This window comes from Monodelphis domestica, chromosome 5 (genome assembly GCF_027887165.1).
Source record: "Monodelphis domestica isolate mMonDom1 chromosome 5, mMonDom1.pri, whole genome shotgun sequence".
NCBI lineage: Eukaryota > Metazoa > Chordata > Mammalia > Didelphimorphia > Didelphidae > Monodelphis > Monodelphis domestica.
Window position 1 is genome coordinate 195,314,593 of NC_077231.1, and position 71,456 is coordinate 195,386,048.

The 71,456-nt window shown below is 36.4% G+C and overlaps 1 protein-coding gene across 1 annotated transcript; it reads right to left on the reverse strand.

Moving 5' to 3' along the window:
* Positions 1-36,585: 36,585 nt before the first annotated feature.
* Positions 36,586-60,657, reverse strand: GPR37 (G protein-coupled receptor 37). The gene is made up of 2 exons (XM_001370902.4): positions 59,268-60,657; positions 36,586-37,885 (listed from the first exon to the last, which is right to left on the reverse strand). The coding sequence occupies exons 1-2, from the start codon at positions 60,243-60,245 to the stop codon at positions 37,067-37,069; spliced, it is 1,797 nt and encodes a 598-aa protein (XP_001370939.2). The 5' UTR covers positions 60,246-60,657; the 3' UTR covers positions 36,586-37,066.
* Between the last annotated feature and the right edge of the window lie 10,799 nt (positions 60,658-71,456).

The following is a 71,456-nucleotide window of genomic DNA, read 5'->3' on the forward strand; positions in this document are numbered from 1 at the left end:
AGCCTCTTCATTGTTGACTGTTTCTGCCTTTTATTATTTTTGCCAATTTTATGGAACAGTGAAATTTCATAGTTATAATGTGCATTTCTCTTATAGTGATGTGAAACATATTTTCATATACTTGAAAATATTTTTCTTCTTTTTTCAGTTACTCAAAGATGAGAATAATAAATAATGGATGGGCTATGGAAATTCAGACATGCTGCTATATTGTCAATAGGTCAGACCACTTTGGAAAATAATAATAATTATGCTAAAAATTGATTAAAATGATCAAATCCTTTGAGCCACAGATACCATTGCTAGATTTATTCTTCAAGAAGGTCAGAGATTTTAAAAAGTCTTATATATACCAAAATATTAGTAACAACACTTTTGTTAAAAAAGAACTTAAAATCAATTAGATGTCCATCAATGTAGGAAATGTTAAGCAAATACTGGCACATGAATGTAATGAAATATAAAGAATTTATAGAAGCATAGGAAGATATATGAACTGATGCAGAAAGGGAAGTAAGCACCAAAAAATATAATAATAAGCTAGATGTCTAAAATGTAAATGGTAAAGAAAAAAAAAAGAATATGAATGCTTTGTAATTAAAAAGTTGAAAGTTGAAACTAAAGAAGATATAGGAAAAAAAATGTTCCTTTATTCCTTTCTTTGCCATGATGGAGAACTATGGATATGGTATGTTTGTATATCATTAGATTTGATTGATGATTTGGTTAGTTTTGCTGAAGTGCTTTTTTCCCTTTCTTTTCTATCCTTTGCTACAAGTATTTTCTACAAAGGTGTTATGAGAACTTTCCCCACTCAGATAAAGACATGACTGCTCAGAATTTGATGAGATGGAGCTCACAAACATGCAAAGTTAAACTAAGTTTCCAACAAGTATCAACTTTATTAACTAAAGATTTGTTGCCTCACTAATTAGGTAGGATACTCATAGATATATACATAGCTATAGATTGGATTAGATATATAGATATGTGGGTAAAAGGTAATTTTTGAATGATAATAAAATGTTTAAAACAAACTATTCATATCCTTTAACTACATCTATTACTGCAATTATTTCTGTTTATTGGTTCCTCCAAAATTTTCAAATATCCATATATATGGAGAAATAATTTTAAAAACTGGGCTCTCTGGAAAAAAGCAAACTAAAATAATTTTTCTGTTTGAATTTCAGCCTCAAAATGCATGTTTCTTATGGCTAAAGATTTGGAGCTTTCTGAGTACAAACAAACCAACCAAGATATCAGCTGTGGCAAATGAATTCCAGCTTATGTGAAGAAATGGATTAAGGCAAGGAACTTCCACCATTTCCCCAAGGTCATATATTACAAGGCCCTTGCTCTGATAAAATCTGTAGGAATGAAATGAGCATCTGTATGGTACTATAGTTCAGTGTATCAGAGAGATTTCAAAGGACAATCATTAAAAGCCTAAGTGCCTGGAAAAGACCTTAAAAATCATCTCTGAACAATACTTCACTTCATTCCCAGACCCTGCCACCATACATAGCTTGACAGTCTCCAACCCTCCTTTTCCATTCTAGAACCATAATCAAATCATTGACAATCCATTGCTGCTGGGGAAATCACTTCAATTTTTTCTTGTCATTTTCTCAACGTAAAATTATCCCTCCATGCCTACTATATATCAAATGTATTATATTCCCCCAATTAAAATGTGAGTTCCTTGATCGATTGTCTTTGTTTTTTATTTTTTTATCTTGAGAGTGTAGGGCAGTGTTTGATACATAAAAAAGTATTTTAAAACACATTTGTGTTCTCTTTCTACAAACTTCCTTGAAACATTAAGTCACATTCTCTCTACTAAAGACTAAGAGCACTTATAGTTTATACTACCTATAAACTTAAATGTGCTATATAGAAGTGTGACATCATGATTAATTACATAAAGTCTTATGCTGACCAAAAAATAAAATGGAATAAAAAATCTAATCCCACCCAGAAATTTTATAGACGAAGAAACTGAAATCTGGGGAGGAAAGTGATCTACAGAGTCATAGAGATGGTAAGTTGTAAAAGCAATAAGTTTGGAATTCAAAACAATGATCTTCTGACTTTCCAGAGCCAATGCCACACTATACCAAGATTCACTCTTAAAGTTTATCTCAGGTAGCTCAGTGGATGGAGAGCCACGCCTAGAGATGGGAGGTCCTGGGTTCAAATCTGGCCTCAGACACTTCCTAGGTGTGTGACCCTGGGCAAGTCACTTGACCCCCATTGCCTAGCCCTTACCACTCTTCTGCCTTGGAATCAATACGTAGTAAGAAAAATATAATACATAGTATTGATTCCAAGATGAAAGGTAAGGGTTTATTTTTTTTAAAGTTTATCTCATTTCACTGACTTTCCCTATCTTAATTGGATGAGTTTCATTTCTCCCATAACTCTGATATCTTTTCATTCTTTATTGCTTTTTCTTCATTAGTCATGGATACATCAAGGTCCCTACCTTATTCACAGAATTCCAGACCAGAGCTACCCAAAATGATCACCCAGAATTCAATGGTCCAGCTGTAGGCTAGCAGAGGGCAGTGGGGAGGGGGAGGGGGGTGATTCTCATCAGCCTATGAAGTCTGCTCTGGAGATGCAGAGGGTTCCATTATGCTTAGAATCAAAAACTCTTGACCTGGTTTAAAAACAGTTCTATAAACAATCATAAAAAAGTCCAGATAATGGTAAAGCAGTTTAAATATTTAGATATTTTTAAAAACTCTCACTTCCAATAATTTGGACAAAATAATACAATTTGCCTACCATAATTCTCTACTTGGGAACTCCCATGGGGATATTCTGTAATGTTACTGATTGATTGAGCAGAATTGAAAATATTATCACAGAATTTTAGTTCTAAAAAGAATCTTCTTAGAGGCGACATTACTTCTCCCTTCTTTTGCAGATGAGGAAACAAACTACAGAAATGTTAAAATTCCTTAATAAAGGGTAAACAGGTGGCTCATAGTAGAACAGAGCTTGAACCTCTGCCTTCTTATATTCTGTCCAATATTCTTTCTTCCACACCATAAGATATCTCATACAAAAAGAAAGAGAAGTCATTCTTATTGATTTCTTAAAGCAATTACATTGTTTTTAAACTTGGGGTAGAACGGGTGTTAAATTTCACCCCAAATGGGTGAATGGTCATATCTCTATATAAAAAAGAGGAATTGAGTTTTTGTCAATCTGAGCCTTCATTTCTTCATCTATAAAATGGAGCAATAGAAACTGTACAGCATTGTTTGGGGGAAAGGGCTTTTGCAAATAACAGCCGAGTATTCTCATTACAATCCTTCTCTTTTGATTTAGTTGATTTACCCAGAAGTATATCCAAGTACATCATGAGGGAATGGGATATGCAAAAATGTATATGGATATTTTGGATGGGCTTCTTAGGGCAACTTTTCTCAAAGAAGGAAGATCTGTGCTTCTCCTGGGTGCTCCTGAAATGCTTCAGTCTCTGTTGAAAACAAAATCACCAGCATTCCAGCTGCTGAGATATTTCAGTGCCTGGAAGAATCCCTGAGATCCACTGCTGGAATGAGAGTTAATATTTTCTTAGTACCCCAGAGTAGATGGTAAAATGCTGAAACATGGAGTGAGGGAAGTGAATTAAAAATTTGCCTGATAATTAGTATCATAGTTTAGATATGGAAGGGAGGTTACAGGTCAAGTCCAATGTTCTCCAAAACCTAATTTTACAGATGAGGAAACTGAGGCCCAGAGAAGTCAAATGACCTGCCTAGAACTAGACCAGTAGACTAGACTAGTCTTGTACAAACAACCAGAATTTATTAGTCACTTCCTTCTGGGAACTATTCCTAAAAAGTTTTTGTTTTGTTTTGTTTTTAATGTTTTTTTGGGGGTGTTGTTTTTTTTTTTGAAAGCTTGTGCTAAACCCATAACACTCCCACTCCACACAATCTACTGCCACTCAGCTGAAGGAATGACAGTTCTGAGTCTAGACATCTGAGCTCAGAAATGAGAGGAAAGCCAGATTTTCCAAAAAGGATCATCTACATTAACTGAAAGTTTGTTGCCTCCTTAACTGACAGTTTGATGTTGACTGTGTATGTGTGTTTTAGCAAAACCATTGCCATTTTACCAAGATTCCTGAAGATTTTATGAAATGAACTATACACTTTTTTCATAACATCTTCCTAGGAGTCAATGGAGAGAAGCTAGAGTTAAGCATTCATATGGGGGCAGTGGGAGTGGAGAAAGAGAGAAAGGAGGAAAGGAAAAGAAGCATGACATTAAAAAATTATTACTGTACTCTCTGGGGCTATTAAAGCTCTTCTGGTAGATAGTTTTAGAACAGAGAGAACATAATATAATCCCTAATTGATAATGAGGCATGACAAATTTGCTGATCACACTGATAGTTTCTATAAAATCACTTAAGATGCTTCGCTCTCACTGGAATGCACCAGGCCCAGCATAAGTAGCCCCTGGTCTGCCCAGTTGACACTGCCCCCTTTTAATCAAGGAGCTCCCGGGGCTAATCAAATGCTCTCAAAGGAAGCTGAACCCTATGAAGAACAAAGTAAACCTCATCCTTTCTCCCTCCTTTGCAAGTGGAGGATTCCAGAGAAGGGAATTCCACACAAAGGATCCACCAAGGTCAGAGTGAATCAGGGTTATAGCTAAAGTTGTAGCATGAATTAGAGGATGTTTACACCATTCATTGCTTCTCTTTCTCAGGTAACTTGTCATATTTTGCTCCCCAAAAGGGTCCAAATCCTCATGGGGTTCCCTAGGTTCATACAATAGCTCCTAGTTGAAGAGGGCCCTACAATTAAGCATGGAGCAGCCTTGGGGCTGTCAGGGCTCAGCTCAAAGATACCAAGATCCTTGTCAGAATACTCCTCTGCAAAAAGTCAACATGGATCCCATCCAGGCCATGGGGCCTTCTAATAACCAATTCTACACAGGGAAAGCCGATAAAGATTGATGAAGGTGATGAAACATGAGCAAGATAAGCAGAAACCCACCTCAACCTCAATCTAGACAACTAGAATTCACTTTGCATCGCTTTATCAGAGCAATTTCTTTCTCTTTAGAACAACCCTCCTTCAATGGAAGGTAAATTTCTGTCACATTTACCCAAAAGAAATCAAGTTGAATCAAGTATCTGTGGAAGCATTGAAGGAGAAAGGCACTACCAAGAGGACCACACAAAACCTGAGGAACGTGTATGGAAAGAGAAAGCACAACCCTTCTCTTTGCCTTGATAATACAAGAGGTAGTGGAAAGGGCATTGCATTTGGAGTTAGTTGGATGATCTGGGTTCAAATCCTTTGTAAACTTGGACAAGTCACATAACTTTATTAGACCTCAGTTTCCATATAAGTGAACTGAGTGAATTAGATTAGAAAGAGGCCAACCCCTATAATCATCAGAATTTTGTCCTATGACTTATGATCAAATATTTAGTGCCCTTGCCAGAATATCTATCTATCTATCTATCTATCTATCTATCTATCTATCTATCTATACATATATATATATATATAATTTATAATACTATGAGAGTTTTTAGCCAATATAAGACCCTCAGGTTGATCAGTTTGTTTAACATCTTAAGAAACATCTACCTGCTCTACTACCTTCACCTGTGGACACTGACTATTGTATAAAAGGAGATTTTGAACCCTAGACTTCAATTCCCAGAAGTCCTTGGTATTTCCCAGAATTCCCTATAATCTCACCTGAGTCTCCACATAGGTGAGATCACAATTCGTATTTAACTGGCAGTAACGCCTTCCATGCTCTTCTCTGCCATTGCAATGATGTAGGAAGTTAGTGGTAAGCTAAGTGCAGAGATTCTGAATTGGCTAATCAGCCATGGGCACATGATTTTTATTTTTTATCTTCTTTATTCCTTGATTTCTAATAATCCTTAATAAACCTCATAAAATATAATATTTTTATTACTAGATACTAATTTAATATTTACACTACAAACCAGAAACCATGGCTAATTATAGCAGTGACTCTTAACAGACAATAGGAAATGGCTAGGTGGCTGTTTTTGTTTGTTTCTTTTCTTCTCCAATCCCATTGCCCTTTTTTTTTTCACTATAGAAAGATGTTCACCTTTCTTATAGGTAGGAATAAGTGTTAACACCTTGTTAAGACACTATTCCCTTATTGTCTCCGTTATCTATTCTTTACTTTCCATGATTATAACAACTGGGTTGTGGAGGAAGGAAAGGGTTTATTTCTAAATAAAGTCTAGGGAAAACTAATTGCCTCCTTTCAGGAGTGAGTCTATAATATAATTGCATTTATTAATTTTTTATTTCATTTTTTACCCTGCCAGACCCTAGATCATATAGAGGTAGGTCAAGGTTAGTTTGAATAATGAATCCTGTGAAGAGGTGGTATTATTCAGATTTTCAGTGGATATTTCCACTGGGCTGGAAACAATTGCCATATTTTTGAAATTTAACACTGAACAGTGCAAATTCAAATTCACATGACCACTTCATGGGATTAATTATTCAAATTAATCAGGACTTAAGTGTATTAGATACCTCAGTATTTAATAGATCTGAGATCTCATGATACATGAGTGCAAATCACAACACTTCCAAGCCTTGCCATTCTGCTCAACTCTTTTCCATGTCATTCCAGTCCAAGTTTTTCAAGGATTTTCCTACCCCAGAGCTGGAGGTCCTTATGCTGAAATTTACTAATTTCATCAAGAAGATTACCCAATTTAATAGAGCCTTCAAGCTCCTTTAAAAAGGTTTCCAGTCCCAAGTGCTTCTTCTACTTAGGTAAGATGCTCTATTCTTGAGAAAAGGGTTTTTCTTTTCTGAAAAAAAAAATAGCACAACTGTGTATTTGCTGATTCTGGCTCATTGTGGGTACTGTCCATTGAAAACAAAGTTACCACTGTTTTCTTTATTATACATCTTCTTTGTCTGAGAGCCAAAGAAAGATTTCTTATTCTTATTCTTGTTCATCTCCCTTTCTTTTTAAAATATCTTTTTTCTGTAACCTGGTAAAATGTCAGTCACATCATCATAGAATATTCTAGGTAGAGAAGATCTAAAAGAAAATCTGTCCAATTCCCTCTTCTTACAAATGATGGAAATGATGGCCAGGGACCTAGAATGGCTCATCTCAGGTCAGGTGGCTAGTTAGAAAGAATTTATCATGGGTACATTCCCAAGAGGACATTTTCTATTTGGCCTAACTTCCAAATGATTGAACCAGAGCTCCAGCATCTTGACAGCAAGCTTCACTCTGAGAGGAGTGGTAAGTGAAAGAAGCTCATAAAGTAATAAATAGGCCCAATGAGCACAAATTGCTTTAGAATTGAGAAAGGAAAACATTTAGAGAAGAAAATAATGTTAGTTATAACTGTGAACCCCAGGGAACTTTCCCTTACAGATTTACAAAGCCCTTTTGTAATCAAAGCACAGAGAAGATTTGATTATAAACTTCAAGACAAGACTGTGATGATTATGTAGGTTGGCCTATATAGTAACACCTACATTATAAGGGTCTTTAAAGCACTTATGCATACATACATATCTATGCACACATGCAACTACATGAAAAGAATTTACTTCTATATGGAATCAGGTTTTCCCATTGACTTCCATTATCATTTCAGACTCATTTTCCCCAGGAGAGAAAAACTGTCCCCAAGAGCACAAATTCCATTTCAAAATTCACTTTAAGTAACTTTTATCTCTTCAAGGTAGAGTGTGTGTGCATTTATTATTCCATTTTAATAAACGCAATCATCACATTCAAACACCTTTATGATTATCTCTGTAGTGTCTAAATACGAATATTCAAATTGATGAGACTCAATATCAGGAATTTGCAAGGAAAAAAGCATGGCTCATAGCAATGACCCACTCAAGGCCCTGGAACTCAACGTGGCTTCCATGTTTGACAAGTGTCATGCTACCAAATTAAGAGTCAGATCCTGAAGAAAATTTCTAACTTCTTGATTTTAGAGCTCCTTGAAACCTTGCAGTAATGCCTTTTATTTTCAGCTACCTCAATCAATATAAGAAATCACTAACCTCCAGAAAACCAAGAGGCTACTGTTCCATTAAATGGATATAAAGGTGCCTCTTTTCCTTTAAAAGAAGATGGATTGTTATTAATATGTTTGCTGACACTAATGGTTAACTAATTGGTAACAAAGCTTTCTAAAACCTCTTACCTGATAAGAAAAACAGTCTTTAGGGCTGCCTTAGACTTAAAAGTTGTTTTTATAGCTAGCTACTTTGAGGCAGGACTCAAAATAAGGGATTGGTTTTGGCAAATATTTAACTCTTCAGAAGATAGTAAAGGACTTCTGAAAGTGTCATAAAGTTCACTGTAGACCCTACTCAAATTATTGGGAACTAATATTTGTCCAAGACCAAAAACAGCTTTTGGTTGGAGATCAAGGGAGAAGAAGAAAGTGTAAAAAAAATGATATTTATATGAAAATTTGTTCTTTGATTTTGAGATCTATGCATGAGCTCCCAAAGGTCCATCTCACCTGTACTACAATTTAGGAGTCATGTAGATGAAGCAAATGTGTGGCTATTCGCTTTGTTACATAAAGATATGACATTTCTATTTTATGTGTATAGTCAAGTGATATGAAGGCATATCTAGAAAAGTATGTCTAGACAATACATATGGGAGCATGTTTATATGAGAGGTTATCCATCTATCTGGATCTAAATGGCAGTAATTTGGGTAGATCAAGTACCCAAATGAAGTCAGCTAAAGTTTGGTGAGTTCAACTATTATGTGCTTAGGTTTTTTATCTACAAATCATCTAGAGAAACTCCACCTGCCAAAACTTACTTCAGTGAATCATCAATTCATGAATATGACAACGAATATTTTTAATTAATTTAATTTTTTAAGTTAACACATTTTTTTCTTTCTCCCACTACCCTGTTGTATAAAGTCCTTGTAACAAATAAGTATAATCAAATAAAACAAATTCCTGATTTAGTCATGTAAATAGAAAGATAGACAGACAAAATAGATAGATAGATAGATAGATAGATAGATAGATAGATAGATAGATAGATAGATGGATGATAGATAGATATAGATAGACAGACAGACAGATAGACAGACAGACAGACAGACAGACAGACAGACAGACAGACAGACAGACAGACAGATAGATAGATAGATAGATAGATAGATAGATAGATAGATAGATAGATAGAAAGATAGATAGATAGATAGATAGATAGATAGATAGATAGATAGATAGATAGATAGACAGACAGACATCAATATATACCTTGAATCCATCACCTCTCTCTATTGGGAGGTGGAAAGCATGTCTTCCAAAGTTGGTTGTCTTTATAATGTTGTTATTTCATAAATTGTTTCTCTGGTCCTGCTCACCTCTCTACATCAGTCCCTGCAAGTCTTCCTAGATTTTTCTGAAACCATCTCTTTCATTATTTCTTACAGGATAATGATGTTCCATTATTTTCATTTACAATAATTTATTTGATCAATCTCCAGTTGATGGCTATCTGCTGAGTTTCTTGTTTGTTGCCATTATACACACACACACACACACACACACACACACACACACACACAGCTGTTATAAATACCTTTGGACATATGGGTCCATTCTCTCTATTTCCTTTTTCTTTTATCTCTTTTGGGTAGAAACCTAGTAGCTGTATCACTCAAAATGCATGTACATTTTAATAACTTTGGGGCCTAGTACCAAATTACTTCCCAGAATGGCTGTACCAGTGCACAGCTTCAATAATGGCACATTAATGTGCCTATTTTCCCACATTCACTCCAACATTTGGCTTTTTTTCTTTTTCTTTTCAAGTTTCACAGTCTAATGGATGTGTGGTAAAACTTCCAAGGTCTTTTCATTTGCATTTCTCTAAATATTTAGTGATTTAGAGCATTTTGTTAATGGCTATTGATAGCTTGTAGTTTTTTTCTTAAAAAATAAAAAGCTTTTTTCACATTCTTTGACCACTTATCTAAAGAAGAACCGGGTCAAATTATGACAAATTTGAATCAGTAACTTTATGTAGGTCCAAAATGAGATTTTATAAGAGAAAGAGTTCCTCCTCCCCAATCCTTTCCTTTTGTCTTAGTATCAGTTTTAAGACAGAAGAATGGTAAGAGCTAGGCAACCAGAGTTAAGTGATGCCCAGGGTCACACAGCCTGGGAATATCTAAAGCCATATTTGAACTCAGGTCCTCCTGACTCCAAGCCTAGTGCTCTATCCATGTTGCTATCTAGTTACCCCAATCAGAGAAACTTATTGCAAAGAGGTTTCTCCCCTAGTATTCTATTTCACTTATAATTCTAATTATGTTGATTTTCTTTTTGCAAAACATACATATTAAGTAAATGTATTCATTTTCTCTTCTGTGATCCTTTCTATCCTTTAGGGGTCATAAATTGTTCCCCTATCCAATTTTTCTTAGCTGGTAAAGAGAGAGATATAAAATCAGGAAGATATAAGTTCAAATTTGAACTCAGGCCTTGGGTAAGTCACTTACCCTCTGTCTGCCTCAGTTTCTTTGATTGCAAAATGGGGATCACAATAGCACCTACCTCCCAGGGTCATTGTAAGTATCAAATGAGGTAATATTTGCCAAGCAATTTGCTCATACTAGGCACAATAGTATGTATTTAATAAATGCGTATTCCCTTCACCAATTTGAAAGATGATTTCTTCCTTTCTCCTCCAATTAGTGTATTTATTATGTCACCCTCTGTGTCCAAGTTATATATTCTTTTAGAGCTTATGGTGTGATATTTTGGTCTATACTGATTTTTTGATAGGCTGCTTTCCTGTATTCCAAGCAGTTTTTGTTCAATAGTAAGCTCTTACCTTAATAGTTTGAGTCCTTCAGTTTAATAAAACATTAGACTGTTTGTTTCTCTATGTTATTCATCTAATCTCTCCCACTGATTTGTCTATTGGCAATGAGTTCTATGATAATGGAACACAAAGTTCTAGCAGGCTTTACCTTCCTAGATCATACTTTGTAGCATCAAACATTTACAAATGATATTTTTGAGCTTTTGTTATTGTTGTTCAGGCATTTCAGTCTCATCCAACTCTTTATATCTCCATTAGATACTGGAGTGATTTGCCATTTCTTTCTCCAGTTCATTTTATAGATGAGTAAATGGAGATAAATAGGGTTAAGTGACTTGTCCAAGATCACCTAGCTAATAAGTGTCTGAGGCTAGATTTGAATTCAAGTCTCCCTGACACCAGACTTGGCACTCTATCTACTGTACCACCTAGCACACTAGGTAATTCACTTAATTCATTTCTCTCCTCTTGTTAGTAATCCAGATCAATATGGAATTACTATTATTCAAGTAATTAAAAGCAGAATTTATTCCTGAGATAAAATTAAATGTCTCTTTTATCTGACAATAGGAAAAAAAGCTTCTATTTCTTAAGAATCCACCAATGCATTTCCAGTCACAACCTTGGCTTGTATCTATATATCTCATAGGGCTATTTTGAGGCTCAAATGAGATAACTGCAAAGCCATAGTGTATTTTAAAGCACTAAAACAATGGCATTAGTATTGTTATTGATAACAATAATGAGAACATTTTAATGTGATTGTTTTTTAAAGAGAACCCTTTCCCACACACATTTTCTATCACATTAGAGGAACCGACAGCATTTCCTATATAAAGAACCTGCGGGTGGTGACCTGAGAAGGAGAATGGAGGCTGGAGGAATATGGATGAAAAGATTAAAGACAGAGGGAGAAAGGCCGGAATAAGGACTCAGAGACAAGTTAGAAGACATGGGGAGTCACGAGCTCCGTTAATACCTCTCTAGAAGAAGATAACAAGCAGAGACATTCCAAGTATGAAAAACAAGAGAACATGTGGTGAGCTGATAGCTCCGGGATACCTCCCATGGACCAGATGGCCAAAGGATTAATGGGAGATATGTGGGGCAACTGCATTGCGCGAATCAGTCAGCCATGAGGAGCATTATAGGCAAGACCTAAGAGGCAAGAGGGAGAGAAAGTACGAGAGAGGCAAGGCAAGAGATGTAAGAGGGAGACTCTCACACGTTCCCCAACTTTTATTGGAGATTTTAGGAATGTGAAATGGGAGGCGATTAATGAATATGTGATATGACAGGTTTTAACATTGGTTGATTTGACAATCACAAAATCAAAGAGGAGGAGATTAATCCAACATGTACTTTGTAAAGGAATGTGGTCAGAAAAGACGCGAGCTAGGATACTGTGGCCGGCAATGCTCCACCCAGGAATTTTCCTGTCCTTTGCACTTGTCCTTTGGACTGTCGCTTTCCATACGATGATCATTAAGTGATCTGATCATGAGTCTGATAAATGAATACATAGGATACAATATCAATGCATCAATCATACTTTCAAGATGCCAACATGCCTGGTATGCTACACACATAAACACACACACACACATATATTATTTATATATATATATATATATATATATAAAGATATATATATATATATATATACACACACACATATATATATATATAAACATGCAAATAAGCAATGCATTTTTTCCTAATCTGTAATATTTTTGGAGGAAAATTTTCTCTAGAGGTATGTGATATGACTGCCATTTTATTTGAGTATCTTGCCAAATGGACATTAAGAAAACTGAATAAATTGAAGATTTTATAAGCCTCTTCTATTAACCGAAGAAAAAAGAAAACAGAATAGTGTGTGCTGCCATTGTTTGGTAATAGTAATTAAAGAAGCTATTTGAAGTCACTGTCAAAAGAAATGCATTGGGAGTGAGTAGATAAGAATACTAATCCAGAGACCAGATATGGGGAAAAAAAAAAGTATAATTTTGGTATATCATAGGACAGTGATGGTGAACCTTTTAGAGACAGTGCTGGGCTCTGCCACCACCATACCTCTCAGATTACATGCCATGCCCCTACTCCCAAAGATGAAACGCTGTGTCCCACCCCCTCACTGAGTCCAGGTGCACCCCATTCCCCCCTTCCACCCAGAGGAGGAAGCATTCCTATTGGCTGCTGGGCAGAGGGGCAGGTGATGTGAAAAAATGAGATCAGGCCCAGTGGAGAGGGGAAGGGGAGCAGCTCTGCCCAAATTCCTCTGCCTTTCTAGTAATGAACTCTGGGGTGTGAGCGGCAGGTAGGCAACAATGTGCACACAGAGAGATCTCTACATGCCAACTTTGGCACCCATGCCATAGGTTCACCATCACTGTCATAGGATTATTTTTTAAATCCTCATTAACTTTTTGTTCAAACTGATTTATTACCCCAAATCCTTTTCAGCTGGATTTTTTTAAAGGAAAGGGAAAGCAATGCTTCCCAGTGTTTGTAATAATCTCTTCTGTCCCAAAGTTATGTTTTCCCTCTATTACACACTCACTTCTTTGTTAATTACTAAGTTGATAATGGATATTGTTAATTTTTTTTGCACTATCAGTTGTTAAGATTTGGTGCAAGGGAAAAATTAACTAGTTTTTGTTGTTTTCAAATAGGAAATTTAAATTGACCTAATTTAGGGATAGCAAGTGTTTGTTACCTACTTCTCTTTTTATATTACTTAATTTTATAAAAAGTGGATCAATATTGATATACTAATGAGTGTAAGGATAATTTAGGGTTATGACCTAATCTAAGTTTGATTTTTGGTCACCAGGGGATATCCCAAATAAAATAACCAAGTCAGTTTGGAAATCTATGGTGGTTTAATCAATACAGAGGGAAGAAATCAAGAAGAGAGAGGAAAAGGGTAATGGATTTCACCCACCTAGCCTGTGCCAGGAGGAGTTCAAAGTCCTCCACCACAAGGTTTATGAAGAACATTAGGGGATTCTAAGTGGATAGTGTTTGGAAGGTAAAGGAGGAAAAATCAGCCTAAACTCTGAGAGAGCTCAGAAAAGACGCCTCACTTGAACTAGGTTACTAGGCTTCCTCCAGTATGGTATCAAGGGAAACTCACCACTAAATCAGACAATAGCTCTCGCCACACCAAGATACCCAAGATGCCAAGATGCTCAGCAAGCTGCTGCCAGCCACCTCTCTGCTGCAAAAGAAGCGGGAGAGAGGAAGTGGGGTGAAATATATAGATGGTTTTACATCACTTTCGTGCATCTCACCTGTACCAATGGTAGCTTAAACTTGACTTAGGACAGCCCAGGGGTCTATCAGCTGTTTCTGATTTGTCATTTGCTAGCACATCTCTATCATAGGCCATCCTCCTAGTTACTTAATCCTTAAGTATGTGTGTAGACAGTTCTGATTTTGTTAGACTAAGTAGGGTGGAGTAATCTAAAGGTCACATGAGCCAATACAGTTTCAATATAGAACTATGATCTCGTTGCTGTGGTGAACTCACACTTCAGCAACTCACCTGTAACTAACAGTGTTTTAAGGAATGGTGACACAGCTTGTGAGAGGCATTTGAACCCAGTTCTCCTTAACTCTAAGTTCTGCTATGTCCAAAGTTAGTTGTACTAGATGAACTAGAAAGTTTAGATAGGGCAATATCTCTGCCTTCGTGGGATTCACAGTCTACCAAATAATGATTAAAAACAAATGGTACTGGGCAAGTACATAAGATAATACAAAATCAGGAAAGAGGAGAAAGGGGATAAGTTCAATTTCTTGACCCCTAAGAGATGGGGTTCAGGAATGGATTTATAGCATTTGAGTTAAATTCTTTCTTTCTATTACACCAGGCACCTTCATTTACATTCTACAGATTAGGAGTGAATAGCTACTAGGAAAATAGCTACCATGTTTATGGTATCCTAAACCAAGAAAAGTTACAACTAGAAAGTTAGAATAGGAAAACAAAAAGAAATGTAAAATCAAAATGTAATCAACAGATCAGACAAAAGGGTCTTATCTCAGGAAAACAAAGAAGTTTTAATTTTCACATGGTGTTCAATAAAATTCTGGTATTTATCCTTTTTTATCCTATATTTATCTTTTTATGATTTGTATGAGAACAGCCATGTCTTCTAGCTTCTTTTAGATCTGCTTTATTTGGATTTCTTTCCATTAATGCCACTAATACCTCCAATGTCACCAGATTCTCATATATCTGCCCTTCTTTCCTTCTTCCCATAAATGTTCTCCCAACTTCAGCCATTTCAATAAATAGCTTGTACCCTTTCATCAATTGCTCTTGTCAAGCCTGCTTTAAGAAAAGATGAATCATTTATGCCTTCGTATTAGTAGAACTTTGTAAGGAAAACAATATATTTTAGTTCAACTTAAACTAAGATACAAAGGAAATTTACTGTATTCACAGAAGCACCCTCAATAACATTTCACTTCAGTGTTCCATCAAAACGTAGAGTGGCAGCTGGTTCTCAAAAGTTGTACTAGCAGAGCACCAACTGACTGATGAAGTTAGAAAGGCTTCAAGTACCAATCTAGGGAGAGACAACATGTCTTTCATTGGAGGAACAGTGTTACTAAATGCAGCCCCATTGTCAGAAAATTGGCCACCAGGTAATTGGTTATTTGGCCCTAGTGACTTATATGATATTCAGAAGGGATGTGTCCTACATTTGTTGTGGAGCGGAGAAAAGAATGCCTACACTGGCAACATGGAAGACCATTCAGCATCTCAAAATCAAGACATTAAACCTCTCAAATGGACTGTTGGGGATTTTTTTAGAGATGGGAGCAAGTTCTATGTTGTGACTTCATCTGTGATTTCCCAGTGTGGACACTCCTCATTAATAAAAATGAGTAGCTAGCCTGCAGTTTAGTAACTTGACTTACTATAATTGGAGATTCCTTTTGAGGAATGAGAGGTTAAGTGACTTACTCATGTTTGTGCAGATATATATTCATAATTATATAACATATGATTATATTATATAATATGAGTTGTATATAATACATACATATTGAATATGATACAATATATATTACGTTAAATATATAATATATAGATATAGTAAGTATATAATGTATGCATATAAAATATATTGTATAATCCACATATGCATTACATTAAATATGTAATATATGCATATTAGATATATGATATAATACATATGCACACATTAATTATATAATATATACATTAAATATATACACATTAAATATGTTGTATAATACATATATGCACATATATATGAAATGTCAGAACAAGGGTTAAATCCATGTGTTTCAGACTCCAAAGCCAGACCTCAATCCACTACCTCTGTGATGCCTCGTCTATGGTGTTTTTAAGTATTAGTATTTATCTCTTATTATGGAATAAAAGTCTTTTCCCTTAGTTGAAGGCATTTTCAGGAATGTACTAGTGTAGTGGGGGATGAGGGAGAAAAGAGGCCCTTCTTGAGAACTTGACTTCATATATGACTCAAATGTCACTAATTGTCACTGTGATCCATCAAGTCACCTTTCCTCCAGTATTTTTTGTTGTTATTTAGTCCTTCCCTTCAAGGCACATCTTAAAATGCATGACTCCATTTGGGCAAAGCTACTGGAGTGTTTTGCCTTGTCCTTCTCATTTTACAGATGAGGAAACTGAGATGAACAGGGTTAAGAGACTTGCTCAGGGTCACACAACCAGTAAGTGCCTGAGGCTATATTTGAACAGATAGATGAGTCTTCCTGATTCCAGGCTCCCCAGTACCCTACCCACTGTACCACCTAGCTGCCCTTATTGCAGTTTATCTAACATGTATAGAGAACTTTGAGGTTTGAAAATAACTTTAAACTTGTAATCTCTTTTGATTCTCACAATAACTCTTTGATGTGGGTAGTTATTATTAATATTATTCTTATTATCCTTATTTTATAAATAAGGAAATTCAGCTCAGAGAGTTTAAATGACTTTCCCAAAGTCACAAAGCTATTAGCAACTGAAGTGGGATTTGAACTCAGGCTTTCCTCCCCCGAGTCCAACACTCTCTCCATCAATAAGCTAGTAGCAACAAGTAGGGATGGCGGTCCAGGTGTGACCCAAAGCATCCCTGTGGAAGGCAGGCAGCAGAGCCTTCAGAAAGAGCAGACCCAGAACTCTGAGTTATGAATTTAGAGAATTCTGTTGCCAAACTGGCACTCCAGTGAAAGACTTCAAAGAATCATTCAGAAAATCCATCTCTTCCTTTCCTCTGAGAAGAATATGAAGTCGTTTTTCTTCCGTGTGGTACCACTTTCTTTGATCGATGTGCATTTAATGACTGGAGAGGCTGATTTATCAGAGAGGCCTGTCTGAGAATGAGGTGGAAGATACTTAATCCTTGGGGCCGACTCTCTCTAAGTTTAACTAAGGAGGAGATGAGGATCCTGCACACGTGGGGCTAAAAAAACCCTACTATGACCAAATGAGGCAATAATCATAATAGCTAATACTTATAGAGCACTTAACAAGTGTCAGGAACTATGAACATTTTGCAGTTGTTGTTTTATGGCTTCTTACAACAATTCTGTGAGGTGGTCGCTATTATTATCCTCATTTTACAAATGAAATAGATGTAAACCGAGGTTAAGTGATTATCCCCAGGGTAGTCATAACCAGGCTTGGATTTGAACTTCCATCTTCCTGACTCGAGGTCTGGCTCTCCATCCACTGCCTCAACTAAAAAGAAGCAGAAAAGGACCATGCATTCACATAAGGAAGCTGTGTCCATGTAGCAAGCAATTCTGGGGTCTATTTAGGTCTTTCATGATGATTTCATTAAACAGAATCATGTCATTTCAGAGTTGCGAGGAATCTCCATGACCATTTAGTTCAACCCATTCCTATTAAAAAAAAAATTTCCATTAAACATACTGATACAGACTTTGCATGAGCACCTTCGATAAGAGGGAATCCCATTACCTCTTGAAGCAAACCATCCTAATTTTTTATAGTTCTCATTGTTGGGAAGTTTTGGAACTTCCAGAAATAGGAATTCATGGCATGCTCCAGGGTTGAACAACACAAATCTAATCCCTCTTCTACATAGTCTTTCAGGGGCATGAAGAAAACTTTGATGTCTTCCCCTTCACTTCTACAAGTAAATCAGTCCCGTTTTCTTCAATGGTACAGTACAATACAGACTTGCAGTCATTCAGAAATCTGGGCACCATCTTCTAGACATTTTTCAGCTTACCAATGTCCTTCCCACATCGGTAGAGTATTTTCCCTTCCTTTTTGTTTAATTCTCTTATTTTATGGGTTTTCATTACCTTCCAGTTTTAAGCAAACTCTTTGTGATCCAATACTCTATGAACTCAAATTCTTAATCAATATTTATGCACATTGACACTGAAATGGTGAATGATATTTGCAGTGATGATTGTGAAGCTCTATGAGCTCCTGAAATGTTTTTGGAAACATCAGAAGGGAATTAAATAACATCCATTCCCCAACTCCAAATCCAAATGCAAGTTCTCAGAAAAGAGGGCTCTGTTTTTCATTTTTTCTTTGTAACAACAATGGGGTCCAATATATTTTTTCTGTGCTTTATCATTTGGTATGTCCAAAGAATTCATCACAAAGTGGCTAGGCTACTTGTGATAAGCCTCATAAAATAGCAAGACTGGAAAATGGTCAAAAGTATTAGTCTGCTGTGGGGGCCATACTTTACACTATGGTAGAAGCTACCAAGGGCACAGTGACACAGTGGATGGAGTGCTGAACCAGAAGTCAGGAGGACTCATCTTCCTGAGTTCAAATCTGCCCTCAAGCACTTACTAGCTCTGTAACCCTGAGCAAGTAAGTTAACCCTGTTTGCCTTCATTTGTCATCTATAAAATGCCTGGAGAAGGAAATAGGAAACCACTCTAGTATTTTTGCCAAGAAAACTCACAATGGGGTCATGAACAACCAGACATAACTGAAAAGCCTGAACAATACTTCCATTACCCACCTCTTAGGGATATTATGAAAAAAGCAATTGTAAACTAGAAAAGGGATTAGCCTGGAACCTGTGAACTCATTGGTATGAGGAATTCCTAGGGCTGGAAATTACGTGATCTGCCATTATTGTAAACAAAGGAAATTGAATAGTATTGTACCATTGTAAGACATAAAGAAATCATTGGGTCATCATTCTGAGCTGATGATCAGGACTTTGTAGAAATTAAAGCTACAGGTCTTACCACACTCAGCCAGTGACAAAGACCTCATTTAGATGTCCAACAGACAGTTTGATGGACTTTTTATAGTTAACAAAAGTGATTAATAAAACCAAATATGCGGAATATATTATTAAGTTTAGGAAATATTTGATAAAAGAGTTAATAAATTCCAAGTAAAGGTTTAAGACAGGCAGCCCCAATTTGCTCTTGTCCTTGTGAATTAGCACCAATTAAGACTTCTTGTTTGAATATCAGAAGGATTTACAAAGATCAGAGAATCTATTAAATGTCCCAATCTCTAGAATGTATGGTTCACGATATATCACAAGCACAATCCAACAACACAATTTGGAAGGAACAATAACAGAAAATACAAGAATGAATCTGATCAGGATACAATTTTCAGTCTTCTTTTAAATGATATTCCAAATAATAGACTGGCATCAGACAACTTCTAATATTAACTTTTAAAGGCGCCTCAGCAGACCATAAACTCTGAGGAACCTAATCCTTCACAGAAGTAAATATCATCTTTCTTCATAAATTTCTACTAATGGTTCAATGATCTCTTTATCAGAAATCAGGATTCAGTCAAGCTGTGTCCTTAATATCCCAAAATTGATAAAAGAAGCTCTTAATTTTATTGGGAGCAAAATATTCTAATACCTTGCATTATATTTATCTTTTCTACTACTATGATTTATAGCATATTATTATAATTGATATCTTAAAGAAAATTAGTTTATTAACTGGATATAACTCTTTCTTAAATCATAATCTACCTATCTAAAGAATTATATGTGATTCCTTGTTTCATAATCACTGATATAAATGTAACAAAGGTAATTTCCTTTTCGCCATGAGAAAAGAAGAGATGCTGAATGATAAGAGGGAATGACTTGAACAATGTACACAGTGACTATAAGAATTCAAATAAAAAATACAGCAAAAGGCAGAAGAATGCTGATTAATTACAATGACTAGTCTCAGTTCTGGAAACTGGCTGATGGAAGACACTGCCCTCTCCTTTCTCAGCAGAGAGGTCGGAAACTATGAATGTGGAATGTGATTTTGTGACCAGATGGAGTTTTACTTTTACTCTTTTTTCAAAAGAGTATTCAAATGAGGGAGGAATGATGTGTTGTTATTAAGAGGAAGACTGTGGCAAAAAAAAATAAGAAGCCTTAATAGAACATTAAATCTGGAAAAAAGAACATGAAGAACCATATGCAAGAGATTTGACATTTGTTGGTTAAGCTGAAGAGTTAATAACTTAGACTATCCTTAATTAGAGACAATGCCAGATTTTGATACAGGGAGAGGGACAAGACCAAAAATGTTATAGGCCCAAGGAATTCCCAAGGGGAGAATGCTCCCTCTACACTGCATCACCTTCTCTGTGAGGATGTGATTTGCCCAGGGTAATAAGGCCTATATGGCACAGGCCAGATGGACCTACACCTTCCTGATCTCAAGTATAGTCTTTAGTACAAATCACAGAGTTCACAATATTTAAATTTTGCCTTTTATGGTATTTAAAATCAAAAGTCATTGATATTGTACATGTATTTTCCAAATGGTTCGGACCATGAAGTACCAGAATGACCAACATTCTTTTCCATTTTGGGGCTGTACTTATGCAATGCTTGTGTGTAAAGCTAAAGATCATTTACCAAGGTTCTCCAGCCATCAAAGGTCTGTATAAGTGGAAATTTTCTGCCTTTGAACTATGTTCCCCAGAATTTCTTTTCCTTTTCCCAGCATCCTTTTCCCTTCACTTATGTGCATCTTTATGTTATTGTTTATAACTTTCTGTGACTCTTCCCTCTTTTTTCTTCTTTCTCAAGATTGCGACTTGAGTTAGCTACTTTTTAACTCTAGTTTTTTTTATTTTAATCAATTTTATAAATATGATACTTGAGTTGCTATATATTAATTTTAACTCTCTCGGGTCTCCCTTAGGGGAAATTTGCTCTTTTTGTGGCTGAGATCCACAGTATTCTGTGATGCACAACTATTCATTAAAAGGGTAAATTTTGGTGAGTGGTTCATTTTGTCCATGTCAATGACCAAGCTAAAAGAGCTTGGGGGCTCGGAACTCAAACACTGCTCTGAAATTGGAGGAGCTAAATTCCTTACTGATACTTAATATCTATATGATGTTTGTCCATCTGTAAAATGAAAGGGTTAGACAGATAAAATCAAGGGTTCTTAACCTTATTCTTATGTCACAGATTCTGGTGGTAATCTAGTGAAAATTATGAACTCCTCAGAATAATATTTTTGGATGCCTAAAATAAAACACATAGTAGTATGAAGAACAATTACATTGAAATGCCATCATCAACGTGTTTTTAAAACAAGTTTTTGGGCCCCAGATTAAGAAGCCCAGGAAATGATCTCCAAGGCCCCTTCTAGCTCTTGTGATTCTCCCAGCTCGGGGAGATTTCCATTACCTCACACAATGCTATTGTGACACCCTGCTATGATTAAAAGGTCCCAGTACTGGAGTCAGTCCATGGGGAACTCCAAAATGTATCTGTATTTTCTCAAATCATTCATCACATTCAAGTAAGAAGTCTAGTGTTCTACATTTTTCTTTGCTAATTTAAAAGCTCTGGGGCCCAGACAGAGATTTGTAACACAGGTCAGTGCCAGTCTCATGGTTTACACAAGGTCATTGCTATTCAAGGGGCAGCTGAGCAGATCAGACCCTGCCAGGCCAGGTCCTGGAGACTTTTTCTTTTTAGTGAAGTTTTGACACTTTTAGTGAATTTAAAATTTCAAATGGAATCTTTTGACACTATAACCAGGAATCAGTAAGTTCCAGAGAGCTCTTTGGAATCATATTAAAACCAGCACCCTTCAGATCCCCCCAAAAAGAGTTTCAATGGATGAAAACACATTCAGGGACAAAGGACTACAAAACTAAATGAAAGCCTTAAAGGAATATTGTTTGTTTTTCTCTTTTTAATCTCTTGCTAAACTTTTTAAAAAGTTACAGATTTCTATCCAACAGCCTCATAATCAGGAAGAGAGAAGAAAATAAATGTCAGCTCCCTAAGCAAACAAAAGGCCATTGACCCCCCCACACATACACCCTATGTGGACTTTGAAGCCACACTTCTTTCACAATTGTGGCATTCTGCCTCCAGAACAATGCCAGCCCCTTAATGGGGAATAGTTCAATCAATTTGAAATGCAAATGAGAAAGAATGAGTATAAAATGGTGCCCCCAGTGCCCAGATACCAGGGCTGAGAGAGGCAAGGGACTGAAAAAAACAGAGCAATTTTTCAGTTTCAGAGTAGTGAGAACATGATTAAATTTTATGGTACTAATTCCACCACATACAAATGAAAGAATGTCCTTTTGCTATTTAATCATGGCCAATTCTTTGTGACCCCATTTGGGGTTTTCTTGGCAAAGATACTGGAATGGTTTGCCATTTCCCACTCCAACTCATTTTACAAATGAGGAAACTGAGGTAAAAAGGGTTAAATGACTTGAAGTTCTCACTGATTTATTTGTGAATTAATTATATCCATTCATTAAATTCCTACTATGTGCAAGGCACTGTGCTAAATCCTGGAAGGTAAAATAGAAAAGAACAAAGACAACATGTTTGTCCTTAAGGAGTTTCTATTCCAGAGACTAGGGAAGGGGAAGAGGTACATAGATTTAAAGACAAACAAATTCACTTCAAGATCATAGATTTAGAGCTGGATTGGACCCAAGTTCTTGAAGACCTATTCATTCATTTTTCAAATTAGGAAATGGCATCCCAAAAATAAGTGACACATTGAATAAGTGGAGGAGATAGGATTTCAATGTATGTTCTTAGTCAACAGATCCAGGTTTTTTTTTTCTTTACTACACCATGTTGCCTTTTCACTAATAGCAGGAGGGATTCTTTCATCATTATGTTTTCCACATGTAATTTGATGATTTAAGAATGAACATAGACTATATGAAGTCATACATTTAAAAATTTTTAAATCCTTTGCCTTGAATAAATTCAGCATATAAATATGATTTTAAATCTATAAACATTTCAAAAGAAATTTATTTAAATTCTTCTTACAACTAGAGTACAACCAACTTTAGTATTGCCACTGATCATGAAATCATGCTTGGTTGAATTTCCCACCTCCTTGAAAATGTAATGGTGAAGGGGCAGAGTCAAGGTATCAGTGTAGAAGCAGCAAAAGTTCAGACCTCTGAAAACCCTTGCTTACTGATCACAAACTGAATGCTCCTAGGGGACTGAAAATCAAACTTAACAAGACAGAGCAAAGGAACTCTCCTGCTGGACTCATTTCAAAATGTATGCCCCCCAAAAGCCAGAATTTGAGAACACTTGGATTTAAGGGGAAGGGAGAAAGAAGGTCCCAGGACCTTTCCCACCCACACACCTAGACCTCTAAGCCTCCAGCGGCAGGAGGAACCCCTGGGTCGGCAAAGGCGCTAGTCTGGAGGGCGTACCTTGCGGGCAGGGCTGTGCCAGGCTCAGAGCATCAAACACAGGCAGTGGGGAAGGAGCTGGAGAGGGAGAGTAGAGTGGGCAGCCTGGTCAGAGCAGTGGAGACCCTCCATATTGCTCCAGCCTTCCAGGAGGTTTTGGCATCAGAGCACATCCAGCCAAATCCAGCTGAACTTAATCCCATCAAAAGTCTTCAGAGCTCAGGGAAGACCAAGCTCTAACATCCCTCCTCCATAGACTCCTGGACTTTAATCCAATCAAAAGTCTCCAGAGGATAGGGAAGCTGAAACTCTAACACTCCTCCCCCATAGACCACACTGAGAGATCTTCTGTCAAAGCTCCAAGAAGGGAGACTGACAGAAAACCCCAAAACCCAAAAAATGAAAGGAGCAAGAGCTCAGACAAATACAGGGAGCAAAGAAGGGGTATATATGAGCAAACAAAAGAAAAAGAAGAAATAAATAACAATCTACAGCTTCTGTACAGGCAATGAACCAAGAGCAAACAGAACAGAGGAGGAGGCAAGCAATAAAACAAATCCCAGCAAATTGGAGACAGGCTTTGGAATAACTCGAAATGCAATTCAAAACACAATTAAGAGAGGCTGAGGACACTTGGGAAAAGAATTTAAAATCTAAGACAAGTCATCTAGAAACAGAAAATAGTGTCTTGAAAGCCAAAATCAATCAGCTTGAAAATGAGGCAAAGGAGATGAAAGATGAGGCAAAGAAGATGAGAGATGAGGGAAAGAGAATGAAAGATGACCTCCAAAGAATATCATACCAAAAGGAGAAAGATGACCAAAAATCCAGGGATGAAATGCAGTCTTTAAGAACCAGAATACAACAACTAGAATTAAGTGACCTCACAAGGCATCAGGACACTATAAAACAAAATCAGAAGAATGAAAAAATTGAGGAAAATATGAAGCATCTCATTCACAAAACAGAAGATTTAGAAAATAGTACAGGGAGAGACAATTTAAGAATCATTAGTCTACCAGAAGACCTTGACAAAAGAAAAAGACTGGACATAATACTACAGGAAATTATCCAAGAAAACTGCCCTGATATTCTAGAACAAGAGGGAAAAGTGGAGATTGAAAGAATCCACAGATCACTTTCTGTACTTAATCTGACAACACCCAGGAATATTATAGCCAAATGCAAGACCTATCAGACCAAAGAAAAGATATTACAAGCTGCCAAGAAGATGTCATTCAGATACCATGGAACCACAGTGAGGATAATGCAGGATCTGGCTGCATCCACCCTGAAGGACCAAAAAGCATAGAATATGATATTTTGGAAAGCAAGGGAACTAGATCTACAACCAAGAATCAACTACCCAGAAAAACTGACTATATTCTTACAGGGGAAAGTATGGTCATTCAACAAAATAGAAGACCATGTATTAGGGCATAAAAACATTGCAAACGTGCAAAAGAGTAGAAATAACAAATTCAACCTTTTCAGATCACAATGCAATGAAAATAACAATTAGTAAGAGTACCTGGAGAGGTAAATCAAAAATTAATTGTAAATTAAATGATATGATTCTCCAAACCTGGTTAAAGAACAAATCATAGAAACAATTAATAATTTCATGGAAGAAAATGACAATGATGAGACATCCCTTCAAAACCTATGGGATGCAACCAAAGCAGTAATCGGGCAAATTTATATCCTTGAGTTCATATATTAACAAATTAGGGAGGGCAGAGGTCAATGAATTGGGCATGAAAATTAAAAATACTATAAAGAACAAATTAAAAATCCTCAGATGAAGACTAAATTAGAGATCCTAAAAATCAAAGGAGAAATTAATTAATAAAATTGAAAGTCAAAGAACTATTGATTTAATAAATAAGACTAGAAGTTGGTACTTTGAAAAAACAAATAAAATAGACAAAGTGCTGTTCAGTTTAATTAAAAACAGGGAAGAAGAAAACCAAATTGACAATACTCAAGATGAAAAAGGTGACCTCACCTCTAATGAAGAGGAAATTAAGGCAATCATTAAAAACTACTATACCCAATTATATGGCAAGAAATATGGCAATCTAGGTGATATGGATGAATACTTACAAAAATATGAATTGCCTAAACTAACAGAGGAAGAAATAAATTACCTAAACAACCCCATATCAGAAAAAGAAAATGAAAAATCCATCAAAGAACTTCCTAAGAAAAAATCCCCAGGACATGATGGATTCACAAGTGAATTCTATCAAACATTCAAAGAACAGCTAATCCCAATATTATACAAACTATTTGACAAAATACGCAAAGAAGGAGTTCTACCAAATTCATTTTACGACACAAATATGGTACTGATCCCAAAGCCAGGCAGGTCAAAAATAGAGAAAGAAAACTATAGACCAATCTCGTTAATGAATATAGATGCAAAAATCTTAAATAGGATACTAGGAAAAAGACTCCAGCAAGTCATCACAAGGGTTATTCACTATGACCAGGTAGAATTCATACCAGGAATGCAAGGGTGGTTCAGTATTAGGAAAACCATCCACATAATTGAACATAATAACAAGGAAATGGAAAAAAACACATGATTATCTCAATAGATGCAGAAAAAGCCTTTGATGAAATACAACACCCATTCCTATTGAAAATACTAGAAAGTACAGGAATAGAAGGGCCTTTCCTAAAAATAATAAATAAAAATAAAAAACCATCAGCAAACATCATCTACAATGGGGATAAACTAGAAGCCTTCCCAATAAGATCAGGAGTGAAACAAAGATGCCCATATCACCTCTATTATTTAACATTGAACTAGAAACACTAGCAGTAGCAATTAGAGAAGAAAAAGAAATTGAAGGTATTAAAATTGGCAATGAGGAGATCAAGCTCTCACTCTTTGTGGATGATATGATGGTCTACTTAAAGAATCCTAGAGAATCAACCAAAAAGCTAGTGGAAATAATCAACAACTTTAGCAAAGTAGCAGGATACAAAATAAACCCGCATAAGTCATCAGCATTTCTATATATCTCTAACCCATTTCAGCAGCAAGAATTAGAAAGAGAAATTCCATTTAAAATCACCCTAGACAACATAAAATACTTAGGAATCTATCTGCCAAGACAAACACGGGAACTATATGAACACAACTACAAAACACCTTCCACACAATTAAAACTAGATCTAAACAATTGGAAAAGCATTGATTGCTTATGGGTGGGATGAGCTAACATAATAAAAATGACAATCCTATCCAAATTAATTTACTTATTTAGTGCCATACCCATTGACCTACCAAAAACTTTTTTACTGAATTAGAAAAAACATGACAAAGTTCATTTGGAAGAACCAAATATCAAGTGTGTCTGGGGAAATCATGAAAAAAAATGCAAAGGAAGGAGGACTTGCAGCCCCATATCTCAAACTATACTATAAAGCAGTGGTCATCAAAAGAATTTGGTACTGACTAAGAGACAGAAAAGAGGATCAGTGGAATAGACTAGGGGTACATGACCTCAGTAAGAAGCCCAAGATCCCAGTTTTGGGGAACAAAACCCATTATTTGGTAAAAACTGCTGGGAAAATTGGAAGACAGTATTGGAGAGATTAGGTTTGGATCAACATCTCACATCCTACACCAAGATTAACTCAGATTGGGAAAATGACCTGAATATAAAAAAGGAAACTATAAGCAAATTAGGTGAACACAGAATACTATACTTGTCAGATCTATGGGAAAGAAAAGACTTTAAAACCAAGCAAGAGCTAGAAAAAAAATCACAAAATGTAAAATCAATAATTTTGATTACATAAAATTAAAAAGGTTTTGTACAAACAAAATTAATGCATCCAAAATTAGAAGGGAAGCAACAAATTGGGAAACAATCTTCATCATAAAAACCTCTGACAAAGGTCTAATTACTCAAATTTATAAAGAGCTAAACCAATTGTACAAAAAACCAAGCCATTCTCCAATTGATAAATGGACAAGGGACATGAAAGGGCAATTTTCAGTTAAAAAATCAAAACTATTAAAAAGCACATGAAAAAAGTGTTCTAAATCTCTTATAATCAGGGAAATGCAAGTCAAAACAACTCTGAGGTATCACCTCACACCTAGCAGATTGGCTAACATGACAGAAAAGGAAAGTAATGAATGCTGGAGGGAATGTGGCAAAGTTGGGACATTAATGCATTGCTGGTGGAGTTGTTAATTGATCCAACCATTCTGGAGGGCCCAAAGGGCACAAAAAGACTGTCTGCCCTTTGATCCAGCCATAGCACTGCTGGGTTTGTCCCCCAAAGAGATAATAAGGAAAAAGACATGTACAAAATTATTCATAGCTGTGCTCTTTGTGGTGGCAAAAATTTGGAAAATGAAGGGATGCCCTTCAATTGGGGAATGGCTGAACAAATTGTGATCTATTTTGTGATGGAATACTATTGTGCTAAAAGGAATAATAAATTGGATGAATTCCATGGAGACTGGAACAACCTCCAGGAAGTGATGCAGAGCAAAAGGAGTAGAACCAGGAGAACATTGTACACAGAGACTAATACACTGTGGTATAATCGAATGTAATGAACTTCTCCATTATAGGCAATGCAGTGACCCTGAACAACTTGGAGGAATCTATGAGAAAAACCACTTTTCACATCCAGAGGCAACACTGTGGGAGTAAAAACACCAAAGAAAACAACTACTTGAATTCATGGGTTGAAGGCATATTGTTGGGGATGTAGACTTTAAATGAACATCCTAGTGTAAACAACAACATGGAAATGGGTTTTGATCAAGGACACATGTAATACCCAATGAAATTGCGTGTTGGCTGTGGAAAGAGTGGTGGAGGGGAAGGAGGGAAATAATGTGATTATTGTAACCAAGGAATAATGTTCTAAATTGGCTAAATAACTAATTCAAATGGGAAAAAATTAAAAAAAGAAAAAGAAATAGAAAAAATAATTAAATAAACTAATAAAGACCTAAGGGGGAAAAAAAGAATATGCAGTGGCACTGTTAATCATCACTGGGGAGCTTTCATGTATTCTAAGCATCATAACCCAACTGGTTGTTGTTCATTCTTTGTTTTCAAAGAGGACCATTGACCTAAAGGGGCGATGTCTTAATTTGTGAATGACTTGGATTTAATTAAGGCAGAGTTCCACAAAATTTTATTCATTGAAAGTTGGGACAACTGGCCATGGCCAGTAGATGGTTGCAGTAGGTGACCATTTCATCTTTGATGTCTGACTAAGCTCTAAGAGCTTCACAGTGTTGGCTTCATTTAGCTAATAAGTATTTGGAACAAGATTTGAACTGAAATCTTCTTGACTACAAGTGGAGCATTCTATCCATTATATCACCCAGCTTTGCCTGAAGTTCCAGCTTGCTGAAAAACAAAAAAGATAGAACCAGGAAATTCAATTAGGTAATTTTGGCAGATTCTTTTGAAATACTCTCCTTCTATCTGATTGTTTCTTGTTTCATTTTATGCTTCTCAGAACACGGTATATCATGCAGGGGATCCATTTTTTAAAATTTCTTCAAACATTTAAAATTTTAATTTCTCTGTAATTAATCACACTGGTAATGAGCAACGATTTTTTTTTGCTTTTTGCTAGTGGGCATTTCATAGCTGGTGTGCTAGCCAGAAAATTCAGTTTATTTTCTTGTCCAACAGAATATTTTTCAGAGGATCTGAAATAAGAATTCCAAGTACACAATTGTGCTATATAGCTACAGCAAAAGCTTTAATAAACCTGTTTTTTAAATGCAATTTAGGGATTCCTTCTATCATGCCTGCAAACCAAAGTTATTAAAATTTAAAGTGAACAGGGACTTTATGAAACCCTGTGTGTATGGAGAATAAGAAATTATAGCAGAACTTACTGTATGTAACTTCAAACATATTAAAGTTATTTACTTCATGGTTTATGTAGCCATGTGGTACTGACATAGGTTATAATGGCATCTGCATGTTTTAGAAGACAATCTTTAATAGTTATCATGGAAAAAAAAGTGCATCTAACTTAATGATGAGCCATCCAGAACTAAATTAGGTCATTCTTCAGCTTTCAGGGATCACCCAGCCTATACTCAGTCTTAATGATTTGGTGAGACCTGACAGAGCCTTTGTTCCATTGGTGCTGGCTGGCTTTGAGAAGCCTGAGTCACCTCAAGGCCCTGATGAGTCATCAGAGTAGGTTTTTAGTGGAGGTGTAATCCTATTTCAATTGCCTTCTATCCTATTAAAATTTTATAATTATCTAATTTTAAATCTATATTAGCAATATTCATTACATTTTATTTCAAAACTTGAACAAGGAAATACAAATAAATAAAATGTTCTAACATACTTTATTGTAATGAAATGCTTGTTCTCTTCTTAATATGTTAAGAGAAATATTTAATTTATTATATTCTCCTGGGTTTTCCAGATTGAGTGGCACATATGAATGGCTTATATTTCTTCCAATTCAAGAAAAACACTGGAATCAGCTTATAGAACTGACATAGGTATAATTAGCATGGAGCAAACATGGCGTTGCCCCATAATACAGAAGCAGGAGTCTCAAAGAATAGAGCCCTGTATGTGGAATCAGGAAGATGTGAGTTCAAATTTTGCCTCAGACACTTGTCTCTCTCAGCTTCAGTAGCATCCACACAAAATAAGGTGGTTGTGCTTGGCCTTGGAGTTTCCTTCCTGTTCTCAAGCAATTTCTCTATGATATAGAAGGGTAGACTTCTTCTAGTAGGACAAACTTTCATATTTATTTCCTATGGTTTGTTCTATTCTTATGTTTTGCCTTTAAGGGATTTGTAAGAACATAGTAGGAGTACTCCAAAGGACCTTCTGAAGTGGGGGTCACCCTCTTCTGAAAGGACTGCCTGTATGGTAGAATTGCCTACCACGTATCCCTTCCAAGATGGCTTAGTCTATTGCAACTCAGAATACCAGAATTTAAGCAATCTAAGAGCAGAGACAGTAGGCATTGGCTACTATGCCCAGCAAGTTCATTTTTCAGCTATCACTAACTACATCCACCATTTTGTTTTCAGTTCTAATTGTTATGAACGTTTTTCCCTTACATTAAGTAGAAATTTCATCCTATGGTATCAGAGTTCTTCTCTTTGTAACTATAAAATTTATTCTAATAATAAAGCACTTCACAGTTAAGAATGGACTTTAAAAAAAAAGGATTCTATAAAGAAGGTAGTTTAAGTACCATAATTCCCATTTTAAAGATGAGGAACCTGAGAGGAGATAAATGATGGATCAATAAACTATATCCAGGTATCCTGACCCTAAATCTGGCCTCAGATACTAGCAGTGTGAGACCCTGTTTAAGTCACTTAGCTGTATTTACCTCATTTTCCTCATCTATAAAATGGGGGTAATAATAGCACTTGCTTCCCAGAGTTGTTATAAGGATCAAAGGAAATCACATAAATGTTATTGGTGTTATCATTATTTTTGTTGTTAAATGTGGTATAATGCAAAGAGCACTGCACTGGGAGTCAAAGATCTCAGGTGTGAATCCTGGATCCCACTGTAACCTTGAGAAAGTCATTTAACTTTTTGTAGCCTCTCCTTCATGTGTAAAAAATTTATAAGACTGGATTAGAGTAGATGATATCAAAGATTCCTTTCAGTCTAACTCTTCTGAAACTTGGGAAGTCAGAGTTGTTTCCACAATATGATATTGCCAATCTGTTGCTCAAAATTTACTTATGGAGCAGAGCCAAAGATCCTTGAAAAACACCAACATATCAGAGTCCATAACTTTAATGTAAAGGTCATTCTAAGTGACTTACTTTAGATATTTTCATATCATAAATATGCATATATAATGAAGCATTAAGATGAAAACTTCTCTAGTTCAGTATCCAGTTCATTTGGGGAACAGGATGATGATGCTTTATGGACAATAACCTAAGAACTTTCTATGAATACCTCTTGCATCAGATGAGTATAAATGCAAATTAATGCAAACAATTATGATTAGAAAAGCCAATGGTAAAAAAATAGATTTCAAGACTTAAAGAAGACCAAAGCAAAGCATTATTCAATTAAGTTAGGTAAAAATAGTAGAGCTGGGAAAAATGTCATAGATATCTTCCCCATTCCCATTTCCCTATCCCCCATAGACAGAGGGAAGAAACGCTGATAACAGATGCTGGTAATAGCCAGGGCTTTTAGTACATTTTCCCATCCTTTACCTTTATGGAAAAAAAAAAAGGTTAACCAAAATCAGATAAAGAGAGAGTGTAATGGAAAGTAGAAAGCCTGATGCTGTTTTGAGGTTTTATGTACAGTCCAGGCCTCTTACAATCCCAAATGTATATTCTGGACATTAACAGCCTGATGGGATATAGCTGGAAGAGACTAACAACTAGGCAACAGAGGTCCTCTAAGTGCAAGCAAACTGTGACATGACAGCAGGCAAATGCTGGGAAGATATTAGCAAAAAATCAGAATATAATCAATTTGCAATCAACTGGAAGGGCACATAATATTAAGAAGCAATATCGCTTTGTGAAGAGCAAGCCAGGACAGACTTTTAATTTCCATATATTATAAGCCAAAAAGAATTTATCGTCTTGTGGCCAATCATCTGGTGATGGGCTTTTCTCCTTTTAGCTAGGCTAGTCCTTTCCAGCTTAGTAGAAGCTGCCAGAGGTTATATCCTGTGGGCATAGCTTTTAAAAACCCAGCATCATTTCCACGCCGTGATGTGTATTAGAGTAAGAATTTAGTAGAGGTATCCCTGGGTTTGGAAACTATGGTATAGAAAAGGTTAGACCCTTGAAAGTTCTAATGAGCTAGAGATTGTTTAGTCCAGGACCATTAGTGGACCGTGGATTTCTTGCATGACCAGCCTAGCCAACTGCAGTTGGTTGCTCATCAAGTGTTTTTGTTGTTGTTGTTGTTTGTTTTTGTTTTTTGTTTTTGCAACTGTTATTCTTGAAGAAGGCAAATAAATAGCCTTCCATGTTCCACTGCCCTTCCACTTAGGCAAAAGTGATGGCAAATGACAGACAGGAAAAGGTAAAGCATACTAAGAATCACTGTTACCTTTGTGGTTGCTAAATTATTGAGTGAATACATGAATTAATAAAGTATTTATTAGGCACAGTGTGCAAAGCAATGAGCTATAAGCTGGTCATACAAATAAAAAAGTAAGGTAGTCTCTGCTCTCAAGGAGTTCCCATTCTAATGTGAGAGCCTATATCTAAGGAAGGTTCCTACTCTGAGTAAGAAGGAAAGATCCCATGTTGCTTAGGATGTAAGGGAAGAGTAGTCATAATGCCTCTTCTTTAATTTTATTTCTACTGATAAAATTATACCAGTTTCTGAAAGAAACTGAGCCAATCCAATTCTACTTAGTAAGAATTGATTAAGTACCTGTTATGTGTAAGACTTCATCTATGTTAAGTAATAGTCTCACTAGAAATAAAAGCACGAGATCTATAGAAATTAGCGCTATATGAAAAATTAGCTCATAGGTTCTCCCAGAAATGGAAAGATTTGGAGATGACTTAATCCTGTGCCCTAAGACCCAAAACAAACCAAGAAATAAAACATTGTTTCACAGGACCCTTGGTCACTTCATCTTGCAGGGCTCACAGTGAGCCCCACAGAAAAGAAAACAATGAAGAAAATTGGAACTTTGCTCTGACATCTGTTATAGAGGATGGATAAAAAGAAAAATTCTTCCACTCCTTCCTATTTTTCCAGCCTGCCACCCTACTCTGGTTTTATTATCCTCCCATCAGTCTGACCCCCATAGTTCATCCATTCAACTATGCTTAGCTTCTATAGTAAATTCCTTGTTTCTACCCTGACAGCACTTAAATCTGACTTCTCCCCATCATCTACCTTCTCTACTAACTACTTGTATACTTCTGAATGCCTTTGTAAGGCATCAACCAACCAATGTGACTAGGTCCATTACTAATTTATGCTACTAAGAAAGTGAAGACATCCCCTGATTGAATGGGTAAATGAAAATAATTTATCCCAATGACTATGAAGAGAGCTAAAGCAGGTGCTGTAGAATGCTGAGAGCTTGGTCAGATATCAAAGACAAGATCATCCACCGCATCCTGGGCCATCACCAATTGTCCTGACTTTTGTCTTGCCACTGGACTTCCATGACTCTGGAAGAGACAGTGAGGCTGATGACTTTGTGCAACTCTGTCTCACTTAAATCTAATTTATGTACAAGTCAAGACATCAATCATCCAATCATTGGTCCTCTTTGAAACAAAGGATAAACAATAATAACTAGATCCTCACTGATGTCAAGCGTTGATTCTTTAGAGCATTCTTTTCTATGGATGTTTGCGAAATATAATGTTTTCACTTGAAATATGTAATGAAAATAAAATTAAAGTTAATATAAAATTAGCAAAATAAAAGAACCATGAAAAAGACCATTCTAAAAATCAAAGTTGATCAAATATTTGTTTAGAGGATACCAAACTCCCAATTTGCTGAAACCTAACTAAACCATAATCTGTACCCTACTTCAAAGCTGTATTTTTTCTTCCTTTCCCTTTTAGGAGAAAGAGGAGAAAGATCACAAAACCCCTCATACCAGAGATTTATTCATAAAGCCAACTTCGAGAGGTATATATAAATTCAACTTGATGTCCTGTTCCATTGGTTCCTAAAGTAAGGACCAAAGGGAACCCTGGAACCCACAAGTCTTTTAAAAAAAATCTATTAAGCCCTATTTAAATTCAAAGAAAGTTAATATATCTACTGTAATTTAAATAAATAATGTGTCCAACATATAAGGAAAGGCTATTTGTTAAATGTATAGAAATATTTTGTAATAGATGCTGAATTAACTCATAAACATTATTGAATTCAAAGTAGATTTTTTGATATTATGTACTTTCTCAAAAAAAGATTCCAGTATTCTCAAGTTGAGATCTACTACATTTTTTGATAATAACAAGACATCAGACACAAAGGTTGAGATCCTCTATCCTATACCAACCACCCAAATCTATCTAATTTAGTCTAAGATTCACAGAGGATCATAAAGATAAACTACAGATGTGGAAGGATTCTGAATATTAAACTCTATTCAACATACTGTACTACCAAAGTATGAGTACTATATTTTGGAAAAAAAATAATGAACAAAAGAACCAAGCCCCAAGGATCTGATCAATTGAACCTTAATAGTTATCATGCTAAAACATAGTCTTGTTTTTAAGGAGGATGTGAAGAAACTGAAAAAACATCTGAGGAAGATCAAAGGAAGTATGAAATAGTAACTTACAATAGTTGAATATTTCCTCTGAAAAAGGGAAGCCTTTCAGTTATCTTCATGTCTATGAAGTTACTTTTCATTGTCATTCTCGTGTTGAGAAAAATCCAGCTTCAACTGCTATAATAATGAGTTAAGTGTAAAGAAATCTTTTTTTACTAGAAGGATAACTAAACTCTGATAAAGGTTGCCAAGGGACACTAAGAAATCTTCCTCCCTGGAGATCTTTAGAAGTAAGATAGATAATTATCTGTCTTACATGGTTTAGGTTATTTGGCCAATTTAATAGTAAAGGCTAGACTGAATGACCTTTTGAGATTCCTTCCAATCTTAAGAATAAATGATTCTATTTACTTGCAGGGGTTTAAAGCAAGGTACCCTTATTTCTACCTTTCCATTCATCCTTCAATTCCCAAGAGGAGAGGTGATGGGGGAAGACTCTTCTGAGTATTTCAATAGTTTGCATTGAGTTCCCCTCTGAAAAGATGAAGGCATAGTCTTATATAAATGGCTAAAGATTTGAAGCAGAGAAAGAAAGCAGAGGAATGCCTTGAATGGGAAATTACCTTCTCCTTATTTACCATCTTTAATATATCTCAAACTAGGAGCAGAGATTATGGATATCAGTTAGACTCAAGATGCACTGATCAGTTGCTTTAAACATCACTTGGTCACTCTCCCTATTGGATGTCTGTACATGTCTCATGGCCCTGCTGTTTCAAACAACTGTGATAGTTGTGGTTAAGGCAAGAGATTTAAATGTCTTAAAAGGAATTCTTCCCTCTTGCCTCCTCAACCTTATTTTAAAATAGAGATAAAAAATAAACTCATTACTTTATGATGAACTATCATATGGTGAATATTGCCATCCATTTATATTAAGCACTTTGATCTACAGGGTTTAACACAGAGCCTAGAAAACAGTAAACATTTAGTAAATGTTTTTTTTCTTCTTAATTAGTTAATTATATTTCTTTAAACAGATGAAGAACTCCAAATTCACATGTAAAAAAAGGTAGAGGCAATATTGGAATTCATAGACTTACTTGAAAATAAGAAGTCAGAACACCACTGTGACATTCCTTGTTGTCCCTCAAATTGAACTTAATTCGTTATGTGAGATTATGGTTATTAGAGGTGTCATTTGAGGAAGGGTACATTGGGAACTGGAAAATACACTTCCTGCCTCGCTCTCTATCTACTTAGTCACATATTACAGATATTATGGAATAATTATCATGCTCTTTACTTACATGTTTAAAAAAATGTAATTTCAAATTTAGGAGCAGCTAGGTGGCACGGAGCAGCCAAGACTAGAATTAGGAAGACCTGAAATCTGCCTTCAGACATTTATTTGCTTTTTGACTCTGGGAAAGTCACTTAACATCTGATTCAGTTTCCTCATCTGTAAAAAGAGTATAACAGCATCTACCTCCCATGGTGGTTGTGAGGACCAAATGAGTTAATCACAGTAAAGCACTTAGCACAATTCCTGACATATAGTAAGCATTTATGTTTACTAGTATTATTCTTATTAAATTTAGAGCACAACATATATGTAAGAACCATTTTGGTAAAGCAAACATCATGGAGTGTTATACTTCTTTATGACATAATAATTACTTACCTCAAAAGGAATGCAAATTAATAAAAAAATTAAATCATGTCTACTATATTTTTCTATATAAAATAAATCATCTGTGATTAAGGAAAGTAAAAGAAATTTATTGGGTCTTTGTTAAAAGTAGGTTGACAATGAAATTAAATAATAAAATGCAATTTATTGTCTGCTAATTTGCAAATTTTAGACTCCAAATCACCTCACAATATAATACACAATACTTTTAACCACATCTTTACATAAAACATCTTATAAAAATCACATGACTATACTCAATGGACAATGATTATGTTTATAAAAAATCTAATGAGTAATGAAATTAAGGTGCAGTAAATTTTTTTTCAAATAAAATATTAGCACCAACCTGGATAAAAATGGTCTAAAACTATTGGTTGTTTTGTTCTTTTTTCTTAAATAACTAAACATAACTTCCCCAACCCTCAACAAAGCATATGTGTTAATATGCAAAATCACTCTACTATGTGTAATTTTATTTTTTTGCATTTTGTACCAGCAAGGAAAAAGGAAGTAAAAATCTTCATAAAATTAAAAAAAAGAAGTCGTTCAACAATGGGTGCCCACAGATGCAAAAGTGGACATTTCTCTCCGTATGGTACTAAAAGGAGAGAGCTCGAGTTCTGTGGTGTATTCATTGTCATTGTCATCACTGGTCACTGTGGAAGACTTCTGAATGCACTCATCACAGCAGCAGCAGCAGCATTCCATAAAGGCCCGACTGAAAGGTTTACAAAGACAGAAAAGGAGGACGGGGGTGACGCAGGACTTAAAAAACAGAAGAAATTGACTAATGATATGGAGAAGGTCCATGGTCTGCTCTGAGACCCCTGTAGCCATGTAGGCTGTGACAATGTTGCAGATGTTCTCCGGAATGATGCAAAATCCATATAAAATGGTCAAGGCGACTACGGTGCAGTTCATCTGGCTTTCAAGCTGAATCTGTCTCTTGTTCCCCCTGGTGCAAGCCTTCTCAGCTTTGCGGATTTTCCTCGCAGTCACAAGGGAGCAGGTGATAGTGAAAAGTGTGGGCAAGCAAAAATAGCAGCCAAAGTACCACCAGAGTCTTGCACTATCGTAAGTGAGAGCTAAGACGTAGATGGTGTCGGGGAGCTCAGGTGAGATCTTGATGACACACCGTTCTGCGGGAATTCTGTCACTGAACCCCAAGTCTTCTTTGCTGAGCTGTCTCAAGACCACTTCTGGGAGTGCTAAAAGCAGAGCCCCGACCCAGATGACAGCCAGTTTGGCAGTGGTGGAACTACAATTTTCAATCATTTCGTAGTACATCTGAACGTTAGTGGCAGCCCGGAAGCGGTCTATACATAGGGCGCACAGGGTGAATGTAGTGACTCCCAGCGAAGCAACCTGTGAAGGAGAAAAGGAGCATATTTTAATCCAATGGGAATACCTAAAACACGGAAAAATGGAACCCAACCAGATCGCCAACTATTAAAAAAAAAAAGAAGTACTGAGGTTGCAGGAGCTGAAAAATGGAAGTCACAGCTGCCTGCTCTAACCGATATCTAACTTAATATGATATCATAGATCCATCTGCATCTGAGTATTCTGTTTATAAGAAAAGTCCTCATTTTCCCACCTCGGGTCCTTTAATAGCTGATTATTTATTGGTTTAAATTTTATTTAATAGAATCTGACTCACACAATTTTAGAATTCAGAGACCTCAAAAGCCAATTAGTCCAAGTAATACTCCCAAGGGAAGCTCCGCCATAGCTACCCGATAAGAGTTTTTGTTTTGCTCCATGGCAGTAGGCTGTAACTCTAATTCTAGTTTTTCTTGGAAATGTATGTCATTGGGTTCCCAGGTAAGAGTTTATGGATGGCTCTGGGAATCTCATCACAGTATTTCAATCCTTGGAGAAGCTGTGCTTTAACTGGTATGGGGATTCTCAACCATGATAAAAATTTTACAATTTTTCTATGCATAAACAGACAGTATAAGTTGCTGTAGGTGGGGGAGGAGGGAAGGGGGGGGAGGGGAATGTTGAACATCTAATGGCCAATTGTCCAGTGATAAATCCCTCTGAACTTTACTAGATTGGTCCTTAGACAAGAAACAAAGAGTCCCACATCAGACCCATTTTCTTTATTTGTTTTGTGGGTTTTATAAACTTTATTTTAATTGATCTTTTGATTTTGCATTTTCTTCATGTCTAAATAGATTTCTCTGCTTTTCTCTACCGGGTTAGCTATTACTTGTAACAAAGATAATAAAAAGATAAAAAGTTTAGCAAAACAAATGAATATATCAAACTGTATCTGACAGTATTCAGTATTCCATGTAGTCCATGTTGTCACAAACTTCTGCAAAGAGGAAGGGAAAGTGGTAGTGGTAGTGGGGTGTTAGCTAGGTAACTCAGGGGATTGAGATCCAGGCCTAGAAATGAGGTCCTGGGTTCAAATTTGACCTCAGACCCTTCCTAAGCTGTGTGACCCTAGGGAAGTCCCTTAGTCCCCATTGTCTAACCTTTACCACTCTTCTGCTTTGGAACCAATACTCAATTAAAAAAAGAGAGGAAAGAAAGGGGGAAGGATGTGTTTTCTTCAATTCTTTTCCAGGACCAAGTTTAGACCAAATCAGTTTTCATAGATTTTCCTATGGAGCAGAACATGCTGTGAGATTTCCTTCTAAGGGTGTTACCTTCCAGAGTGGTGGTGTCCAAATTTTTTTGTATATACCCCTATTATGTATACAAATACTCACGTATGAATTATATAAATGAATCTACTATAATAGTTATGTACTTTGTAAAGTCTACACAAAAATACATTATATAGATGAAATATTTGATCTGAAAGTCAATAGGGAGCCACTAGAGCTTGTTGAATGGGAAATGACATGTTTGGGTTTTTTCTTTAAGAAAATAATTTTTTGAGCTGTGTGATGATGGTTTGAGTAAGGGAGAAGCTGTAAGCAAGGAGGCTAATGCAGGCATCTCTTTAGATTAGAGGTGATGATGATGACTTGAGTCAGGCTAGGGTAGCCATGTGAGTAGAGAAAAGTGGGTGTATGCTAAGAATATTGTAATCAATAATCAGTCAACAAATATTTAAGTGCCTACTATGTTTCAGGCATTATAGTAAGTAGATGATTTGTATGCTAAGTGATGGAGATAGAAAAGACAATGTTTGGCAACTAATTACTATGAAGGAATGCTAGAGTCAAGGATGACACCAACATTGTACGTTTGGATAGCTACAAGGAGAGTGGTCTTTTCAATGGGATTTAGGAAATTTAGAAGAGGGGTGTATTTGAGGAAAGAAAATAATATAGAATCTCAACCTGTGGCACTCATTCTGTCCCACTGGAAATTAAATGGGGAGGAAGATCATGGCCTCCTAACCCCTGACACAAAGTACAGAACTCACCCTCTGAAGTATCATGTAGCCATGATGATCTGGGGAACAGACATGAATGGGTAGGTAATTTTGTCATCGATAACCTACACAACAACTACTGTAACTACTTCTAATTACTCTCTCCCATGCTTTAAGAATATCACATATCAGTGTTCTAGGATAGAAGCAATAAAGAAGTAGCTGGTTCAGAGTAGAATGCAAATATAGGGATGTAAGAAGAAATGGAAGCTAACCTTGTCCTTTTTACTGGGGCAACCTGGGGTCTGGAGCTATATAAAGTGACTTACCTAAAGTTGCAGAGAAATTTATTGAAAAAGCTAGGTCTTTGAATTGAGTCCTTGAATTCTGAACCTAATTCTCTTTCTGTCACAGCATACTGAATTATTTAATATAGAATTAGAGAAATAATGTTCAAATATATGATGTCACAGCAAAGGAACTTCTGCCAAAACTGTTTTCCTTTTTATTTTAATTTAAACAAGGACACTATATAAAAAGGATACTATATATGAAAGACTGCTTACTATAAAATTAGAATACGAATATGTCATGCTTCAAAGTTACAGTTTCTTTGTGTATTTTGTATGTATTTTCTTGATCTTCACAACAATATTATGAGGTAAGCAGGGCAGGCATGATTTTTACATATAAGGAAACTGAAGTACACAGAGATTGAGTGACTTGCCCATGATCAGAAGATTATAAATATATGTCAGGCTGAGGCTCAAACCCAAGTTCTCTGGCTGTATGACAAATACTTTTTCTACTTCCATTCTGGTTTTGTGGAGAGGCAGTGTGGTCATAACCACTTTAGTATTTAAATTATAATTAATTCAATTAATATTAATTTCATTATTTTACATTTAAAATTAAATAAATTCAAATTTTATGTCCTATATGATGTCCCCACTCCCAGCATATATATGTGTGTATATATTTGTATATATGTGTGTATATATATATATACATATATATATATATATATATGTACTTTAATACTTCAAAGAGTTGGGGATAGCTTCTTGTACAAGAGACATGGAGAGAAGGAATATCATGGTTCTCTTAGTCAGAAACCACCCTCTGAGGTATGTTTAGTGTAGCCATGAGAGATCTGAGAAACAAATATAATTGGGTAGGTAATTTTGCCATCAGTAACCTATACAACTATGGCTATACTTCTAATTAGTTGGAATTAATTGGAACTTAAAGGAAGCTGAGGAAGTCAGGAGATAGAGATGTGGAGGGAGAGCATTCTAAGCATTAAGAACGGCCAGAAAAAAATGTCTGGGAGCCAAAAGATGGAATGTCTTGTTCTAGGAATGGTAAGGAGACCAATGTCATGGGATCCAAAAGTTTATGGTGAGGAGAAAAATGTAAAAGATTGTACAGGTCAGGGGAGCTAAGTAACAAACAGAGCAACAGTGCTGGATGACAAATAGGTTCTACATTTGACCCTGAAGCTAATAGGGGGCCAGTTGAGTTTATTGGGTATTGGTGTATATAACATAGATGGACCTGTGTTTTAGGGAAATCACTTTGGGAACTGAATGAAGGATGGATTGAAGGGGAAAGAAACTTGTGACAGGCAGACCCACCAGCAGGCTATTACAATAGTAGGGAGTGAGATGACAAAAATGTGTGCCAAATGGTTGCAAGAGCAGAGAAATGAGGGGGCACATTTGAAACATGTTAAAAAGATAAAATTAGACCCTAGCAAAAGATTGAATATGGGGGGGAGAGGGTTAAGATAGTGAGAAGTCAAGGATGACAATATTTAGATTGCAAATGAGAACTGAGAGAAGAGTGGTACATGACAATAATAGAGAAGTTTGGAAATAGAAAGCATTTATGGGGGAAATAATGAGTTCTATTGTGAACATATTGAGTAAAGATATATATCAGATATTTAGTCTGAAATGTCTAAAATTTATTTGGAGGTAAGACTGGAGATCAATTAGAGGTTAGGGCAGGATAAATTGAGAATCATCAGCATAGTGGTGATAACTAAATCCAAGGGAGCTGATGAGACAACCAAGTGAAGTAATATAGAGGGAGAGGGCCCAAGATAGATCCTTGTGGGGCACTTATGGTTAGTGGGTATGACCTAGATGAGGACCAAACAAATGTGGCTGAGGAGTGGTCTGGTAGGTAGGAAGAGAACCAGGAGAGAATGATACCCTGAAAATCTAGAGAGAAGTAATTCTTGAGGAGAAGAGAATGATCAGTGGTGTCAAAGGCTACAGAGAAGTCAAGAAGAATGAGGACTGAGAAAAAGCCACTGGTTTTGGCAAACAGAAGATCCTTGGTAACTGGAGAGAGCAGTTTCAGTGAAATGAAACTCTAACAAATGGGGGTCTCTTTACAATACTCTCCTTAGGGCCTATGTCTTATGAGTCCCTTAAACGGAGATTATTTGAGTATTTCAGAAAGTAGAACACTTTAGCCGAGTACTTGCTTTATGATAAAATTTCAGCTGGAGTTAAAGGGAGGCATGAGTATAGTTTTCCATTTAAAATAGTTTTTTGTCCCTAAATTTTCTTAAGCTCCAGATTTCACAAAGTGATTGTGAATTATCAGTATATTAAAAGGTCCTACTCAGTATTTTCCCAATTTATAATTTATAAAACTCTAAAATAAATAAATTACATTGCTTGAATAATTGTAAAATCATTTGAATATTGATTGGAACCCTCTAAATTGTGCTTATCCAAACTTGAAATTCCCTGACATAGTTAAACTTCCTTAAAAGAATGGTCAACATGCAATGATTTCCATCACAATTCTGAAATGCACTTGTTTATGCACAGCTCATTAAAAATTCCTCCAAGATAAATGGTGCAATTATGGAAGATTATAAAACTATCATGAATGCCGAGTCTTCAGTATTTAATAACCATGTCTGATTGATAAAGTTCAATGTCATTACAAAACATTATGCTTTTCTTTGAAGCAGCACCCTGGGAGGGATGGCATGAGTAAGATGCAATCTCTCCTTAATTAAACTGAATCAGGAGAAATAATTAACATTGACAAAAACAGAACTGTAAACATTTTTAATAGGCAAGACTATTAATTTAGTGAATTTTCAAGATCAGAGAAAAACCTACAGCAAAAGAATGAAACAATTTAGAAAAATTTGAATTCAATTTTGAGTACATAATATCAAAGCAGAAAAGCAAGGATACCATATTTAAAAACCACTATTGTTTTTAAAAATTCAGATAATTTTATCCATTTTTTTCATGTTACAAAGAATATTAAAAGCACATTCTCTCATACTCTGTCCAAACAATTGTTCCGGTTCTACAGGACATTCAATAGGAAAGTTTTAAATTTACTTTTTTTTTCTTTTTGTAAGGATGGGAAAAGACATCCCTTTCTGCCTAACAGTAGAGAAGATAGAGAGTAAGCTCTTAAAATTTCATGATAAGCAGCTCATCTGAATGATGTAAACAGCTGATCTGAATGATGATAGCCATCCCTTACTCCCTTTCCTGGCTGGCTCTGGTTTTATTCTAGAATAGTACCACTTCTTAGAATAGGAGAAGCAACTCATGCTCTGGTACAACAAAAAGTGACCTCAGTCAATTATAAATGTCCTACTCTCAACTTTTCGTACCTCCTTCTTTGTATCTCTCCCTCTTCCTTGCTCATCTGCTACTATCTTAATCACTTTAATTCCTTTTTTTCTTTCTTTCTTAACCTTTTGGTACCTCCTTCTTTGTTTCTCTCCCTCTTCCTTGCTCATCTGCTACTATCTTAATCACTTTAATTCCTTTTTTTCTTTCCTTTTCTTAACCTTTTTCTCTTCATTACCTGAGACTTCAGTCTTTCATTGGCATCCATTGTAGGTATCTCAAAACTATCTACAAAGTAGAATTCATTTTTCTCCTTCCCACCAAAACAGAAACAAAAATGAGTCTTTTCCTAAATTCCTATGGAAAGAAAATCACCTGGGTTTGCAATCTTGAAGTCAGCCTCGTCACCTCACTCCACTTATCCAGTCACTAAGTCTTATTAATTCTATCTCTGCTGTATCCTGTGCATCTATTCCCTCCCTTCTATTCTCACAGCCACCACTTCTCTGGGTTCTTATGATCTCTCACCTGGACTATTGTGATTGCTTCCTAACTGGTTTTCCTGTCTTTAGTCTCTCTCTTCTCTCTAATTCACCTTCCTCCATATAGCTGCCAAGTTCATATTCTTAAAGTACAGGACTAACCATGTCACTCACAAGCTCAAGATGATCTAGTGATTCACTAGTACCTCTAGACCAAATGGCAATTCCTCTGTTCAGCATTTAAAGTCTTTCACCACCTGGCTTCGGTCTACATGTCCAGGTTTACTGAAATGTTGATGCTGTTCAGGCATTTCAGTCATATCCAACCCTTCATGACCCTATTTGGAGTTTTCTTGGCAGAGATGCTGGAGTGCTTTGCCATAATGGTTGTTGACAGATACCTTATAGCTAACTGCAGGAAAGGGGGGGGGAGATATAGGAAAATGATGCCTTTTATTTTTTAAGCCAGAGGAAAGCTTTTTCAGCCTATTCCTGTTTTACTTCCCAAATAGTTGTATAATGCCAGTGTACAAACAGAAGCCATACTAGTACTTATTTTAACTTTCTTGAGGTAAGCTCATTTTCATGTTGATACTCAGCAATAACCTGTTAATAACAACAAGAGGGTAGTCCAAAAGCCATGTTCTATCATGGATGAAAAACTCACTAGGATCATCAAATCAAAATGTGGCCATCTGTCTAGGGCTGGGTGGTGCAGTGGAGAGGGCTTTGGGCTTCAAGCTAAGAAGATCTGAGTTTAAAGCCTGCCTCAGGAACTTATTAGCTATGTGACCCTAGGTAAGCCGCAGCCTCTATTTGCTTCATTTTTCAACTATAAAATGAGGATAATAATAGCACCCATCTCACAAAGTCACTGTAAGGATGAAATGAGATAATATTTGTAAACTGCTTAGCATAGTCTATGCTAGCTATTCTTACTATTGCTATTATTGCTATTATTTTTCTTCTTCCATGTAGGAAAAGCACTATAGTGATTTCCAAACCAGAAATTTTCTGTACTTGCACAAAAGTATAATGTACATGAAAAACTTTCATTCCTTAGTGGAGGGATGGGCATTTGATAATCTTAGACTCTATTTGTCCTATTATCTGATCATTTGACTTCGTACCAGGGAGTGACTTTGGACAAGATTGAAAGAATTTGACTCAGTGTATTCTGTTTTGTTGGGGTGAGGATATTACATTAAATTCCTCCTCATTCAAAGAGAACTAAGGAAAGAAAGCAAAAGTCCTCCTTAGAAAAAGAGTAATCTACTGGGATCCTACCATAGAAATTGATCCACCACTGCGAGGTTTAATGCAAACAGAACAGGAGAAGGGAAAACAATCAGAAGCAAGAGTAAGCCAACTGTGAAAATGATACTGTTGAAATAGACAATGCAGGCTAAATAAAGGTACCATTGTTATAAAACAAGCCAAGTCTTTTGGAAGCCTTCTAGTACAGATCAATAATTCTATCTCAATACCAAAAGGAAGAAGAATACACAATGATCGCATTCAGAGAGAAATCCTTATTTCTGAAGGACAGCATAACTGCAAGCTTGAATTCTCTCTAGCACAAAAATTTAATCAAAAGTTACATTTAGGGAGAGAGAAAATATTATTTTTAAAAATATAAATGATTCAAAAATATAAATTTTCCCTAAATCCAGGATTGTATTCATTTGATTCCAGTACAAATTATAGCATACCTTAGAAATATATTGAAATATATGTACCTATGTAGCATTCTTTGTGTATGATGTGACCCTCTAAGACAGGTGTATTTAACCATTCATTTAATTTTGGTGTCATAGACTCCTTTGGCACTCTGGTTAAATCTATGGAGCTCTTCTCAGAATAAAATGAAATACATAGGATTAAAAAGGAAAAATATTTACACTAAAACAAGGTTGCAAAATATTTTTAAAATACTTAGGAGGGGGCAGCTGGGTGGCTCAGTGGATTGAGAGTCAGGCCTAGAGACAGGAGGTCCCAGGTTCAAATCTGGTCTCAGACACTTCTCAGCTGTGTGACCCTGGGCAAGTCACTTGACCCCCATTGCCTAGCCCTTACCACTCTTCTGCCTTGGAGCCAATACACAGTATTGACTCCAAGATGGAAGGTAAGGGTTTTATTAAAAAAAAAATGCTTAGGAACCTTTGATGGTCTCACATACTTAGTAGCTGTGTGGCCTTTGGTAAGTCACTTAACCTTGATTGTCTCAATTTCCTTATCTCTAAACTGAGTTGGAGAAAGAAATGGCAAACTATTCCAATATCTTTGCTAAGAAAACCCCAAATGGCAGTCAGACATAGCTGAAATAACTCATCAGCCTCTAACTAAATCCATTGTCCATGATACCATGCTCTACATGGTTTTAATTTATATTCTAGTGTCTTGGTTTCGTGTTTCCTATAATCTGCCTACACTTTTCAGCACTGAATTGCAATTTCTTCCCCAAAAAGAGACCTTAAACACCACTGGGGAGATTTTGTTTCTCTTTTTGTGTGATTCAAAGCATTCAATACCTACCTACCTGTTTATCAGACTGCTGTGAATCAATAACCTTTTATGAAAAGTTTGCTCTTTTTGCAAATAGAGAAGCTGACAATGAAACACTTAAAATGGGTTAATTAAACCAGTCAGGCAAAAATAGAAGATATTGTCTCAGCCCCATAAATACATAGCTCTCTCAGGGAAAGGTTTCATGGACAGTCAGCCAGAGTAAAGAAGAACTTCTATCTTCTCTTTTTAATATCACCAAGAATATATTTGACACAGTAATGTCAGATCATTTGGACAAAATCTATTTCACTTACATAATTACAGTCTTAAATTAATAGAAGAAAGAATCTATGAAATAGAGGAGCAGACTGGTATAATTGCATCATTTTTTCTTTACTCTCCACTTTCTCCCAGACTACTAGCACTCTTTCATTCACTTAAATAATTCTAATCACCTTGAGGTGGTCACCATTTTAGAGAGAACCTTGTAAGCAGCATTGGACAACAAAAAGAAAATGAATTTGGAGTGAGAGGAACTGTGTTCAGATTTCAGTGCTGCCACTAATTATCTGTGTGTGATGTAGTCCCTTAATTCCTCTTTGCTTCAAGTTTTTTTTTTTTAATGTATAAAATAAGGAATGGTATTAGATGACTTCTAAGGTTACTTTAGCTCTAAATAGGTCATCTTGGACACTTGAGGGTTTGTTTCCTTGTTTGTTTCCCTCCATAGCTAATGAGCATCACAATCAAAGCTTCCCACTGATCATGGTATCAATAGTACAGTACGTCTAGTTCGTACTATGAAAATTTAGTTATCTCCCACTGAGGTGTTTTTGAGTGCTTTTCATTGTTAAAACTCTTATCCAGAGTGTTTCTATATTCTGAAAAAGTACACAAGAAAGACAATATTGTCCTTTATCTTAAACTGTCACCAATGGGAATTCATGGGAAATAACTCAAATATTCAATAGCCCTTATTTTGTGAATAATTAGCAAATCAATCAAAATAGAACACATTTTCTAAAATAAAGTGAAACAAATTTCTCCCCAAAGTCTATTTTTTTGTTGCAAATCCAATGACAATGCTCCTGGGTCATTACCATCAGAAGGAATGCTTGGATTTGTTGGGGGGTTTTCCCCCAATGGTGGTAAAATATCTTCACTGACTCATTAATATTCTTTCAACTGCCCCTCTCAACTGATGATGTTTTACATAGTGTCCAGAGAGTAATTTTAGAAATGATTGTAAGTCTTCCTCAATTTGACAATTGTTTATTAAGCTCCTACTATGAGTGAGGCACTATGAATATTGAACAAAAAAATGGAGCAATTTTTTCCTATAAGTTGCTTGTATTCTATTGGGAGGAAACAATTTGTACACTGAAAAGTACGTTACACACACACACACACACACACACACACACACACAGTCCCTAAAGTCTTAGTTCTGTTTTAAACTTCAATAACTTTAGAAGTATAAATGCTCCAAACTTAAAAAATTTTTAAAGATTGTCATTTAAATTTTTAAATATTAATATGTTTATGTTAAAATTCAATATAACCACCATCTGTACTATATAATGCTCTATAGTTAATTTTAGAACTTTGTAAAAACTTACATTCACAGCTGCTCAGCAACAGAAAAGATTGCATTTGTAATCCTTAGTCATACAGAGAATGAGGTTTTCATGCATACAAGGCAATTCTGACATGACTTCCCCCCAAAAAACTCTAATGATGCTAGACCAGGTAATCCAGGGGACCAAACAAGAAGATCTCCTCTTCTTATCTACCATGCTATGAAATTAGCATCCTGAAATTGTCAAATAAGAAATGCATAATGAATGATATCTTGTGAAAATGAAAATTTTAAATGTATTACTCAAAATTAATAAAACTGAGTTTTTTAAAAGTAAATAACCTTTCAAATTAATTTTTGTACATTTATTTGTATCATATTTCTGAAATTATTAAAGCTTTAAAAATGCACTAAGTATTTGGAGATAATGTATATTCATGTGTGTCTCTGTATGTGTAAAGTAATTTGGGAAGAGTAGGAAACTATAAACTGGAAGAGGGTCATAGGGAGTCTTTCCCTCAAATAGAGATCCATTTATATCTGAAATTACACAGCCAAATTCTTCTCCATGTTCTCCAAAAAGGGTATTGCCTTTAAATCCCAGACATCTGAGAGCTGGATTAGGAGTGAGAAAACTTTGGTTCAAATCTCAAACGATATGAGCTTGGACAACTCACTTAGCCAATTAGCTCTTCAGTTTTCTCATCTACAGAATGAAGGGGTTGGATGAAATAACCTCTGAGATCCCTTTCAGCTGTAAATCTATAATATGAATTAGATTGGCAAATTCTTTACCTAATATAGAACAGACCTGAGATAGCAGCAATGCCTTCCTCAGGGGTATGGAAGGTGAAACCTTAGAAACAGAAGAAGACACCAAAAGGAGGCTTTGAAATGAAAAAATCCCCAAAGAGAAAACGAGGAGTGCCCAAAGTAAATTTCACTCATTTGCCAGTTTTCCCCAGGTCTGTACAGTTGGACTATGGAACAAAGAATACACTGAAGTTTATCAGCCCATAAGAGAATCAAACTGGAGGCCTTGATCTCATTAGCACCATGGTCTACCCACCAGAGTTCATGGTACAATACACACTATTAATGAACTAAAAAAAGGTTCTTCTAGACCATTTAAGATTAAGCCCCATCCTGTGGCTGTACCTTATGCAGACTACCTCTACACATCCTAAAACTTTTGGATAATTTTTATGGAAATACATATGTTCTTTTTCTAAAACAGAAGACATTTCAGGATTTGTTCAAGATATATTAAAAAAAAACAACACCAAAATCCAAGGACCAAATTGTTTTTGTTGGAAGTAATTTGAATTTAGACAGATTACTAGTCTAGTTAGGTCAACAGAGTAGTTCTACTTTGATTAATAAGTGTTAAATCTTAATAGTAAGTAAGTCTAAGTGAGTCAAGGCCATTCCTAGGAGGGATGCTGGGTCTAGGCCAAATCACACTGTGTCTCTATATTCTTCTCCCTAACATTTTTTCAAAGGTGAAATCAGATCAATAGGAACATGAAGAACAGCCCTGAGATGGAAAATAGGTTGCAAAAAGCAACATGTAGCCTAAGAACGAAACAAACAGCCATGTGGGAAAATGGAGGGGACAATTCCATCCATTTTCATTGATAATGGAGAGGGATGTGGGCAGATTATTGGTGTGAACCTTGGATCTTCTTAGCACCATCTGATGAATCTACTATTTGTATCTCTTTCCCCTTTCCCAAGTCCTGACAGCAGCATGAGGGTTCCTTGGGAGGTTAAGACTTTTAGAGATAATGACAATTTGTCAAAATATAAAGATAGCTTTTGAATTGTTACAATTTATGTAGCCTCAAATTTTCCCTCTAAAAAAGTATTAAATGTCCTTTTTGTGGCATAGAGTAAAGGAATGGTCCCTAGATGAGGACTTGTATTCAAATCTCAGCTCTAACATTCACAATTTACATGTACCCTTTCTAAGCCTCAATTAACTAATCTGTAAAATGAAAAAGGTTGGACTAGATGTCCCAAGTTCCTTCCATCTATAGATGCTTTGATGTACTTTGAATTTTATAGGATTTTGCATGGATGAATGGATAATATATGTGAACATACAGACAGTAGAACATAGGCTCCCTGACAACAAAAACTTTCATTTTTGTACATTTCAGTATTGTATATATCCAGTACCGAGTACAATGTCTAGCCTATTGTGTGTGTGTATTTTTAAGCTGGACCTGTGGTTTTATTGGTATTGGAATTTCCAGTGAGGAAACTTCTTCCACCAAGGCAGATTTCAAGGGAATCATCCTCCAATTTTGAGTGTTAAAGAAGTACCTGAGACATTGTGAGTTTAAATGCCTTGCTCAGAGTTTACACAATGTGGATAGACTAGACCCCAGCCTGGCTTATGGCAGGGATTTAATAAATTCCTATTAAATGCCTACTGAACATTTTGCTATTTTCATAAAGTTAGATACTCTCAATTTAAATTTTTTCTTATCATCACATAGTAACATTCTTTTAAAATAATGAACACTTTCTCTTCAATTCCACTAAATTCTTACCCTTCCTCCAAACCCATCTCCTATGTCATTTCTTCTATCAAATCTTCATCACTGTGTTGTTAAACCTTCCAGAAGTAGTTTTCCTCTCCTCTGAACAGTATAACATAACACTACATCTGACTTAAGCATTTATCAATAATCTACTTTGTATTACAATTATTGATTTACTGTTTATCTCTTCTACTAGACAAAGCTCTATGAGGGATTGAACTGTGTCTTTGCATTCCCATATCCCAACACCTCACACAGTGCCTTGTGCTTATAAGGATTCAATTACCATGTTCCAAATGAATGGATTGATTTAGACCTTCACTGGGTATTTCCAAGGTGGGAATATTAACTTTAGTAATCTATACTTTGAAAACTTCTAGCAGGGTCCTAACTTCCTCAAGCTTCTTTAAACAGTTGAACAAGTTGTCATTTGCAGGGAATGTAAATGATAACAAGAAACTATCAAAAGATTTTGATAACTGGCACATTTTACACCAAAAGTGAGCAGATAAGGCTTCCAATGATGACAGTGATGCATTCATTAAGAGTTCAGGAGTAGACTTCAGCCCCAGTCCTATGTCCTTCTCTCTCAGTACAAATTACATAGTTCTAGTAAATGATAGCCAATATCTCAGATGAATTTCCTTCTCAGAATCTAGAAGGGATATTTAGCACCACATCTTTTGCTTTCAAGTGGAATCCCCCTGAAACTCTGCTTTGACATGGTTATTTCTTTATTATTTTTGTTCCTTCTTCATCCCTTTAAGGAATGATATGAGTATCAAGAGAGCCTTTGCATTATTTTTTTTTCCAGGACAAGAGGTAGAGAGGACCAACTTTTGCTTCTTTCATTGCAGTCATCTCCCAGAACCCTGGAAGTTTGGATGGAATTAAAAGGTTGGGGCAGGAGGCAAAGATGGCTTCCTTGTGCCCAGGTCTCTTGGTTAATCTTTCTCTAACATTAATCAGCCATCTGTATGGTCATTTGTTCTGTGTAGCAGTAAGAAAGATTAACAGAAAAGATAAGGTCTGAAAATGTGAAGATATCCACTGGGTCAATTATACTAAAAATAATTATTTGGCAAAAATTGGACTCAACAGATATCCAAATATTTCTGCAACAAACACATTAAGTAGTTGATCTCAACATGAGGTTGCTTGCCACTTGGGGATGCAGAACCTCCTTAATTGCCTGGTACACAGTCCTATAGTAAGACTGAGAGTCCTTTATACCCATTTCATCACTGGACCTCCAGAAGCACATTCTAAGTGCAAAGGACCTGGGAGGAGATAAAGAACTTTTTATGAATGAGAGCCATAGAATAATAGTCTCCTCTACATATCTGTGGGCGATGAATACTGCTGACTTACTTCCAAATTCTATCTGATAAAACTAAAGAGTACAAAATTTAAACCCTAGTTCTGAAAGTTTAAGTTAAAAATAAAAATCCAAACAGGTCCTAGGTAGAAATAAAACCTATGTAATAAATGTCATGCCAATGTGAACTACTAGAAATGTATATAGAAAGGGCAAATACAGCAGGGTAAGAATGGCAAACTGAAAATTAATAGTTTCATTCAAAGTAATATTTGAAATTTTTGACATAACTCATAATATGAACTGACCTGTTTTGTAGTGAATACTCTCTCTTTCTTTCTCTTAAAGTGGAGTATATAAATTGAGAGTATTCAAGGCATAAATCCATTAAGATTATTAATAATTAATAAACATAATGAACATACCATATTTCAATAAATGTCATTTTAGCTTTATATATATATATATATATATATAGAGATAATTTACAACTGTGGATATATTCAAATATATATCTATATATCAGTATATATATATATGTATATATATATATATACTAGCTGAAAGGTACACTGGATAGAACACTGGGCCTGGAGTCAGGAAGTCTTCTCTTTCTGAATTCAAACCCAATCTCAAACATTTGCTAGTTTTGTGACTATGGGCAAGTCATGAAACCCTGCTTGCCTCGGTTTCCTCATTTGTAAAATGATCTGGAGATGAAAATGGCAAACTACTCCAGTATCTATCCAAAAAATCCCTAAATGGGATCACAAAAAAGTGGGGCACAACTGAAACAACTAAACTGCAACAATAAGTGTATGTATGTGTGACAACTGAAAACTATATAGTACAGTATTATACAATAGTATTACATTATAGTATGATGGAGTAATTAGCCAATTTATGAATTGTGTTTTTCTTTACATTTCATCAACAAGTTTAATAAACGTCTGTATATAACCTTAATTATGACAAAACGTTCATGAATCACAGAATCTATGAGGCAATGACAGGGAGACTGGTCTGAAATTCACCTCAGGTGCTTTATCTGTGCTATTCTAGACAAGCCACTTGATTTCATTGTGCCTTGGTTTACTCATTTGTAAAATGAAGAGCTTAGATTCAATGGCCTCTAAAGTCCCTTCCATCTTTAAATCTATAATTAAATGATCATAACCTAATGGATTAAAAAGAGGCCATTTAGTCCAAACTATAGATTATCAAAATCCCCTCTAACAGATCACTTCGTCTCTCATTTTCCTCATCTATAAAAGTAGAGGGTTTGACTATGTGAATTCTCAGGTGCCTTTTAACACTAAATCTGTAATCTTATGAAAAATGTCATGAGAGAAGGCATGGGGATACTCCACTAAATTGGTTGCACAAACTCTTAAATGAAACGTCATTACTGGGGGTGATTAGTTATAAATGTGCAGTAATGAATGATATTACATTAGAGTTTGACATTATAGTTGATTTTGAGATTAAAGACATTTGTAAAAAAATCAAGAGGATGATGTCATGTAGTGAAGCCACTATTAATATAAATTGCAGTGTGGAAAATAAAAATAATAATAAAAATAAAGATGAAAATACTGCATTATGACCTAGACAGACCACTTCTTTAGTATCATGCTCAGTTCTATATGCCTATGCCATATTTTAAGGGGAAAATCTATAAGTGCTCAGAACTCTCTTCAGTCATTTCAGATCCTTTGGGACTGCACTGGAGGTTTTCTTTGCAAAGGTCCAAGAGTGTTTTGCCATTTCCTTCTCCAGGTCATTTTACAGATGAGGAAACTAAGTTTAAATGGGATTACCCTAGTTAGTGTCTGAAACTGAATTTGAATTCAAGTCTACCTAATTCCAAGCCCAGTACTCTTTACTACACCACCAATAATAATGATAAGAAAGGTTGAAATCATGATTCAGGCTAGCCTTAAAAAGAAAAGACAGAGGGAACATGGCCATTGTCTTCAAATATTGGAAGAGCTATCAGGTATAAAAAGTATGCAGTTTATTTTGGTTGGCCCCCAAAGGCAGGATTAAATTCCCTGGATGAGTTACAAAAAATGAAATGTTGGTTTAAAACTTGCTAACAATTAGAGTTGTCACAAGATGCAACAGTAACCTTAGAAAGTATTGAAGTTGAGTCTAGAGGCATTTTTATAAGAAATAGTATGAAGGGGATACATGCTTTAGATAAAATTTGGACTCTATGAACCCTTTAGTCCCTTCTTACTCTAAGATTCTCTGATCTCTAGTATTAGATATCATAATGGGCTACATGGGGATCTTTCTCAAAAAATAACATTTGAGCTGGGTCTTGAAGGGTACATAAGATTTGGAGTTGGTAAAAGGAGCAAAAAATGAGTATGTATATATGTGTGTGTGTGTGTGTGTGTGTGTGTATGTATGTATATATATTTACATGGAAGGAATAGCATGAGCAAAACAAAAGCATTTTCTCACCCATACACACAGAGAAAGAGAAAAAGTGAGAGAAAAAGAAAAAGAGAGTTTAGAAAATTATTGGATAGAAAAACTAAAAGGAATGAAAAGAAGAAATAATAATAGGAAGACAAGAAGCAAGGGAAACATGTCAGAACAGAAATTTATATGAGGAGGGAATAAAGCAAAGTAGTTGAGTAAAGAGGAAGCATTAAAGGTGGAAAATAAGAAAAAAGATCTATGATTTCTGGGTATTTTTAAGTTATGGCAAGTGGAAAAGAAATTCTTAGGAAAATGTCAGGGGAAAGATTATATTTAATTTTTAGTTCTCTTTAAAGATCTAAAGTAACTTTGTAAGTTTAGGAGCATACAAGATGGATTTTCATAGAAGTACAGGATTTCAGAAGCAGTATCAGTGGTCATCCTGAAGCCTATACCTGAAAAATAATTCTCCCAAGAGCATACCCAACAAATGATCATCCAGCCTCTGCCTGAAAACCTCTAAAGAGAGGGAATACATCACTGACAGAAGTAGGCTATTGGGGCAGTTCTAATTGTGTTTTCCCTGTTATCAAACTTAAAGCTACTTTTAACCATGATTCCAAGGTCTATCTTCTGGGGCCAAACAGAACAAACTTAACACTTCTATATGGTAGCCCCTCAAATATTAGAAATTAGAATCATAGTTCCCTGAACTTTTTCTTTGGGGGATAACTATGGCCAGTTTCTTCAATCAGTCCTCATATGACATGGACTCGATCCCCTTTGCCCCCTAGATTGCCCTCCCCTGTGTAAGTGTTAAATTTCTAATTACACACCTGGAAACTCTCCAGGTTATCAGTGTACTTTGTGACATCTGGAAATGAATACAATATACCAGATTTAGTCTTAACAGTGCACAGTATAGGGAGACTCACCTCTATTCCCATGAGCTATGCTTCTCTTAATATAGTCCAAGTATAAGATTGTATATGTATCTCTATTGAATTTTATCTTGGTAGAGTAAACCTATTCAATGCTCTAACATGTCTACATCTTTTTGGAACCTAACTCTTCTCCAGTATCTTTCCTAGCAAATTTAATGAGTGTGTCATCTATACCTTCATTCAAGACATTAGTTCAAAGAAAGGTCAAATAGAAAAAAGCCAACAACTGATTCCTGTGGCAATCCCCTGGATACCTCCTACCAGACTGACATTAAAGCACAGATAAGTTCTGTATTTATATAGTGGTATTATCTCATCTAGTCCATATTCCTCTCTATTTTACATCAGAATAATTTATGATATTTTATCAGATGTCTTGCTAAAATCTAAGTACATCTGTAGCATTCCCCTGATATAGTAATTTAGTAAACCTGTCAGAAAAAGAAAGAGTAGACAGGCATAACCTGTTATTGACAAAATCATATTGGTTCTTCATAATCACTGTTTCCTTTTCAAAATGCCCACTAATCATGTCTTAAATGCTCTATTATAGAATTTTTACAGTAATTGAAGTCAAGCCATATATTATATATGACTTGGTTCATTCATAAATTCATATTTAGATTCAATTTAAGAGTATAAAGGAAATGAATATTTACTGGGCTTTTTAAAATAGAATGGAATTACCACTACAAGTCACTGACCTTTATTGAATTGAGCATTTCTTAGTTTTTGCCAGTTTATGAGAAGTACAAAACAAAAACCTGACTAGAGGAAACTTTTAACAATGGACTAAAGGAAAGTTGTTATGTTTAAGGGAATCGTGTTCTTCATGATATTAAATATGGAATTTTCTCATTCTTAGAAAAGGGGGCTGAGTAAATAATAGGCAAAGAAGGAGGGAAGGGTAAAGAAAACAAGAAATACTGGACACAACTTTTGCTACAGACTTTGGTTTTTATCAGTCAATAAAAGGAAGCCCACAAGCAAGAGAGACCTTGAAACTTTCCATCTCTTTTGAAGATGATAGTGTTTCCTAGAGGCAGAACTGTACCTTCCTCTTTAATTTGGGAGTTGTATTCTACTGCTTGAACTGAAACATAGGAATTTCTGTAACACGTTAGATGGCTTAATATTTTTAAATCTTCCTACTAAATGCATTTTTAAATCTTATCCTTCCATCTTGGTATCAATACTTTGTATTATTGGTTCCAAGGCAGAAGAGCAGTAAAGACTAGGCTTGCTGAGGATCATATAGCTAGGATGTGTCTGGGGCCAAAATTGAACCCTAAACCTCTTGTCTCTAGACCTTGCTATCAGTTCACTGTGGAACTTAGCTGCCCCCACTAAATGCATTTTAGCAATTTTAGCAAGAGTAAAAAGAGTATATGAACATCTCATACAGAAATAGTTCTTGGGGAACCAAGAGAAAGATAAATCACTATTTAAAAAAAAAGACAGAAAAAAAAATAAAATGAAACCAAAACACAAAAGGTCAGAGGACTAGGGTTTGGATCTCAGCTATGATACCTAGTATCCAAGTAATCTTGGGTAAAGTGACTTTGTCTCTCTTGATCTTAGTTTCCCCCAAAACTGTAGAATCATGAACTACTATAATATTTACTATAAATGAGGGGATGGACTGTATAATCTCAAGGATTCCTTTTAGGTCTGATTTCTCTAGTCCTAGAAAGAATTTTCATTTTTAAGGGAACGAAAAAAAGTAAAAAAACAAAACATTAAAGGAGGTAGAAGAGTAAACATTAGCAGTCAAATGCAAAAACTTACCCCCTCCAAGAAGAGACTAAGTAATCAGACAAGGATCATTATAGGAAAGTGAAAACATATTCATAAATTCTGTATACCACATATCATAGAATTATGAACATTAAAGGTCACTGAGAACAACTTTCTCATTTTACAAATAAGGAAACTATGGTATTAGAGAAGTTCAGTGATTTGCCCAGGGTCATGTAGCTAATAATTTTCTCCATTAGGATTCAATCTGGATCTTCTTAACCCAAATCCAGTAATCTATCCAATATACCATGCTGAGTTGCTTAAGGTGTCCTAGAGACAACATAGTGTATGTGTCTACCAAGCTGTGCCTTTCACATAATAGGTGTCTACTAAATGTATATTAAATTGACTTGAATTCCACCAAAATGACTTTCTCTTTTGAATTATTTTCTGTAACTTTAAGAGGTTCTTTTTCTCCTAAGTTTTACTTTGAAAGCTCTAGTTTTTTCTAGGTTGTTGTTATGTCCCTTTTGCCATTCTCAGGTTTTATTCTCCATTTTTCCAACTATGGAGATCATAAACTTCCAGCTGAAACCAGGTCAACACATTTCTCCCTCACCTAAGGACTATTTTTCTCTTTCACCACAAAGCTTATCTTTTTTATCAATAAAGTCCATATTCCTTCTACCCTCAGTCATAAAGAAAAATCAAAGAATTCTTCATATAGAATGTACTCTGGCACATTAACTAGCAAACATTCTCATTTATCCAACAACTTTTTTTTAAACCAAGTCATTCACAATTCAGAAATGAACTATCTACCAGAGAAATCATATACTTCTAGGCTAACGAACTAAACAGCTGATATTGTGGATCTCCTGTAAAGAAACGATGACAATTGATTTAACAAACATGGAATGCAACTATATCTGTTCCTGTCTGTACTATAGAGTATGCATTTTACTGCCTCTGCTTTTGGTCTTTCTAAAAAGGAATAGTTTTCCTAGTTCAGGTCTCCCCTACCTTAGATACAGGAAGATTGCTAAACAGGATGGTCCTAGCACTGCTATTAAGCACTCATGGGCTGTTGTAATATTTACAGGTCTCAATTCTTCAGCTTCCATAGATGAATTGGACAATCTGAATGGGGCAAAGCAGAGGCCAGCTGGCTGAGATCACAACTGGCAGAGGAGCACTTGGACATTTTCCAATGACTGTTGTTTAAATGAGAGGCCATTTTTAAAGCAAATTCCAACTACCACACTCAAGGCAGTAAGTGCAGAAGGAAGAAAAGTTTCTTGCGGTTATGTTCCTGTTTAGAAGACCACGATTTTCCACTTCCCTCTTAAGAAATTTTCAGTTATAGTTTGTTTTTTCCCCCAGCAAATTACCCCTTAAAAACCATGCCTAATACAGTATTACATGTAATAGAGTTTGACACATACCTTTTAAAAATTAAACAAATCCTGTCTCTTGATGGTCAAAGTCTCTTTTTAAGCTTAATTTCTTTAAAGGCTGTGAAATTGAAAGGAGGGGGAATAAAATAAAAGAAAGAAAAGTTCCATCTCATAGCATGGAAGGCAGACACCTTAAGTGGCATGGGTGACTACACAAAATATTTAAATATTTATCATAAGGCCAGTTATTTCACTGAAGAAAACATTTTGCCTCAAACCCAGTTCTTAAGGAAGAATGGGAAGAAGAAAGTGCAGTAAGATGCTTGATGATTCATATTGTCACATCTGGACACAATAGATCCATCCATATTTTCCTCTGTGGAAAGCTGTGGGAAGGGGGGGAGGGGATTGGGTAGAGACAAAAGTTTCTTTCCTTGTCCTGCTGGGATCTGATGGTCCAAACCATTCCTATCTGGTGAGGCAGCTTGTGTATCTTAGCTGCCAAACCAGATGTATAATATGTCACAGGTGCCAAAGCAGGCCGATTGATATACCATATGCCAGCTCAAAGGGGCAAACACAAGCACTATCCAGACTAGTCTAGACATTCTATCAGCAGTTTTTCACCCTCAGGGGTGGCAGATGAGTTTAAAGGTGTGCTTAAGCAAAGCCTCCAACTGAAGCTGGAAAGGTGAGACAGGAGGAAAGGGAAGCAAAAAAAGAAGGGAAAAGGGATGCAGATAAAGAGGGATAGGATGGACTGAGTAATCCCTTGGGGCAACACACCCTCTTAAGGAGTAGGAAGGCCAGTGGTGGCGATCCACTACAAGGCTCTGTTACCTCGAGATAGGGCACGATCTTGCAGGAGAAATCCTCTAGAAGCCATTTCTTGGTGAGCTCATGGAAGATGACCAGCGGCAGGCAGAAAAAGATGATGAGGAAATCCCAGAAGGCCAGGTTGGCCAGGAGGGAGTTGGAGATGCTCCTCATGTAGTAGTTGTGGCATACAATACACATCACAGCCAGGTTTCCAATTATGCCAGTGCCGAAGATCACCACCGACAGGCACATGACAGCGTAAGCTCCATAGGATTCGCGGGTCAGCGGATAGAAGGGATTCTTAAGCTTAGGGCGACGATTCGTGCCGTTTCCCCCACGGGGGCCACTCCGTTCCTGAAGAGCCTCTCCAGAAGATGCATTTAAAGGCAATGCCTTCCCGGCGTTGGCCACTGCCTTCTCCTGTGCTTTTCCATCTACTGTGGCTGCTCTCTCCAAGGCAGGTGGGCTGGTCAGGGGGTCACCGAGGGGTTTCCCCGCTCTTCTCCACCGGGAAAAGGGCTCCAGGGCTCCCGGGTCTGTCTTAACATTCTGCTCCTGGCTGCCTCCTAGATCAGTACCCCTGTCACCTTTCTCTTTATCCGAATCCAAGGAAAACCTAAGGGCAACGGGTAACTCAATCACCGCTGCTCTGAGGGGAACTAGCCAGATGCCAGGCCGCCTCTCTGGGGGGACATGAGAAGTCCTGTGAGCCACAGGCAGGTCCCTGAAAGGCATTGTTAATGCGTTTCCTTTTTCGTCCTCCACCATCTTTTCTTGTGCTTTGGCTCCAACAGCTTCCCTGGGACTGCTGGACAAGACTTTCTGCAGCCCATCTCCCGACCCCCAAACTTCCCAATCATGCTGCTCCCGGGTCATCGCGGGCAAGTTTGCCTTTCCTAAATTGGTTCGGTTCCCAGTAGCCAGAGCAGGAGAAACTGAAAGCTGCATCAGGAGCAGGAGGCGCAAGGTGCAGAAGAAGGGCGCTCCTGGGGGCTGCATGGCTTGGCGTCAGTCGCACCTCGGGGCCGGTAGCGGCAGCAGTGGCTCTTTAGAACCTGCACCTGCTGCCCAATTCGGCGCCGAGAGTTAGACACATGTCACTGCGGGGATGCGCTCCCCAGCGCACAGAAAGTGGCTTCCCCTGGGTCCACGAGGAAAAGGCTGGATCCCCCTACACTACTCCGTTTGAGATTCTGCTCATTCTCCCAATAAAATGTAATTCGGGTGCTGAGCACCACCAGTGGGGATGGGGGGGGGGGGGGATCTCCTCCTTCGTCTGCACAGGGACCGACCTTTGAAAAGTTGCAATCAACGCCTCTGACAGTATTAATGTTACAAGTGGGAGAGATAAAAAGCCCCCACTGAAACCCAATGCTCCTCCCTTCCCTCTTCTCTCTCTCTCTCTCTCTCTCTCTCTCTCTCTCTCTCTCTCTCTCTCTCTCTCTCTCTCTCTCTCTCTCTCTCTCTCTCTCTCTCTCTCTCCCTCTCTCTCTCTCCCTCTCCCTCTCTCTCTCTCCCTCTCTCTCTCTCCCTCTCTCTCTCTCCCTCTCCCTCTCTCTCTCTCCCTCTCTCTCTCTCCCTCTCTCTCTCTCCCTCTCCCTCTCCCTCTTCCCTCCTCTTTGAATCTGCCTTCTTGGTAACAGTTGCTCTGGATCTCTGTCTATTTACATCCTCTTGATATTGTTTTATCCCGTTGCAAGCAAAGGTCTCTAGACACCGGGAAGAATAAGTCCTCTTCCCCAAGATGATTGCTTGCCTACGACAATCCCTCTCTTCCAGCACCTCTTTCCTAGTAAACAGGTTGCTCCGAGCAGTACTGGAAAGCAAGTCGCCAGAGAAAACTCTGGCTCCGCCTGACGTCGGGGACAAGCTCAGGCTACTGCCGTAAGGGAAAAGCGAAATGGAACAACCCAGTGGCTAGAGTCAAAGTTGCTTCCTCTCCTGCCCCAAGTTGCTGGGGGAGCAGTCCAAGCAATCCGGCGACCAGTCCCTGGAAAAAAGGACGCTGCGCGAGTCGATGGGTGCTCCTGGTGAACTGACAGCACTGGCACCCGCAGGAGCATGAAGTGGCGACTGACTGCCCGAACAGCCGGAGTGAAAAGCACTAGGATTGAAACAGCTGCGACCTGGGCGGTGCATGGCCAGTGGGAAGGAGGAGGGCTAAGCCGAGGCTCCAGCTGCTGCCGCCGCCGCGCGTGTCTGTGAGAGCGCACCGCTGCTCTCCCGTTCTGACTCTTCCTCGGAGAGATGCTGGTTTGTGAGGAGACGGGTTCCCCTGGTGGTTTAGGGCTCACTAAATCCACACACACTACATTCAAGCCGTTTGTAGTTGCTTCCACTTTCGGGAGAAGGGTGGGAGATGCGGTGAAGGCGGGGTGTGGGGAGGGTTGAGAAGCCAAGCCCCCTGAGGCTGGGTTTCGGGATTAGGCTTGGGCTAGGTCAGTTCTTCCAGATGTTGGAACGGGTCAGACGAGTCTGATAGCCAAAGGAACGGGGGAGGGGCCGGACCCGCACCCGGGAGCTGCCCACAAGCGAGCTACCGAAAGCTGTCTTGCCTACTGAGCATGCCCAAGCCAGAGCCACTGGGAGTTGCAAGGTGCGGCTCACACTTCCCCAGGTTTTCCCTGGAGCTGAAGGAAGACGCAGGAGAAAGGATTTACTGCTGCTGGGAGTGAGAAGGACAATGGGGAAAGTCTCAGCAGCACAGATCCTCCCTTGCTTAGCTGCTAAATTAACAAGGGTCAATCCTATGGGACCGTAAATCCACACAAAGAACGTTCGGAGTAGGATCTGTTTGTGGAGAGTGGGAAAAGATGAAAAACCAAGCTCCGCTCCCAACCTCCTCCCCACTCCACGTGTGGGCAATTGGGTCGGTAGTTGAACTCCCTTGTTGTTTGGAGGAGGTATACAGTGAGAGCTTAAGCAGGCTACAGTTTTCTGATGGCTTGACCCGAAAGAAGAGGCAGCCTCGGGTCGAAAGCTTTTTTTTTTTTCCCTCCAAGCTTTGCCAGGAAATTCTCTCCTCCCTCCTTTCCCCTATTTTTCCTCTCTCCAAGGAACAACCCTTGTCTGTTTGCCTAACCGGCAGCAAAAAGGGCTCAGGAAATTATTTGAATTCATAACCCTCTTGTCAGACCTGAATAACAGATCAGTGCTTACCCTAGCAGATGCCAATAATAATACATTAACATTCCTAAATTCATACAGTGCTGTATTATCGCAGAGTATGCCAGTCTATGCTTAAAAACGTAAGAGCTGAAATCTGACATTTCCATTGCCTGCTTTGACACCAAATTGAAAGAACAGCTTGAATGTCTTATTCCACCAAAAAGTTGCAAAGAAAATGTGTTGGGGCTGATGCCCTAAGTGTGGCATATAGAGAACAATTCCTTTAATTCACCTTAGAAAACCTTTGTTACTGAACCCTCAATTTCACAGTAATTAGAAAGGTAAGACCTGACAGATTTTTAGATGAAGGAAACAAATGAAGTAAATGAGCCATAATACCAAGGGAGGGAAAGTAGGGGAAAGGGGAAAATTGGACAAATTCTCTTCCTAAACACCTGATCATTTCTTTCCAACACTAAGTATGCCCTCACATGCCTCACTATCTAGCCATTCAATGGGTTGGCTTTTGACAAAAGTGAGGGAGGGAAGGGTATTGGGAAGAAAGGTGAAATGAAGGTGGAATGAGAAAGGCAGAGATACTCAGAAGTAACAGAAACATCATAAAAACTGTCAAAATAACTATAGCAGGGCTCTTCTCTCACTTCCTAGTACTGATTATTACAAGTCCATGCAAATTTAATCTTTCTCATTAAAAACATGTTTATTTTCTTGCCTAAAACCATGGTGGCAGTCAGGGGAAACCCTGACTCTTTTGCATTCTCTATTCTAAGAAACGTGTCTAGTGTGAGCAGAACATGCCCCCAATAGGTGACTGAAACACTTTTCCATACGACATTGAAAATAACATTAAAAAGCAGAAAGTTCTAGTGAAAGGAACACTGAATTTGAAGTCAGAGTCCCTGTATTCAAATCCATACTCTGATATTTACTACTTATGAGACCTTAGACAAGTTATTTTTACCTATTTAGGTCTCAATGTATTTATCTGTAAAATTAGGCATTTGGATTCGATATTTCATGTTCCTTCCAGCTAAATTCTATTAGTCTATAAACATAAGGAACTGAAACAGTTCCTGAACAATAGTAGGCACTTAATAAATGCCTATTGATTGTTCCAGAACTTGGAGAATAGCTCTTATTCCACAAATACCTGTGTGTATCTGCAAGCAATAACATATTGTTTCTTTGTTGGGATTTTAAAATAATTCTTTTAGATGGAATTTATCTAAGTCATTTGCTATCTCTTTTATCTCTTTATTTTTGCTGACACACAAAAAAGTCCCCCAAACAACTATAGGTTTTGGAGATTTGACAGGCCCATGAACTTTGAGGGAAAATTTCTCTAACTTTAAAGAAAACTATAGAAAATGAAAACTCCATGAATATTGGCAAGCCTATTCTCCAGTTCTTCATTTGGAATGTTGTTCTGTCAACCAATTATTGGCTTGTCAAACAAAAAATAAGCACTTTCCAGAGGGTGAACATTTCTAATAAGATCATAAATGAAAAGTAAGAGATAAAGTCTGATCCAATTCATAAACTTATTTCAAATAGTATCAAGCATTTTATTTAAGCCTGAAGAAAGACTTAAAAAAAAAAAGACATGTTTCTTCCAATGATAGGCATATGCATTGGGTATATTCACAGTTTATCCATAAACTAGAAAAATATGAGATTCAATAGTTATTCTACTCATTTACTTTGAATTCCTCTGTAGAACTATAAAAAAGAAAAAGATAACTAATTGTTGTCTGGTTTGTATCAGCATCATTTATCTATAAGATAGGACTGATTTGAACATGTACTAAGCTCTGTCAGCATTCTGTTGAGCTTGTAATACATAATATTGATTTTTTTTACACAAAAAAGCACACACAAATGATAGTCTCTCTTGGCATTTCTGTCTAGTTTATTATACTTTATTCAGTATTTGTTGTGATGAAGAAGTATAAAATTAAGGAATAAAAATCATCACAATGAAGTTTGAGATACTAATTTGGCTTGAGTGAAAGCAATCAGACTTCTTACACAAAATAGGTTTCTTAATACATGAATTCCCTGAAAAAAAAAAAAACACATTCAATGTCATTCACTGAATTAAAAGAGATATCTAGTTTATATATCTAAGAAAAATGGCTTGGCAAGCAACAGCCCTTTATTTTTTTATTGGGATTTTAAAATTGTGCTTCTAGAAAGGATATATCTGAGTCATTTATATTCTATCTTATGTCTTTGTTTAAATTATTCTTAGTCATTTTTTGTTCACAAACTGCAAGTTAGCAGGATGGAAGTCCCTAGCTACAATCCCTGTATGGCAGATAGGGGGCACAGTAAATAAAGTATTGGACCTAAAACCAGGAAAATCCAAGTTCAAATTCAACTATGGACACAAAGTGGGGCACCCTGGACAAGTCATTAAACTTCTGTTTCAGTTTCCTCAACTATAAAACAGAGATAATAATAGTGTCTAACTCCCAGGCATTTTGTAAAGAACAAATAAAATTATATTCATAAAATACTTGGTACATAATAGGTGCTTAATAAATGCAAGTTTCCTTCTTTATTTTTCTCTTGTGGCCTGAGCCTTAACTAGGTTAGGGTAACTGGGGCTTTGCCTTGGGGCCTCTGAAATTTAGAGTACTGACAATACTTAAAGTATATCAGCAGCATAGAAACAACTATGCTTATCATTTAGCAAAAATAACTAGTTAAATTGGAAAGTACTAGATGGAATGCCTCCTCTCCTCTGACTTCTTTCCCCAGATGATCTTATCCCCAGATTCATGTCCACTTATAGTAGCCATGTAGGTGTCACAGGGCCACCACCAACATCCACACCCCCTACTATGAAGTTAATACGGTATGTATTTTATGCCAACTGCTTGAGGGAAGTTTTGTGCCATTTGCACCATGTGCAAAATCTGCTTCTTATTATTCTGCCTGTGATCATGATAGGGCAAAACAAAACAAAACAACTCATTAGAATTCATGGGAAAATTGACATTGCTTTGGAAGAGACATCAATGAGGTGATGTCTTATTTTGTTCTGTTTTTATTAAATATCACAAGTAAATTGCTCTTGCAAACCAGAATAAAACATATAGTTATTGTCATACACTCCACATTAACATGAAAAATTGGTTCATAAACTACCTGGAAGAATCCTTTGTAGTTCTGGAGACAACATATGTTAGAAAGAACACTAAACTTAACAGTTAGAAGATCTAGGCTTTGCCACTGACTAGTCATATAATATTGGCAAATTAGTTTACATCCCTAAACCTTAGCTTGTTCAACTCTAAAACTCACTTAGAGGAAGTCTTATAAAGATCACATGAGACAATGTGAAAGTCCTCAATAAGCATAAAGCACTACAGGAAGCATTCTAAAGGTATTTCAAGTGAATTCATACATATATGGAGTAGCATTTTGGGATCACCATCTTCCAAAGAAAGATGGTAGAAGGACTGCCTCAACAGTCTGCATTTGTTAAGTAGAGATACTTATTTCTTGATTTAGATTTCTTTAAGGGGAAAGGGGCATTTGGATTTTCAGTAGTGTCGGTTACCTAATGAGGTCCTATATGGGGTAAGATCCTTTCCTATTTTTCAACCAACTGGCAATTGGGACCAAGCAGTCACCAAAAAGGCAATAGTATCTTATGGTTTTGATGATGTCAGAGTTCCACCCATTTAGTGGACTGCTTCTAAAGCTTGATGCCTGAGATGTTAAGTGGCATCCTTGGACACACATTGAGTGTCTTAAGTGGAATTCAAATACTGGTCTTTCTGATTCTAAGTTTGGCATTTTGCCAACCACACCATGCTGCCTCTCACATTATTTAAACATTCTATCTGGTAGATGACTTTTTTTCACAAACCTTTCTCACTAATTACAGTATATATATATATATATATATATATATATATATATATATATATATATATATATATATATATATATATATCTTCCAAAGCTGCATCAATCAAAAATGAGATTTGTTTCTTTTAAAGTTTGAGACATAATTATGCTCTAAATAAAGTTCTCTCTTAGAACCATCTAAAAGTGTTCTCTTATCCCTGATTTTGTTTTGCCTTTTCACAAAAACACCACCAACCCTCCCCACAAAAAATTAACAAAGCTTTAAAACAGTTTTTTAAACAATAATTTATCTTAATCCATCAGAGCAGATATAAATTAAGAACCACAGAAAGGTCCATTTTATGCAAAAAATAACAAAATTTGATATGTTGCTATTACCATGTTGATTAGAGTGCATTCTAACATACAGTGGACATAAAAGATAAAAGTATATCCCTATATGAGAAATAAGAAGCTAAAAGAGTTAGAGAGATTTTACAGATGAGACTACAACATTGATTTTGCTCTCTTGGTGACCTATTAATTTTTTGGCTACAGCAAAGAAATCAATTAGATCTACAAGTCTGAGCCTTGGTCTTTGGCACTTTCAAAATTATTCCTTTGATTAGTAGTTGAAGTATGAGTGATATACAAACAAGGAATGATTTATAAGAGCCATAAAGCTTTACTCTAAGAACTAGACAACAAAAGAGGCAACAGAAGCTTATCTAGAATAATTATCCTAATTCCTAAGGTTAGTTGCTAATATTTTTCATCTCAGCCTTTCTCTAACTCATTCTATGATATAAGAAAAGGTGCATACGTTTGTCTTCTGATTTGAACCTTAGGATATTTTTTCAAGGTGAGACATCTCAGTGAACTGTATCCTACAGACTCCCTTTGGTTAACCTGGTGTGCCTGATCAGCTGCTTTGTGAAGGTAATATTAATTATAATAACAATAATTAATAGCTAGCATTTATATAATTCTTTAAGTTTTCAAATCACTTTACAGATATTTCATTTAATCCTCATAACAACCCTGGGAAGTAGGTACAATTATTATCCTCATTTTACAATAAAGAAATAGGAAGACAGTGATTAAGTGATTTGCTCAGGGTCACACAGTTACTAAGTATCTGAGGCCAAATTAAAAGTCAGTCTTTTATGATTTTGGACTCTATTCCCTTTATTTCTTATCTAGGTCTATCCTGAATCATATTTGATATAGCATATTATTTTTTATTACTGCTGAGAGATAGAATGACATAGTGGATAAAGGCCCAACCTTAGAATCCTGGAGACATGAATTAAAATTCTGGATGGACCTTCAAATTCTGGTCACCTATGTGATCATGGAAAATCTATTTAATATCTCAGTTTCTCAAACAGCTTTCTTTTTTTTTTCCTTTTTTTGGGGGGTGGGGTGGGGGCGGAGGAAATCTTAATGACTCAGGACATTTACTTCTTAGTTCTCATTTCATTTTGGCTAATTTACAGATTTTCTTTGCTCTGAATTTTTTGGTTGGCAGAGTGCTTACCTATGTGCTTTTGCCTTTTGGATGTCAGAAGTAAACATATAGCTTAATAATTAATATGATCTCAATTTACAGATGACCCCTGTTCCTTTCCCAGTTCAAGTCACATTTCCATAGCCCCAAGCTAGGATTAATTACAATTACCCATCTCTCCCATTCCCTCCATAACCACTTATCCTGGTAGAAGCATTTTCATAATTATTGGTACCAGTCAATTCTGCCCAAGACATTATTTTATTCTAAGACAGAGATTCCAGATACCATGGAACTCTAAAAGGATTTGTCCTATGTCTTTGAAAAACTCACCAAATAACAGGAAACAAAGTGGTATAGTGAGGCAGCTAGGTGAAAAAGTGCATAAAGTACTAGATCTGGAGTCAGGAACACCTGAATTCAGATCCAACCTCAGACACTTACACATGACTCTTGGTAAACAACTTTAATTTCCTTATCTGTAAAATGGGGATAATAGCACTTTTCTGCCAAAGTTTTTGTGAAGATCAAATGAAGTAATAATTGTAATGTACTTAGCATGGTTCCTGGTACATAGTAAGTGCTATATAAATTTTAGTTATTATAATAATGACAGAGACATTATTGGGACTCTGGAGGCTAGGTGAGGGATAATTTTGTCTGGATAAAATTAAGGAAAGTTCATCTGAGATTTGTGAAATTCATCTTGGAATCCTACTTTACCCAGCAACATTGATAATGAACCTTGACATCAGTTCCTAGGCTTGGTAAGACCTTTTTATAGTGAGGACAGTTTGCTCTGGTTAGGTACAGTCACACTAGAAAAGAAGGTAGTCTATACTCCAGAGAGTCCATTTTATACCTTACACAAATGGCCAATGATCCTTAGCTTCTCACCCTTTGGAAGAAACAAGAGAAGAAGGCAGTAGGTAAATGGGTATAATGATGGGGAAAGGCCCTGAGGTCATGAAGGAAGGGTACCATAGTAATGAAATACAGGGGTTGCATCCTGGTATCATGTGAGGGAGTAGAGGCATTAATATTATGTGATATATGGACTGGAAGAGGAATGCATCAAGGAGGAAGTTTATGTATCAAGATATTGATGTTAAGGGACAAAGAGACAAAAAAAAAACACAAAAACTAGGGTTAACCCAATTAATTACAATTTTTCTCCAATGTTTTGGTCTCAGATAGTCACTTAGATATATTATTCTTCCCATTCTGATGAATGAAAAGTTTCTGGATCATTTCAAATTCTTTTTTTTTCTAGTTTTTAAAAAGTATGTACTTAGTAATCACCACCACTAACAAAAAAAAAAAAAACATTCAAGTAAATAAATACATAAAAATTTATGTGCACTCAAGCAGCTTTCTAAGATTTCAAGTTACAGAATTGTACATCTGCTTTGGTGAAAAGAGTTGCCATGCGATGATTACTCTATAATATATACAAATACTTCCTCATATGAGGGTATTTGGATTTAAAAAAGAATTATCTTTTGCAAAGTTGGTTTTCTTTGCTTAATTAGTTCCACAATTTTATGTTTATTTAGTCAATAATATATTTCATTTAATTTTGTATATACATATACATATATATTAAGATCTAATTCAAATGCTAAATTTAAAACTATGCCCAGGAATATGGGCAATTTATTTAATAATTTGTTTTTAACTTCAATCAACAGCCACTTATTAAGCACTTATGTTCCTGTCTGAGTTTCCTTATCTGTAAAATTGAGATGATAATATTTGTAGCATTTGCTTCACAAGATAATATATGTAAAGTGCTTTGCAAACCTTCAGCATTATATAAATATTATCTATTCAGCACTTTCTGTGATGAAAAAGCTTTGGGAAAAAAACAGGTGCCCATTAAGTGATAAATAGCTGAACAAATTTTGATATTAGAATGCAATGAAATACTATTGTCAGTCACTCAGTCATTACACATTTATTAGGTACCTATTATCTGCCAAGCACTATTCTAAGCCCTGGAGATACAAAGAAGGTAAAAGATAGTACCTGTTCTTAGAAAGCTCAAAGTCTTTGGGGAAGACAATATTCAAGCAACTTACAAACAAGAGAAATTCAAAATAATCAAGAGAAAGAAGGCACTAGAATTAAGGGAGGGGGTGTGGGGGATCCAGAAAGGCTTCCAATAGAAGGGAATTTATCTGGACCGTGAAAGAAATCAGATTACCCAGGAGGCAGAGACAAGGAGGGAGAGAATTCCATGCATAGGGGTCAGCCAGTTTAAATACTCAGAGTCAGTAGATAAAGGGTCTTGTTCCAGGAATAAGAAAAGAGACCAGTGTCATTGGGTCTCAGAATACTAGATGGAGAAGGGAGAAATGGTTTAGGATGTAAGAGGACTAGAAAAGCAGGAGTGCGGTTACATTACACAGGTCTTCAAATATCAAAAAGTGGATTTTATGTTTGATACTAGAGGTGATAGAGTGACACTGGAGTTTATTGAGTAGGAGATGATGAAAGGGATGATTTCAAAAAATAAAAACAACATTGGAAGACTTATATGAACTCAGAGTGATGTGAGCAAGAATCAGAAAAATGTATAAAATAGCAATAATGTTGCAAAGACAAGCAATGTTGAAAGAATTAAGAATTTTCATCAATACAATCACCAACCATGATTCTAGAGGACTGATGATGAAGTATGCTATCATCTCCTAACAGAGAGGTATTGGACTCAAGGTGCAGAAGGAGATGTACATTTTTAGATATGGCCATTATGGGAGTTCACTTTGCTTGACTATACATATTAGTTACAAAGATTTTCTGGGAAGACTTACATGAATAAATGCAAATTGAAGTGAGCATGTTCTTCCTTCTTTGAGTCAACCTTGATGAGAGTAAGGTTAAAGTACTTTCCTCTCTACCTCCCCTATGTTCCCCTCCACTGTAACAGCTCTTTCATACCTCTTTTATGTGAAATAATTTACTACATTCTATTTCTCTTTCCCCTTGTTTCAATGCATTCTTTCTCACCCTTAATTTTGTTTTTTAAAGATATCATCCTATCATATTTAACTTACACCCTTGTCCTCTATCTATGTATACTACTTCAAATTACCCTAATAATGATAAAACTTTTAGAAGTTACAAGAATCATTTTTTCATGTATGGATGTAAACAATTTAACTTTATTGAATATCTTTTGACCTCTCTTTTCTGTTTACCTTTTTAATATGTCTCTTGTGTCTTATATTTGAGAGTTAAATTTTCCACTCAGCTCTGTTCTTTTCATCAGGAATGTTTGAAAGTCCTCTATTTCATTGAACATTCATTCCCCCCACTCCCAAATGATCAGTTTTACTAGGTAAGTGCTTCTTGGTGGAAGTCCTAGCTCCTTTGAGCTTTGGAATGTATTCCAGGCCCTCCAATCCTTTAATATAGAAGCTACTAAATTTTGGGTTATTCTAAAATTGACTTCTTGATATTTGAATTTTTAATTTTTGTATATTTGCAATATTTTCTCCCTAGGGATTCTGGAATTTTGACTAATATTCCTGGGATCTCTTTTAGGAGATGAGTGGTGGATTATTTCTATTTCTATTTTGCCCCAATTCTAGGATGTCAGAACAGTTTTCCTTGTTAATTTCTTGAAAGATGTTGACTAAACTCTTTTTTTTTGGGGGGGGGATCATGGCTTTTAGATAATCTAATAATTCTTATATGATCTCTCC

Excerpts from the sequence above, each read along its gene's own strand:
- GPR37 (XM_001370902.4), bottom strand. The coding sequence starts at position 60,245 with ATGCAGCCCCCAGGAGCGCCCTTCTTCTGCACCTTGCGCCTCCTGCTC. Across the intron at positions 37,886-59,267 it reads AGATCGTGCCCTATCTCGAG|GTTGCTTCGCTGGGAGTCAC; the intron begins GTAACAGAGCCT and ends TCTCCTTCACAG.